Raw genomic sequence first — 70,788 nt, forward strand, 5'->3', positions numbered from 1 at the left:
CAGTGGAGTTTTGAGTGCCTTGAGTGAGGAGCTGCATTTTAGTTTGGTTTGGGTGCTCAACCTGCTTGATTCCATCCCACTGGGCTCAATGTGCATTGGACCGGAAGTGACCAAACAGGGCTTCCTAGATAGCTGCTAGCACAGCTGATGGTATGTGAAGTTCATGAGGCAGGTGGAGTTGTTTTGGCACTGGAAGAGCTGTGCTGCTGCTTCGGGCAGTTGCCATTCACCACCGCCCTGAGTTCCCTAGGTGTCATATCCACTTTCAGACATATGTGCTGCCAGAGCACTTGGTTTCCATGGCAGCGGGAAATGGCTTTTGCGTTGAACTTGTGTTTGGCAGTGGAGTTTTGAGTGCCTTGAGTGAGGAGCTCCATGTTAGTTTAGTGTGGATGCTCAACCTGCTTGATTCCATCCCACTGGGCTCAATGGGCATTGGACCGGAAGTGACCAAACAGGGTTTCTTAGAACGCTGCTACCACAGTTGATGGTATGTGAAGTTCATGAGGCAGGTGGAGTTGTTTTGGTACTGGAAGAGCTGTGCTGCTTCATCGGGCAGTTGCCATTCACCACCTCACTGAGGTCCCTAGGTGTCATATCCACTTTCAGACATATGTGGTGCCAGAGCACTTGGTTTCCATGGCAGCAGGAAATGGCTTTGGCGCTGAACTTGTGTTTGGCTGTGGAGTTTTGAGTGCCTTGAGTGAGGAGCTCCATGTTAGTTTAGTGTGTGTGCTCAACCTGCTTGAATCCATCCCACTGGACTCAATAAGCTTTTAACCGAAAGTGACCAAACAGGGTTTCCCAGATAGCTGCTAGCACAGCTGATGGTATGTGAAGTTCCTGTGGCAGGTGGAGTTGTTTTGGCACTGGAAGAGCTGTGCTGCTGCTTCGGGCAGTTGCCATTCACCATCGCCCTGAGTTCCCTAGGTGTCATATCCACTTTCAGACATATGTGGTGCCAGAGCACTTGGTTTCCATGGCAGCGGGAAATGGCTTTTGCGCTGAACTTGTGTTTGGCAGTGGAGTTTTGAGTGCCTTGAGTGAGGAGCTGCATTTTAGTTTGGTGTGGGTGCTCAACCTGCTTGATTCCATCCCACTGGGCTCAATGTGCATTGGACTGGAAGTGACCAAACAGGGCTTCCTAGATAGCTGCTAGCACAGCTGATGGTATGTGAAGTTCATGAGGCAGGTGGACTTGTTTTGGCACTGGAAGAGCTGTGCTGCTGCTTCGGGCAGTTGCCATTCACCACCGCCCTGAGTTCCCTAGGTGTCATATCCACTTTCAGACATATGTGGTGCCAGAGCACTTGGTTTCCATGGCAGCGGGAAATGGCTTTTGCGCTGAACTTGTGTTTGGCAGTGGAGTTTTGAGTGCCTTGAGTGAGGAGCTGCATTTTAGTTTGGTGTGAGTGCTCAACCTGCTTGATTCCATCCCACTGGGCTCAATGTGCATTGGACTGGAAGTGACCAAACAGGGCTTCCTAGATAGCTGCAAGCACAGCTGATGGTATGTGAAGTTCATGAGGCAGGTGGAGTTGTTTTGGCACTGGAAGAGCTGTGCTGCTGCTTCGGGCAGTTGCCATTCACCACCGCCCTGAGTTCCCTAGGTGTCATATCCACTTTCAGACATATGTGGTGCCAGAGCACGTGGTTTCCATGGCAGCGGGAAATGGCTTGGGCGCTGAACTTGTGTTTGGCTGTGGAGTTTTGAGCGCCTTGAGTGAGGAGCTCCATGTTAGTTTAGTGTGGGTGCTCAACCTGCTTAATTCCCTCCCACTGGGCTCAATGGGCATTGGACCGGAAGTGACCAAACAGGGTTTCCTAGATAGCTGCTAGCACAGCTGATGGTATGTGAAGTTCATGAGGCAGGTGGAGTTGTTTTGGCACTGGAAGAGCTGTGCTGCTGCTTCGGGCAGTTGCCATTCACCACCGCCCTGAGTTCCCTAGGTGTCATATCCACTTTCAGACATATGTGGTGCCAGAGCACTTGGTTTCCATGGCAGCGGGAAATGGCTTGGGCGCTGAACTTGTGTTTGGCTGTGGAGTTTTGAGCGCCTTGAGTGAGGAGCTTTTTGGAATTTTAGTGTGGGTGCTCAACCTGCTTGATTCCATCCCACTAGGCTCAATAGGCATTGGACCGTAAGTGACCAAACAGGGTTTCCTAGATAGCTGCTAGCACAGCTGATGGTATGTGAAGTTCATGAGGCAGGTGGAATTGTTTTGGCACTGGAAGAGCTGTGCTGCTGCTTCGGGCAGTTGCCATTCACCACCGCCCTTAGTTTCCTAGGTGTCATATCCACTTTCAAACATATGTGGTGCCAGAGCACTTGGTTTCCATGGCAGTGGGAAATGGCTTGGGCGCTGAACTTGTGTTTGGCTGTGGAGTGTTGAGCGCCTTGTGTGAGGAGCTCCATGTTACTTTAGTGTGGGTGCTCAACCTGCTTGATTCCATCCCACTAGGTTCAATGGGCATTGGACCGGAAATGACCAAACAGGGTTTCCTAGATAGCTGCTAGCACAGCTGATGGTATGTGAAGTTCATGAGGCAGGTGGAGTTGTTTTGGCACTGGAAGAGCTGTGCTGCTGCTTCGGGCAGTTGCCATTCACCATCGCCCTGAGTTCCCTAGGTGTCATATCCACTTTCAGACATATGTGGTGCCAGAGCACTTGGTTTCCATGGCAGCGGGAAATGGCTTTTGCGCTGAACTTGTGTTTGGCAGTGGAGTTTTGAGTGCCTTGACTGAGGAGCTGCATTTTAGTTTGGTGTGGGTGCTCAACCTGCTTGATTCCATCCCACTGGGCTCAATGTGCATTGGACTGGAAGTGACCAAACAGGGCTTCCTAGATAGCTGCTAGCACAGCTGATGGTATGTGAAGTTCATGAGGCAGGTGGACTTGTTTTGGCACTGGAAGAGCTGTGCTGCTGCTTCGGGCAGTTGCCATTCACCACCGCCCTGAGTTCCCTAGGTGTCATATCCACTTTCAGACATATGTGGTGCCAGAGCACTTGGTTTCCATGGCAGCGGGAAATGGCTTTTGCGCTGAACTTGTGTTTGGCAGTGGAGTTTTGAGTGCCTTGAGTGAGGAGCTGCATTTTAGTTTGGTGTGAGTGCTCAACCTGCTTGATTCCATCCCACTGGGCTCAATGTGCATTGGACTGGAAGTGACCAAACAGGGCTTCCTAGATAGCTGCTAGCACAGCTGATGGTATGTGAAGTTCATGAGGCAGGTGGAGTTGTTTTGGCACTGGAAGAGCTGTGCTGCTGCTTCGGGCAGTTGCCATTCACCACCGCCCTGAGTTCCCTAGGTGTCATATCCACTTTCAGACATATGTGGTGCCAGAGCACGTGGTTTCCATGGCAGCGGGAAATGGCTTTGGCGCTGAACTTGTGTTTGGCTGTGGAGTTTTGAGCGCCTTGAGTGAGGAGCTCCATGTTAGTTTAGTGTGGGTGCTCAACCTGCTTAATTCCCTCCCACTGGGCTCAATGGGCATTGGACCGGAAGTGACCAAACAGGGTTTCCTAGATATCTGCTAGCACAGCTGATGGTATGTGAAGTTCATGAGGCAGGTGGAGTTGTTTTGGCACTGGAAGAGCTGTGCTGCTGCTTCGGGCAGTTGCCATTCACCATGGCTCTGAGTTCCCTAGGTGTCATATCCACTTTCAGACATATGTGGTTCCAGAGCACTTGGTTTCCATGGCAGCGGGAAATGCCTTGGGCGCTGAACTTGTGTTTGGCTGTGGAGTTTTGAGTGCCTTGAGTGAGGAGCTTTTTATAAGTTTTGTGTGGATGCTCAACCTGCTTGATTCCATCCCACTGGGCTCAATGGGCATTGGACCGGAAGTGACCAAACAGGGTTTCCTAGATAGCTGCTAGCACAGCTGATGGTATGTGAAGTTCCTGTGGCAGGTGGAGTTGTTTGGCACTGTAAGAGCTGTGCTGCTGCTTCGGGCAGTTGCCATTCACCACCGCCCTGAGTTCCCTAGGTGTCATATCCACTTTCAGACATATGTGGTGCCAGAGGATTTGGTTTCCATGGCAGCGAGAAATGGCTTTTGTGCTGAACTTGTGTTTGGCTGTGGAGTTTTGTGTGCCTTGAGTGAGGAGGTGCATGTTTGTTTAGTGTGGGTGCTCAACCTGCTTGATTCCATCCTACTGGGCTCAATGGGCATTGGACCGGAAATGACCAAACAGGGTTTCCCAGATAGCTGCTAGCACAGCTGATGGTATGTGAAGTTCATGACTAGGTGGAGTTGTTTGGCACTGGAAGAGCTGTGCTGCTGCTTGGGACAGTTGCCATTCACCACCGCCGTGAGTTCCCTAGGTGTCATATCCACTTTCAGACATATGTGGTGCCAGAGCACTTGGTTTCCATGGCAGCGGGAAATGGCTTTTGCGCTGAACTTGTGTTTGGCAGTGGAGTTTTGAGTGCCTTGAGTGAGGAGCTGCATTTTAGTTTGGTTTGGGTGCTCAACCTGCTTGATTCCATCCCACTGGGCTCAATGTGCATTGGACCGGAAGTGACCAAACAGGGCTTCCTAGATAGCTGCTAGCACAGCTGATGGTATGTGAAGTTCATGAGGCAGGTGGAGTTGTTTTGGCACTGGAAGAGCTGTGCTGCTGCTTCGGGCAGTTGCCATTCACCACCGCCCTGAGTTCCCTAGGTGTCATATCCACTTTCAGACATATGTGCTGCCAGAGCACTTGGTTTCCATGGCAGCGGGAAATGGCTTTTGCGTTGAACTTGTGTTTGGCAGTGGAGTTTTGAGTGCCTTGAGTGAGGAGCTCCATGTTAGTTTAGTGTTGATGCTCAACCTGCTTGATTCCATCCCACTGGGCTCAATGGGCATTGGACCGGAAGTCACCAAACAGGGTTTCTTAGAACGCTGCTACCACAGTTGATGGTATGTGAAGTTCATGAGGCAGGTGGAGTTGTTTTGGTACTGGAAGAGCTGTGCTGCTTCATCGGGCAGTTGCCATTCACCACCTCACTGAGGTCCCTAGGTGTCATATCCACTTTCAGACATATGTGGTGCCAGAGCACTTGGTTTCCATGGCAGCAGGAAATGGCTTTGGCGCTGAACTTGTGTTTGGCTGTGGAGTTTTGAGTGCCTTGAGTGAGGAGATCCATGTTAGTTTAGTGTGTGTGCTCAACCTGCTTGAATCCATCCCACTGGACTCAATAAGCATTTAACCGAAAGTGACCAAACAGGGTTTCCCAGATAGCTGCTAGCACAGCTGATGGTATGTGAAGTTCCTGTGGCAGGTGGAGTTGTTTTGGCACTGGAAGAGCTGTGCTGCTGCTTCGGGCAGTTGCCATTCACCATCGCCCTGAGTTCCCTAGGTGTCATATCCACTTTCAGACATATGTGGTGCCAGAGCACTTGGTTTCCATGGCAGCGGGAAATGGCTTTTGCGCTGAACTTGTGTTTGGCAGTGGAGTTTTGAGTGCCTTGAGTGAGGAGCTGCATTTTAGTTTGGTGTGGGTGCTCAACCTGCTTGATTCCATCCCACTGGGCTCAATGTGCATTGGACTGGAAGTGACCAAACAGGGCTTCCTAGATAGCTGCTAGCACAGCTGATGGTATGTGAAGTTCATGAGGCAGGTGGACTTGTTTTGGCACTGGAAGAGCTGTGCTGCTGCTTCGGGCAGTTGCCATTCACCACCGCCCTGAGTTCCCTAGGTGTCATATCCACTTTCAGACATATGTGGTGCCAGAGCACTTGGTTTCCATGGCAGCGGGAAATGGCTTTTGCGCTGAACTTGTGTTTGGCAGTGGAGTTTTGAGTGCCTTGAGTGAGGAGCTGCATTTTAGTTTGGTGTGAGTGCTCAACCTGCTTGATTCCATCCCACTGGGCTCAATGTGCATTGGACTGGAAGTGACCAAACAGGGCTTCCTAGATAGCTGCAAGCACAGCTGATGGTATGTGAAGTTCATGAGGCAGGTGGAGTTGTTTTGGCACTGGAAGAGCTGTGCTGCTGCTTCGGGCAGTTGCCATTCACCACCGCCCTGAGTTCCCTAGGTGTCATATCCACTTTCAGACATATGTGGTGCCAGAGCACGTGGTTTCCATGGCAGCGGGAAATGGCTTGGGCGCTGAACTTGTGTTTGGCTGTGGAGTTTTGAGCGCCTTGAGTGAGGAGCTCCATGTTAGTTTAGTGTGGGTGCTCAACCTGCTTAATTCCCTCCCACTGGGCTCAATGGGCATTGGACCGGAAGTGACCAAACAGGGTTTCCTAGATAGCTGCTAGCACAGCTGATGGTATGTGAAGTTCATGAGGCAGGTGGAGTTGTTTTGGCACTGGAAGAGCTGTGCTGCTGCTTCGGGCAGTTGCCATTCACCACCGCCCTGAGTTCCCTAGGTGTCATATCCACTTTCAGACATATGTGGTGCCAGAGCACTTGGTTTCCATGGCAGCGGGAAATGGCTTGGGCGCTGAACTTGTGTTTGGCTGTGGAGTTTTGAGCGCCTTGAGTGAGGAGCTTTTTGGAATTTTAGTGTGGGTGCTCAACCTGCTTGATTCCATCCCACTGGGCTCAATAGGCATTGGACCGTAAGTGACCAAACAGGGTTTCCTACATAGCTGCTAGCACAGCTGATGGTATGTGAAGTTCATGAGGCAGGTGGAATTGTTTTGGCACTGGAAGAGCTGTGCTGCTGCTTCGGGCAGTTGCCATTCACCACCGCCCTGAGTTTCCTAGGTGTCATATCCACTTTCAAACATATGTGGTGCCAGAGCACTTGGTTTCCATGGCAGCGGGATATGGCTTGGGCGCTGAACTTGTGTTTGGCTGTGGAGTGTTGAGCGCCTTGTGTGAGGAGCTCCATGTTACTTTAGTGTGGGTGCTCAACCTGCTTGATTCCATCCCACTAGGTTCAATGGGCATTGGACCGGAAATGACCAAACAGGGTTTCCTAGATAGCTGCTAGCACAGCTGATGGTATGTGAAGTTCATGACTGAGGTGGAGTTGTTTTGGCACTGGAAGAGCTGTGCTGCTGCTTCGGGCAGTTGCCATTCACCACCGCCCTGAGTTCCCTAGGTGTCATATCCACATTCAGACATATGTGGTGCCAGTGCACTTGGTTTCCATGGAAGCGGGAAATGGCTTTGGCGCTGAACTTGTGTTTGGCTGTGGAGTTTTGAGCGCCTTGAGTGAGGAGGTGCATGTAAGTTTAGTGTGGGTGCTCAACCTGCTTGATTCCATCCCACTGGGCTCAAAGGGCATTGAACCGGAAGAGACCAAACAGGGTTTCCTAGATAGCTGCTAGCACAGCTGATGGTATGTGAAGTTCATGAGGCAGGTGGAGTTGTTTTGGCACTGGAAGAGCTGTGCAGCTTCTTCCGGCAGTTGCAATTCAACACCACACTAAGTTCCCTAGGTGTCATATCCACTTGCAGACATATGTGGTGCCAGAGCACTTGGTTTCCATGGCAGCGGGAAATGGCTTGGGCGCTGAACTTGTGTTTGGCTGTGGAGTTTTGAGCGCCTTGAGTGAGGAGCTTTTTGCAAGTTTTCTGTGGGTGCTCAACCTGCTTGATTCCATCCCACTGGGCTCAATGGGTATTGGACCGGAAATGACCAAACAGGGTTTCCTAAATAGCTGCTAGCACAGCTGATGGTATGTGAAGTTCATGAGGCAGGTGGAGTTGTTTTGGCACTGGAAGAGCTGTGCTGCTGCTTCGGGCAGTTGCCATTCACCACCGCCCTGAGTTCCCTAGGTGTCATATCCACTTTCAGACATATGTGGTGCCAGAGCACTTGGTTTCCATGGCAGCGGGAAATGGCTTTGGCGCTGAACTTGTGTTTGGCTGTGGAGTGTTGAGCGCCTTGAGTGAGGAGGTGCATGTTAGTTTAGTGTGGGTGCTCAACCTGCTTGATTCCATCCCACTGGGCTCAATGGGCATTGGACCGGAAGTGACCAAACAGGGTTTCCTACATAGCTGCTAGCACAGCTGATGGTATGTGAAGTTCATGAGGCAGGTGGAGTTGTTTTGGCACTGGAAGAGCTGTGCTGCTGCTTCGGGCAGTTGCCATTCACCACCGCCCTGAGTTCCCTAGGTGTCATATCCACTTTCAGACATATGTGGTGCCAGAGCACTTGGTTTCCATGGCAGCGGGAAATGGCTTGGGCGCTGAACTTGTGTTTGGCTGTGGAGTTTTGAGTGCCTTGAGTGAGGAGCTTTTTGGAAGTTTAGTGTGGGTGTTCAACCTGCTTGATTCCATCCCACTGGGCTCAATGGGCATTGGACCGGAAGTGACCAAACAGGGTTTCCTACATAGCTGCTAGCACAGCTGATGGTATGTGAAGTGAATGAGGCAGGTGGAGTTGTTTTGGCACTGGAAGAGCTGTGCTGCTGCTTCGGGCAGTTGCCATTCACCACCGCCGTGAGTTCCCTAGGTGTCATATCCACTTTCAGACATATGTGCTGCCAGAGCACTTGGTTTCCATGGCAGTGGGAAATGGTTTTTGCGCTGAACTTGTGTTTGGCTGTGGAGTTTTGAGCGCCTTGAGTGAGGAGCTCCATGTTATTTTAGTGTGGGTGCTCAACCTGCTTGATTCCATCCCACTGGGCTCAATGGGCATTGGACCGGAAGTGACCAAACAGGGTTTCCTAGAATGCTGCTAGCACAGCTGATGGTATGTGAAGTTCATGAGGCAGGTGGAGTTGTTTTGGCACTGGAAGAGCTGTGCAGCTTCTTCCGGCAGTTGCCATTCAACACCACACTGAGTTCCCTAGGTGTCATATCCACTTTCAGACATATGTGGTGCCAGAGCACTTGGTTTCCATGGCAGCGGGAAATGGCTTGGGCGCTGAACTTGTGTTTGGCTGTGGAGTTTTGAGCGCCTTGAATGAGGAGCTTTTTGCAAGTTTAGTGTGGGTGCTCAACCTGCTTGATTCCATCCCCCTGGGCTCAATGGGCATTGGACCGGAAGTGACCAAACAGGGTTTCCTAGAATGCTGCTAGCACAGCTGATGGTATGTGAAGTTCATGAGGCAGGTGGAGTTGTTTTGGCACTGGAAGAGCTGTGCTGCTGCTTCGGGCAGTTGCCATTCACCACCGCCCTGAGTTCCCTAGGTGTCATATCCACTTTCAGACATATGTGGTGCCAGAGCGCTTGGTTTCCATGGCAGCGGGAAATGGCTTTGGCGCTGCACTTGTGTTTGGCTGTGGAGTTTTGAGCGCCTTGAGTGAGGAGGTGCATGTTAGTTTAGTGTGGGTGCTCAACCTGCTTGATTCCATCCCACTGGGCTCAATGGGCATTGGACCGGAAGTGACCAAACAGGGTTTCCTAGAATGCTGCTAGCACAGCTGATGGTATGTGAAGTTCATGAGGCAGGTGGAGTTGTTTTGGCACTGGAAGAGCTGTGCTGCTGCTTCGGGCAGTTGCCATTCACCACCGTCCTGAGTTCCCTAGGTGTCATATCCACTTTCAGACATATGTGGTGCCAGAGCATTTGGTTTCCATGGCAGCGGGAAATGGCTTGGGCACTGAACTTGTGTTTGGCTGTGGAGTTTTGAGCGCCTTGAGTGAGGAGCTCCATGTTAGTTTAGTGTGGGTGCTCAACCTGCTTGATTCCATCCCACTCGGCTCAATGGGCATTGGACCGGAAATGACCAAACAGGGTTTCTTACATAGCTGCTAGCACAGCTGATGGTATGTGAAGTTCATGAGGCAGGTGGAGTTGTTTTGGCACTGGAAGAGCTGTGCTGCTGCTTCGGGCAGTTGCCATTCACCACCGCCCTGAGTTCCCTAGGTGTCATATCCACTTTCAGACATATGTGGTGCCAGAGCGCTTGGTTTCCATGGCAGCGGGAAATGGCTTGGGCGCTGAACTTGTGTTTGGCTGTGGAGTTTTGAGCGCCTTGAGTGAGGAGCTCCATGTTATTTTAGTGTGGGTGCTCAACCTGCTTGATTCCATCCCACTGGGCTCAATGGGCATTGGACCGGAAATGACCAAACAGGGTTTCTTACATAGCTGCTAGCACAGCTGATGGTATGTGAAGTTCATGAGGCAGGTGGAGTTGTTTTGGCACTGGAAGAGCTGTGCTGCTGCTTCGGGCAGTTGCCATTCACCACCGCACTGAGTTCCCTAGGTGTCATATCCACTTTCAGACATATGTGGTGCCAGAGCACTTGGTTTCCATGGCAGCGGGAAATGGCTTTGGCACTGAACTTGTGTTTGGCAGTGGAGTTTTGAGCGCCTTGAGTGAGGAGCTCCATGTTAGTTTAGTGTGGGTACTCAACCTGCTTGATTCCATCCCACTGGGCTCAAAGGGCATTGGACCGGAAGTGGCCAAACAGGGTTTCCTAGATAGCTGCTAGCACAGCTGATGGTATGTGAAGTTCATGAGGCAGGTGGAGTTGTTTTGGCACTGGAACAGCTGTGCAGCTTCTTCCGGCAGTTGCCATTCAACACCACACTGAGTTCCCTAGGTGTCATATCCACTTGCAGACATATGTGGTGCCAGAGCACTTGCTTTCCATGGCAGCGGGAAATGGCTTGGGCGCTGAACTTGTGTTTCGCTGTGGAGTTTTGAGCGGCTTGAGTGAGGAGCTTTTGCAAGTTTTGTGTGGATGCTCAACCTGCTTGATTCCATCCCACTGGGCTCAATGGGCATTGGACCGGAAACGACCAAACAGGGTTTCCTAGATAGCTGCTAGCACAGCTGATGGTATGTGAAGTTCATGAGGCAGGTGGAGTTGTTTTGGCACTGGAAGAGCTGTGCTGCTGCTTCGGGCAGTTGCCATTCACCACCGCCCTGAGTTCCCTAGGTGTCATATCCACTTTCAGACATATGTGGTGCCAGAGCACTTGGTTTCCATGGCAGCGGGAAATGGCTTTGGCGCTGAACTTGTGTTTGGCTGTGGAGTGTTGAGCGCCTTGAGTGAGGAGGTGCATGTTAGTTTAGTGTGGGTGCTCAACCTGCTTAATTCCCTCCCACTGGGCTCAATGGGCATTGGACCGGAAGTGACCAAACAGGGTTTCCTAGATAGCTGCTAGCACAGCTGATGGTATGTGAAGTTCATGAGGCAGGTGGAGTTGTTTTGGCACTGGAAGAGCTGTGCTGCTGCTTCGGGCAGTTGCCATTCACCACCGCCGTGAGTTCCCTAGGTGTCATATCCACTTTCAGACATATGTGCTGCCAGAGCACTTGGTTTCCATGGCAGCGGGAAATGGCTTTTGCACTGAACTTGTGTTTGATGGTGGAGTTTTGAGCGCCTTGAGTGAGGAGCTTTTTGCAAGTTTTGTGTGGGTGCTCAACCTGCTTGATTCCATCCCACTGGGCTCAATGGGCATTGGACCGGAAGTGACCAAACAGTGTTTTCCAGATAGCTGCTAGCACAGCTGATGGTATGTGAAGTTCATGAGGCAGGTGGAGTTGTTTTGGCACTGGAAGAGCTGTGCTGCTGCTTCGGGCAGTTGCCATTCACCACCGCCGTGAGTTCCCTAGGTGTCATATCCACTTTCAGAAATATGTGGTGCCAGAGCACTTGGTTTCCATGGCAGCGGGAAATGGCTTTGGCGCTGAACTTGTGTTTGGCTGTGGAGTTTTGAGCGCCTTGAGTGAGGAGCTCCATGTTAGTTTAGTGTGGGTGCTCAACCTGCTTGATTCCATCCCCTTGGGCTCAATGGGCATTGGACCGGAAGTGACCAAACCGGGTTTCCTAGATAGCTGCTAGCACAGCTGATGGTATGTGAAGTTCATGAGGCAGGTGGAGTTGTTTTGGCACTGGAAGAGCTGTGCTGCTGCTTCGGGCAGTTGCCATTCACCACCGCCCTGTGTTCCCTAGGTGTCATATCCACTTTCAGACATATGTGGTGCCAGAGCGCTTGGTTTCCATGGCAGCGGGAAATGGCTTTTGCGCTGAACTTGTGTTTGGCTGGAGAGTTTTGAGCGCCTTGAGTGAGGAGCTCCATGTTATTTTAGTGTTGGTGCTCAACCTGCTTGATTCCATCCCACTGGGCTCAATGGGCATTGGACCGGAAGTGACCAAACAGGGTTTCCTAGAACGCTGCTAGCACAGCTGATGGTATGTGAAGTTCATGTGGCAGGTGGAGTTGTTTTGGCACTGGAAGAGCTGTGCTGCTGCTTCGAGCAGTTGCCATTCACCACCGCCCTGAGTTCCCTAGGTGTCATATCCACTTTCAGACATATGTGGTGCCAGAGCACTTGCTTTCCATGGCAGCGGGAAATGGCTTGGGCGCTGAACTTGTATTTGGCTGTGGAGTTTTGAGCGCCTTGAGTGAGGAGGTGCATGTTAGTTTAGTGTGGGTGCTCAACCTGCTTGATTCCATCCCACTGGGCTCAATGGGCATTGGACCGGAAGTGACCAAGCAGGGTTTCCTACATAGCTGCTAGCACAGCTGATGGTATGTGAAGTTTATGAGGCAGGTGGAGTTGTTTTGGCACTGGAAGAGCTGTGCTGCTGCTTCGGGCAGTTGCCATTCACCACCGCCCTGAGTTCCCTAGGTGTCATATCCACTTTCAGACATATGTGGTGCCAGAGCACTTGGTTTCCATGGCAGCGGGAAATGGCTTGGGCGCTGAACTTGTGTTTGGCTGTGGAGTGTTGAGCGCCTTGAGTGAGGAGGTGCATGTTAGTTTAGTGTGGGTGCTCAACCTGCTTAATTCCCTCCCACTGGGCTCAATGGGCATTGGACCGGAAGTGACCAAACAGGGTTTCCTAGATAGCTGCTAGCACAGCTGATGGTATGTGAAGTTCATGAGGCAGGTGGAGTTGTTTTGGCACTGGAAGAGCTGTGCTGCTGCTTCGGGCAGTTGCCATTCACCACCGCCGTGAGTTCCCTAGGTGTCATATCCACTTTCAGACATATGTGCTGCCAGAGCACTTGGTTTCCATGGCAGCGGGAAATGGCTTGGGCACTGAACTTGTGTTTGATGGTGGAGTTTTGAGCGCCTTGAGTGAGGAGCTTTTTGCAAGTTTTGTGTGGGTGCTCAACCTGCTTGATTCCATCCCATTGGGCTCAATGGGCATTGGACCGGAAGTGACCAAACACGGTTTCCTAGAACGCTGCTAGCACAGCTGATGGTATGTGAAGTTCATGAGGCAGGTGGAGTTGTTTTGGCACTGGAAGAGCTGTGCTGCTGCTTCGGGCAGTTGCCATTCACCACCGCCGTGAGTTCCCTAGGTGTCATATCCACTTTCAGAAATATGTGGTGCCAGAGCACTTGGTTTCCATGGCAGCGGGAAATGGCTTGGGCGCTGAACTTGTATTTGGCTGTGGAGTTTTGAGCGCCTTGAGTGAGGAGGTGCATGTTAGTTTAGTGTGGGTGCTCAACCTGCTTGATTCCACCCCCTTGGGCTCAATGGGCATTGGACCGGAAGTGACCAAACCGGGTTTCCTAGATAGCTGCTAGCACAGCTGATGGTATGTGAAGTTCATGAGGCAGGTGGAGTTGTTTTGGCACTGGAAGAGCTGTGCTGCTGCTTCGGGCAGTTGCCATTCACCACCGCCCTGTGTTCCCTAGGTGTCATATCCACTTTCAGACATATGTGGTGCCAGAGCGCTTGGTTTCCATGGCAGCGGGAAATGGCTTTTGCGCTGAACTTGTGTTTGGCTGGAGAGTTTTGAGTGCCTTGAGTGAGGAGCTCCATGTTAGTTTAGTGTGGGTGCTCAACCTGCTTGATTCAATCCCACTGGGTTCAATGGGCATTGGGCCGGAAGTGACCAAACAGGGTTTCCTAGATAGCTGCTAGCACAGCTGATGGTATGTGAAGTTCATGAGGCAGGTGGAGTTGTTTTGGCACTGGAAGAGCTGCTGCTTCGGGCAGTTGCCATTCACCACCGACGTGAGTTCCCTAGGTGTCATATCCACTTTCAGACATATGTGGTGCCAGAGCACTTGGTTTCCATGGCAGCGGGAAATGGCTTGGGCGCTGTACTTGTTTTTGACTGTGGAGTTTTGAGCGGCTTGAGTGAGGAGCTCCATGTTAGTTTAGTGTTGGTGCTCAACCTGCTTGATTCCATCCCACTGGGCTCAAAGGGCATTGGACCGGAAGTGACCAAGCAGGGTTTCCTAGAACGCTGCTAGCACAGCTGATGGTATGTGAAGTTCATGAGGCAGGTGGAGTTGTTTTGGCACTGGAAGAGCTGTGCTGCTGCTTCGAGCAGTTGCCATTCACCACCGCCCTGAGTTCCCTAGGTGTCATATCCACTTTCAGACATATGTGGTGCCAGAGCACTTGCTTTCCATGGCAGCGGGAAATGGCTTTTGCGCTGAACTTGTATTTGGCTGTGGAGTTTTGAGCGCCTTGAGTGAGGAGGTGCATGTTAGTTTAGTGTGGGTGCTCAACCTGCTTGATTCCATCCCACTGGGCTCAAAGGGCATTGGACCGGAAGTGACCAAGCAGGGTTTCCTACATAGCTGCTAGCACAGCTGATGGTATGTGAAGTTCATGAGGCAGGTGGAGTTGTTTTGGCACTGGAAGAGTTGTGCTGCTGCTTCGGGCAGTTGCCATTCACCACCGCCCTGAGTTCCCTAGGTGTCATATCCACTTTCAGACATATGTGCTGCCAGAGCACTTGGTTTCCATGGCAGCGGGAAATGGCTTGGGCGCTGAACTTGTGTTTGGCTGTGGAGTTTTGAGTGCCTTGAGTGAGGAGGTGCATGTTAGTTTAGTGTGGGTGCTCAACCTGCTTGATTCTATCCCACTGGGCTCAATGGGCATTGGACCGGAAGAGACCAAACAGGGTTTCCTAGAACGCTGCTAGCACAGCTGATGGTATGTGCAGTTCATGAGGCAGGTGGAGTTGTTTTGGCACTGGAAGAGCAGTACTGTTGCCCTGGGCTGTTGCCATTCACCACCGCCGTGAGTTCCCTCGGTGTCATATTCACTTTCAGAAATATGTGCTGCCAGAGCACTTGGTTTCCATGGCAGCGGGAAATGGCTTTTGTGCTGAACTTGTGTTTGAATGTGGAGTTTTGAGCGCCTTGAGTGAGGAGCTCGATGTAAGTTTAGTGTGGGTGCTCAACCTGCTTGATTCCATCCCACTGGGCTCAATGGGCATTGGACCGGAAGTGACCAAACAGGGTTTCCTAGATAGCTGCTAGCACAGCTGATGGTATGTGAAGTTCATGAGGCAGGTGGAGTTGTTTTGGCACTGGAAGAGCTGTGCTGCTGCTTCGGGCAGTTGCCATTCACCACCGCCCTGAGTTCCCTAGGTGTCATATCCACTTTCAGACATATGTGGTGCCAGAGCACTTGGTTTCCATGGCAGCGGGAAATGGCTTGGGCGTTGAACTTGTGTTTGGCTGTGGAGTTTTGAGCGCCTTGAGTGAGATGCTTTTTGCAAGTTTTGTGTGGGTGCTCAACCTGCTTGATTCCATCCCACTGGGTTCAATGGGCATTGGACCGGAAGAGACCAAACAGGGTTTCCTAGAACGCTGCTAGCACAGCTGATGGTATGTGAAGTGAATGAGGCAGGTGGAGTTGTTTTGGCACTGGAAGAGCTGTGCTGCTGCTTCGGGCAGTTGCCATTCACCACCGCCGTGAGTTCCCTAGGTGTCATATCCACTTTCAGACATATGTGGTGCCAGAACACTTGGTTTCCATGGCAGCGGGGACTGGCTTGTGCGCTGAACTTGTGCTTCGCTGTGGAGTTTTGAGCGCCTTGAGTGAGAAGCTCCATGTTAGTTTAGTGTGGGTGCTCAACCTGCTTGATTCCATCCCATTGGGCTCAATGGGCATTGCACTGGAAGTGACCAAACATAGTTTCCTAGAACGCTGCTAGCACAGCTGATGGTATGTGAAGTTCATGAGGCAGGTTGAGTTGTTTTGGCACTGGAAGAGCTGTTTTGCTGCTGCTTCTGGCAGTTGCCATTCACCACCGCCCTGAGTTCCCTAGGTGTCATATCCACTTTCAGACATATGTGCTGCCAGAGCACTTGGTTTCCATGGCAGCGGGAAATGGCTTGGGCGCTGAACTTGTATTTGGCTGTGGAGTTTTGAGCGCCTTGAGTGAGGAGCTTTTTGCAAGTTTTGTGTGGATGCTCAACCGGCTTGATTCCATCCCACTGGGCTCAATGGGCATTGGACCGGAAGAGACCAAACAGGGTTTCCTAGATAGCTGCTAGCACAGCTGATGGTATGTGAAGTTCATGAGGCAGGTGGAGTTGTTTTGGCACTGGAAGAGCTGTGCTGCTGCTTCGAGCAGTTGCCATTCACCACCGCCCTGAGTTCCCTAGGTGTCATATCCACTTTCAGACATATGTGGTGCCAGAGCACTTGGTTTCCATGGCAGCGGGAAATGGCTTGGGCGCTGAACTTGTGTTTGGCTGTGGAGTTTTGAGCGCCTTGAGTTAGGAGCTCCATGTTATTTTAGTGTGGGTGCTCAACCTGCTTGATTCCATCCCACTGGGCTCAATGGGTATTGGAACGGAAGAGACCAAACAGGGTTTCCTAGATAGCTGCTAGCACAGCTGATGGTATGTGAAGTTCATGAGGCAGGTTGAGTTGTTTTGGCACTGGCAGAGCTGTTTTGCTGCTGCTTCGGGCAGTTGCCATTCACCACTGCCCTGAGTTCCCTAGGTGTCATATCCACTTTCAGACATATGTGGTGCCAGAGCACTTGGTTTCCATGGCAGCGGGAAATGGCTTGCTCGCTGAACTTGTGTTTGGCTGTGGAGTTTTGAGCGCCTTGAGTGAGGAGGTGCATGTTAGTTTAGTGTGGGTGCTCAACCTGCTTGATTCCATCCCATTGGGCTCAATGGGCATTGGACTGGAAGTGACCAAACATAGTTTCCTAGAACGCTGCTAGCACAGCTGATGGTATGTGAAGTTCATGAGGCAGGTGGAGTTGTTTTGGCACTGGAAGAGCTGTTTTACTGCTGCTTCTGGCAGTTGCCATTCACCACGGCCCTGAGTTCCCTAGGTGTCATATCCACTTTCAGACATATGTGGTGCCAGAGCACTTGGTTTCCATGGCAGCGGGATATGGCTTGTGCGCTGAACTTGTATTTGGCTGTGGAGTTTTGAGCGCCTTGAGTGAGGAGGTGCATGTTAGTTTAGTGTGGGTGCTCAACCTGCTTGATTCCATCCCACTGGGTTCAATGGGCATTGGACCGGAAGTGACCAAACAGGGTTTCCTACATAGCTGCTAGCACAGCTGATGGTATGTGAAGTTCATGAGGCAGGTGGAGTTGTTTTGGCACTGGAAGAGCTGTTTTGCTGCTGCTTCGGGCAGTTGCCATTCACCACCGCCCTGGGTTCCCGAGGTGTCATATCCACTTTCAGACATATGTGGTGCCAGAGCACTTGGTTTCCATGGCAGCGGGAAATGGCTTGGGCGCTGAACTTGTGTTTGGCTGTGGAGTTTTGAGCGCCTTGAGTTAGGAGCTCCATGTTAGTTTAGTGTGGGTGCTCAACCTGCTTGATTCTATCCCACTGGGCTCAATGGGCATTGGACCGGAAGTGACCAAACAGGGTTTCCTAGATAGCTGCTAGCACAGCTGATGGTATGTGAAGTTCATGAGGCAGGTGGAGTTGTTTTGGCACTGGAAGAGCTGTGCTGCTGCTTCGGGCAGTTGCCATTCACCACCGCCCTGAGTTCCCTAGGTGTCATATCCACTTTCAGACATATGTGGTGCCAGAGCACTTGGTTTCCATGGCAGCGGGAAATGGCTTGGGCGCTGAACTTGTGTTTGGCTGTGGAGTTTTGAGCGCCTTGAGTGAGGAGCTTTTTCCAAGTTTTGTGTGGATGCTCAACCTGCTTGATTCCATCCCACTGGGCTCAATGGGCATTGGACCGTAAGTGACCAAACAGGGTTTCCTAGATAGCTGCTAGCACAGCTGATGGTATGTGAAGTTCATGAGGCAGGTGGAGTTGTTTTGTCACTGGAAGAGCTGTGCTGCTGCTTCAGGCAGTTGCCATTCACCACCGCCCTGGCTTCCCTAGGTGTCATATCCACTTTCAGACATATGTGCTGCCAGAGCACTTGGTTTCCATGGCAGCGGGAAATGGCTTGTGCGCTGATCTTGTATTTGGCTGTGGAGTTTGAGCGCCTTGAGTGAGGAGGTGCATGTTAGTTTAGTGTGGGTGCTCAACCTGCTTGATTCCATCCCACTGGGCTCAATGGGCATTGGACCGGAAGTGACCAAACAGGGTTTCCTAGATAGCTGCTAGCACAGCTGAAGGTATGTGAAGTTCATGAGGCAGGTGGAGTTGTTTTGGCACTGGAAGAGCTGTGCTGCTGCTTCGGGCAGTTGCCATTCACCACCGCCCTGAGTTCCCTAGGTGTCATATCCACTTTCAGACATATGTGGTGCCAGAGCACTTGGTTTCCATGGCAGCGGGAAATGGCTTGGGTGCTGAACTTGTGTTTGGCTGTGGAGTTTTGAGCGCCTTGAGTGAGGAGCTTTTTCCAAGTTTTGTGTGGATGCTCAACCTGCTTGATTCCATCCCACTGGGCTCAATGTGCATTGGACCGGAAGTGACCAAACAGGGTTTCCTAGATAGCTGCTAGCACAGCTGATGGTATGTGAAGTTCATGAGGCAGGTGGAGTAGTTTTGGCACTGGAAGAGCTGTGCTGCTGCTTCGGGCAGTTGCCATTCACCAGGGCCATAAGTTCCCTAGGTGTCATATCCACTTTCAGACATATGTGGTGCCAGAGCACTTGCTTTCCATGGCAGCGGGAAATGGCTTGGGCGCTGAACTTGTGTTTGGCTGTTTAGTTTTGAGCGCCTTGAGTGAGGAGGTGCATGTTAGTTTAGTGTGGGTGCTCAACCTGCTTGATTCTATCCCACTGGGCTCAATGGGTATTGGAACGGAAGAGACCAAACAGGGTTTCCTAGATAGCTGCTAGCACAGCTGATGGTATGTGAAGTTCATGAGGCAGGTTGAGTTGTTTTGGCCCTGGAAGAGCTGTTTTGCTGCTGCTTCGGGCAGTTGCCATTCACCACCGCCCTGAGTTCCCTAGGTGTCATATCCACTTGCAGACATATGTGGTGCCAGAGCACTTGGTTTCCATGGCAGCGGGAAATGGCTTGGGCGCTGAACTTGTGTTTGGCTGTGGAGTGTTGAGCGCCTTGAGTGAGGAGCTTTTTGCAAGTTTAGTGTGGGTGCTCAACCTGCTTGATTCCATCCCACTGGGCTCAATGGGCATTGGACCGTAAGTGACCAAACAGGGTTTCCTAGATAGCTGCTAGCACAGCTGATGGTATGTGAAGTGAATGAGGCGGGTGGAGTTCTTTTGGCACTGGAAGAGCTGTGCTGCTGCTTCGGGCAGTTGTCATTCACCACCGCCCTGAGTTCCCTAGGTGTCATATCCACTTTCAGACATATGTGCTGCCAGAGCACTTGGTTTCCATGGCAGCGGGAAATGGCTTGGGCGCTGAACTTGTATTTGGCTGTGGAGTTTTGAGCGCCTTGAGTGAGGAGGTGCATGTTAGTTTAGTGTGGGTGCTCAACCTGCTTGATTCCATCCCACTGGGCTCAATGGGCATTGGACCGGAAGTGACCAAACAGGGTTTCTTAGAACGCTGCTACCACAGCTGATGGTATGTGAAGTTCATGAGGCAGGTGGAGTTGTTTTGGCACTGGAAGAGCTGCTGCTTCGGGCAGTTGCCATTCACCACCGCCCTGGGTTCCCTAGGTGTCATATCCACTTTCAGACATATGTGGTGCCAGAGCACTTGGTTTCCATGGCAGCGGGAAATGGCTTGGGCGCTGAACTTGTGTTTGGCTGTGGAATTTTGAGCTCCTTGAGTGAGGAGCTTTTTGCAAGTTTAGTGTGGGTGCTCAACCTGCTTGATTCCATCCCACTGGGCTCAATGGGCATTGGACCGGAAGTGACCAAACAGGATTTCCTAGATAGCTGCTAGCACAGCTGATGGTATGTGAAGTGAATGAGGCAGGTTGATTTGTTTTGGCACTGGAAGAGCTGTTTTGCTGCTGCTTCTCGCAGTTGCCATTCACCACGGCCTTGAGTTCCCTAGGTGTCATATCCACTTTCAGACATATGTGCTGCCAGAGCACTTGGTTTCCATGGCAGCGGGAAATGGCTTTGGCGCTGAACTTGTGTTTGGCTGTGGAGTTTTGAGCGCCTTGAGTGAGGAGCTTTTTGCAAGGTTTGTGTGGGTGCTCAACCTGCTTGATTCCATCCCACTGGGCTCAATGGGCATTGGACCGGAAGTGACCAAACAGGGTTTCCTAGATAGCTGCTAGCACAGCTGATGGTATGTGAAGTTCATGAGGCAGGTGGAGTTGTTTTGGCACTGGAAGAGCTGTGCTGCTGCTTCGAGCAGTTGCCATTCACCACCGCCCTGAGTTCCCTAGGTGTCATATCCACTTTCAGACATATGTGTGCCAGAGCACTTGGTTTCCATGGCAGCGGGAAATGGCTTGGGCACTGAATTTGTATTTAGCTATGGAGTTTTGAGCGTCTTGAGTGAGGAGCTCCATGTAAGTTTAGTGTGGGTGCTCAACCTGCTTGATTCCATCCCACTGGGCTCAATGGGCATTGGCCGGAAGTGACCAAACAGGGTTTCCTAGATAGCTGCTAGCACAGCTGATGGTATGTGAAGTTCATGAGGCAGGTGGAGTTGTTTTGGCACTGGAAGAGCTGTGCTGCTGCTTCGGGCAGTTGCCATCCACCACCGCCCTGAGTTCCCTAGGTGTCATATCCACTTTCAGACATATGTGGTGGGAGAACACTTGGTTTCCATGGCAGCGGGAAATGGCTTGCTCGCTGAACTTGTATTTGGCTGTGGAGTTTTGAGCGCCTTGAGTGAGGAGGTGCATGTTAGTTTAGTGTGGGTGCTCAACCTGCTTGATTCCATCCCACTGGGCTCAATGGGCATTGGACCGGAAGTGACCAAACAGGGTTTCCTAGATAGCTGCTAGCAAAGCTGATGATATGTGAAGTTCATGAGGAAGGTGGAGTTGTTTTGGCACTGGAAGAGCTGTGCTGCTGCTTCGGGCAGTTGCCATTCACCACCGCCTGAGTTCCCTAGGTTTCATATTCACTTTCAGACATATGTGGTGCCAGAGCACTTGGTTTCCATGGCAGCGGGAAATGGCTTGGGCGCAGAACTTGTGTTTGGCTGTGGAGTTTTGAGCGCCTTGAGTGAGGAGCTTTTTATAAGTTTTGTGTGGATGCTCAACCTGCTTGATTCCATCCCACTGGGCTCAATGTGCATTGGACCGGAAGTGACCAAACAGGGTTTCCTAGATAGCTGCTAGCACAGCTGATGGTATGTGAAGTTTATGAGGCAGGTGGAGTTGTTTTGGCACTGGAAGAGCTGTGCTGCTGCTTCGGGCAGTTGCCATTCACCACCGCCCTGGGTACCCTAGGGGTCATATCCACTTTCAGACATATGTGGTGCCAGAGCACTTGGTTTCCATGGCAGCGGGAAATGGCTTGGGCGCTGAACTTGTGTTTGGCTGTGGAGTTTTGAGCGCCTTGAGTGAGGAGGTGCATGTTAGTTTAGTGTGGGTGCTCAACCTGCTTGATTCCTTCCCACTGGGCTCAATGGGCATTGGACCGGAAGTGACCAAACATAGTTTCCTAGAACGCTGCTAGCACAGCTGATGGTATGTGAAGTTCATGAGGCAGGTGGAGTTGTTTTGGCACTGGAAGAGCTATTGTGCTGCTGCTTCTGGCACTTGCCATTCCCCACGGCCCTGAGTTCCCTAGGTGTCATATCCACTTTCAGACATATGTGGTGCCAGAGCACTTGGTTTCCATGGCAGCGGGAAATGGCTTCGGCGCTGAACTTGTGTTTGGCTGTGGAGTTTTGAGCGCCTTGAGTGAGGAGCTCCATGTTAGTTTAGTGTGGGTGCCCAACCTGCTTGATTCCATCCCATTGGGCTCAATGGGCATTGGACCGGAAGTGACCAAACAGGGTTTCCTAGATAGCTGCTAGCACAGCTGATGGTATGTGAAGTTCATGAGGCAGGTGGAGTTGTTTTGGCACTGGAAGAGCTGTGCTGCTGCTTCGGGCAGTTGCCATTCACCACCGCCCTGGGTTCCCTAGGTGTCATATCCACTTTCAGACATATGTGGTGCCAGAGCACTTGGTTTCCATGGCAGCGGGAAATGGCTTGGGCGCTGAACTTGTATTTGGCTGTGGAGTTTTGAGCGCCTTGAGTGAGGAGCTGCATGCAAGTTTTGTGTGGATGCTCAACCTGCTTGATTCCATCCCACTGGGCTCAATGGGCATTGGACCGGAAGTGACCAAACAGGGTTTCCTAGATAGCTGCTAGCACAGCTGATGGTATGTGAAGTTTATGAGGCAGGTGGAGTTGTTTTGGCACTGGAAGAGCTGTGCTGCTACTTCGGGTAGTTGCCATTCACCACCGCCGTGGGATCCCTAGGTGTCATATCCACTTTCAGACATATGTGGTGCCGGAGCACTTGGTTTCCATGGCAGCGGGAAATAGCTTGGGCACTGAACTTGTGTTTGGCTGTGGAGTTTTGAGCGCCTTGAGTGAAGAGGTGCATGTTAGTTTAGTGTGGGTGCTCAACCTGCTTGATTCCATCCCACTGGGCTCAATGGGCATTGGACCGTAAGTGACCAAACAGGGTTTCCTAGATAGCTGCTAGCACACAGCTGATGGTATGTGAAGTTCATGAGGCAGGTGGAGTTGTTTTGGCACTGGAAGAGCTGTTTTGCTGCTGCTTCGGGCAGTAGCCATTCACCACCGCCCTGAGTTCCCTAGGTGTCATATCCACTTTCAGACATATGTGGTGCCAGAGCACTTGGTTTCCATGGCAGCGGGAAATGGCTTGGGCGCTGAACTTGTGTTTGGCTGTGGAGTTTTGAGCGCCTTGAGTGAGGAGCTTTTTGCAAGTTTTGTGTGGGTGCTCAACCTGCTTGATTCCATCCCACTGGGCTCAATGGGCATTGGACCGGAAGAGACCAAACAGGATTTCCTAGATAGCTGCTAGCACAGCTGATGGTATGTGAAGTTCATGAGGCAGGTTGAGTTGTTTTGGCACTGGAAGAGCTGTTTTGCTGCTGATTCTGGCAGTTGCCATTCACCACGGCCCTGAGTTCCCTAGGTGTCATATCCACTTTCAGACATATGTGCTGCCAGAGCACTTGGTTTCCATGGCAGCGAGAAATGGCTTGGGCACTGAATTTGTATTTAGCTATGGAGTTTTGAGCGCCTTGAGTGAGGAGCTCCATGTAAGTTTAGTGTGGGTGCTCAACCTGCTTGATTCCATCCCACTGGGCTCAATGGGCATTGGCCGGAAGTGACCAAACAGGGTTTCCTAGATAGCTGCTAGCACAGCTGATGGTATGTGAAGTTCATGAGGCAGGTGGAGTTGTTTTGGCACTGGAAGAGCTGTGCTGTTGCTTCGGGCAGTTGCCATTCACCACCGCCCTGAGTTCCCTAGGTGTCATATCCACTTTCAGACATATGTGGTGGGAGAACACTTGGTTTCCATGGCAGCGGGAAATGGCTTGCTCGCTGAACTTGTATTTGGCTGTGGAGTTTTGAGCGCCTTGAGTGAGGAGGTGCATGTTAGTTTAGTGTGGGTGCTCAACCTGCTTGATTCCATCCCACTGGGCTCAATGGGCATTGGACCGTAAGTGACCAAACAGGGTTTCCTAGATAGCTGCTAGCAAAGCTGATGATATGTGAAGTTCATGAGGCAGGTGGAGTTGTTTTGGCACTGGAAGAGCTGTGCTGCTGCTTCGGGCAGTTGACATTCACCACCGCCTGAGTTCCCTAGGTTTCATATTCACTTTCAGACATATGTGCTGCCAGAGCACTTGGTTTCCATGGCAGAGGGAAATGGCTTGTGCGCTGATCTTGTATTTGGCTGTGGAGTTTTGAGCGCCTTGAGTGAGGAGCTTTTTGCAAGTTTTGTGTGGGTGCTCAACCTGCTTGATTCCATCCCACTGGGCTCAATGGGCATTGGACCGGAAGTGACCAAACAGGGTTTCCTAGATAGCTGCTAGCACAGCTGATGGTATGTGAAGTGAATGAGGCAGGTGGAGTTCTTTTGGCACTGGAAGAGCTGTGCTGCTGCTTCGGGCAGTTGTCATTCACCACCGCCCTGAGTTCCCTAGGTGTCATATCCACTTTCAGACATATGTGCTGCCAGAGCACTTGGTTTCCATGGCAGCGGTAAATGGCTTTGGCGCTGAACTTGTATTTGGCTGTGGAGTTTTGAGCGCCTTGAGTGAGGAGCTCCATGTAAGTTTAGTGTGGGTGCTCAACCTGCTTGATTCCATCCCACTGGGCTCAATGGGTATTGGAACGGAAGAGACCAAACAGGGTTTCCTAGATAGCTGCTAGCACAGCTGATGGTATGTGAAGTTCATGAGGCAGGTGGAGTTGTTTTGGCACTGGAAGAGCTGTGCTGCTGCTTCGGGCAGTTGCCATTCACCACCGCCCTGAGTTCCCTAGGTGTCATATCCACTTTCAGACATATGTGGTGCCAGAGCACTTGGTTTCCATGGCAGCGGGAAATGGCTTGGGCGCTGAACTTGTGTTTGGCTGTGGAGTTTTGAGCGGCTTGAGTGAGGAGGTGCATGTTAGTTTAGTGTGGGTGCTCAACCTGCTTGATTCTATCCCACTGGGCTCAATGGGTATTGGAACGGAAGAGACCAAACAGGGTTTCCTAGATAGCTGCTAACACAGCTGATGGTATGTGAAGTTCATGAGGCAGGTGGAGTTGTTTTGGCACTGGAAGAGCTGTTTTGCTGCTGCTTCGGGCAGTTGCCATTCACCACCGCCCTGAGTTCCCTAGGTGTCATATCCACTTGCAGACATATGTGGTGCCAGAGCACTTGGTTTCCATGGCAGTGGGAAATGGCTTGGGCACTGAATTTGTATTTAGCTATGGAGTTTTGAGCGGCTTGAGTGAGGAGCTCCATGTAAGTTTAGTGTGGGTGCTCAACCTGCTTGATTCCATCCCACTGGGCTCAATGGGCATTGGACCGTAAGTGACCAAACAGGGTTTCCTAGAACGCTGCTAGCACAGCTGATGGTATGTGAAGTTCATGAGGCAGGTGGAGTTGTTTTGGCACTGGAAGAGCTGTTTTGCTGCTGCTTCGGGCAGTTGCCATTCACCACCGCCCTGTGTTCCCTAGGTGTCATATCCACTTTCAGACATATGTGCTGCCAGAGCACTTGCTTTCCATGGCAGCGGGAAATGGCTTGGGCGCAGAACTTGTGTTTGGCTGTGGAGTTTTGAGCGCCTTGAGTGAGGAGCTTTTTGCAAGTTTAGTGTGGGTGCTCAACCTGCTTGATTCCATCCCACTGGGCTCAATGGGCATTGGACCGTAAGTGACCAAACAGGGTTTCCTAGAACGCTGCTAGCACAGCTGATGGTATGTGAAGTTCATGAGGCAGGTGGAGTTGTTTTGGCACTGGAAGAGCTGTGCTGCTGCTGCTTCGGGCAGTTGCCATTCACCACGGCCCTGAGTTCCCTAGGTGTCATATCCACTTTCAGACATATGTGGTGCCAGAGCACTTGGTTTCCATGGCAGCGGGAAATGGCTTTGGCGCTGAACTTGTGTTTGGCTGTGGAGTTTTGAGCGCCTTGAGTGAGGAGCTTTTTGCAAGGTTTGTGTGGGTGCTCAACCTGCTTGATTCCATCCCACTGGGCTCAATGGGCATTGGACCGTAAGTGACCAAACAGGGTTTCCTAGATAGCTGCTAGCACAGATGATGGTATGCGAAGTTCATGAGGCAGGTGGAGTTGTTTTGGCACTGGAAGAGCTGTGCTGCTTCTTCGGGCAGTTGCCATTCACCACCGCCCTGAGTTCCCTAGGTGTCATATCCACTTTCAGACATATGTGCTGCCAGAGCACTTGGTTTCCATGGCAACGGGAAATGGCTTGGGCGCTGAACTTGTATTTGGCTGTGGAGTTTTGAGCGGCTTGAGTGAGGAGGTGCATGTTAGTTTAGTGTGGGTGCTCAACCTGCTTGATTCCATCCCACTGGGCTCAATGGGCATTGGACCGGAAGTGACCAAACAGGGTTTCCTAGATAGCTGCTAGCACAGCTGATGGTATGTGAAGTTTATGAGGCAGGTGGAGTTGTTTTGGCACTGGAAGAGCTGCTGCTTCGGGCAGTTGCCATTCACCACCGCCCTGGGTTCCCTAGGTGTCATATCCACTTTCAGACATATGTGCTGCCAGAGCACTTGGTTTCCATGGCAGCGGGAAATGGCTTGGGCGCTGAACTTGTGTTTGGCTGTGGAGTTTTGAGCGCCTTGAGTGAGGAGCTTTTTGCAAGTTTAGTGTGGGTGCTCAACCTGCTTGATTCCATCCCACTGGGCTCAATGGGCATTGGACCGGAAGTGACCAAACAGGATTTCCTAGATAGCTGCTAGCACAGCTGATGGTATGTGAAGTGAATGAGGCAGGTTGAGTTGTTTTGGCACTGGAAGAGCTGTTTTGCTGCTGCTTCTCGCAGTTGCCATTCACCACGGCCTTGAGTTCCCTAGGTGTCATATCCACTTTCAGACATATGTGCTGCCAGAGCACTTGGTTTCCATGGCAGCGGGAAATGGCTTGTGCGCTGAACTTGTGTTTGGCTGTGGAGTTTTGAGCGCCTTGAGTGAGGAGCTTTTTGCAAGGTTTGTGTGGGTGCTCAACCTGCTTGATTCCATCCCACTGGGCTCAATGGGCATTGGACCGGAAGTGACCAAACAGGGTTTCCTAGATAGCTGCTAGCACAGCTGATGGTATGTGAAGTTCATGAGGCAGGTGGAGTTGTTTTGGCACTGGAAGAGCTGTGCTGCTGCTTCGAGCAGTTGCCATTCACCACCGCCCTGAGTTCCCTAGGTGTCATATCCACTTTCAGACATATGTGTGCCAGAGCACTTGGTTTCCATGGCAGCGGGAAATGGCTTGGGCACTGAATTTGTATTTAGCTATGGAGTTTTGAGCGGCTTGAGTGAGGAGGTGCATGTTAGTTTAGTGTGGGTGCTCAACCTGCTTGATTCCATCCCACTGGGCTCAATGGGCATTGGCCGGAAGTGACCAAACAGGGTTTCCTAGATAGCTGCTAGCGCAGCTGATGGTATGTGAAGTTCATGAGGCAGGTGGAGTTGTTTTGGCACTGGAAGAGCTGTGCTGCTGCTTCGGGCAGTTGCCATTCACCACCGCCCTGAGTTCCCTAGGTGTCATATCCACTTTCAGACATATGTGGTGCCAGAACACTTGGTTTCCATGGCAGCGGGAAATGGCTTGCTCGCTGAACTTGTATTTGGCTGTAGAGTTTTGAGCGCCTTGAGTGAGGAGCTCCATGTTAGTTTAGTGTGGGTGCTCAACCTGCTTGATTCCATCCCACTGGGCTCAATGGGCATTGGACCGGAAGTGACCAAACAGGGTTTCCTAGATAGCTGCTAGCACAGCTGATGGTATGTGAAGTTCATGAGGCAGGTGGAGTTGTTTTGGCACTGGAAGAGCTGTGCTGCTGCTTCGGGCAGTTGCCATTCACCACCGCCTGAGTTCCCTAGGTTTCATATTCACTTTCAGACATATGTGGTGCCAGAGCACTTGGTTTCCATGGCAACGGGAAATGGCTTGGGCGCAGAACTTGTGTTTGGCTGTGGAGTTTTGAGCGCCTTGAGTGAGGAGCTTTTTATAAGTTTTGTGTGGATGCTCAACCTGCTTGATTCCATCCCACTGGGCTCAATGGGCATTGGACCGGATGTGACCAAACAGGGTTTCCTAGATAGCTGCTAGCACAGCTGATGGTATGTGAAGTTTATGAGGCAGGTGGAGTTGTTTTGGCACTGGAAGAGCTGTGCTGCTGCTTCGGGCAGTTGCCATTCACCACCGCCCTGGGTACCCTAGGGGTCATATCCACTTTCAGACATATGTGGTGCCAGAGCACTTGGTTTCCATGGCAGCGGGAAATGGCTTGGGCGCTGAACTTGTGTTTGGCTGTGGAGTTTTGAGCGCCTTGAGTGAGGAGGTGCATGTTAGTTTAGTGTGGGTGCTCAACCTGCTTGATTCCATCCCACTGGGCTCAATGGGCATTGGACCGGAAGTGACCAAACAGGGTTTCCTAGATAGCTGCTAGCACAGCTGATGGTATGTGAAGTTCATGAGGCAGGTGGAGTTGTTTTGGCACTGGAAGAGCTGTGCTGCTGCTGCTTCGGGCAGTTGCCATTCACCACGGCCCTGAGTTCCCTAGGTGTCATATCCACTTTCAGACATATGTGGTGCCAGAGCACTTGGTTTCCATGGCAGCGGGAAATGGCTTTGGCGCTGAACTTGTGTTTGGCTGTGGAGTTTTGAGCGCCTTGAGTGAGGAGCTTTTTGCAAGGTTTGTGTGGGTGCTCAACCTGCTTGATTCCATCCCACTGGGCTCAATGGGCATTGGACCGTAAGTGACCAAACAGGGTTTCCTAGATAGCTGCTAGCACAGATGATGGTATGCGAAGTTCATGAGGCAGGTGGAGTTGTTTTGGCACTGGAAGAGCTGTGCTGCTTCTTCGGGCAGTTGCCATTCACCACCGCCCTGGGTTCCCTAGGTGTCATATCCACTTTCAGACATATGTGCTGCCAGAGCACTTGGTTTCCATGGCAACGGGAAATGGCTTGGGCGCTGAACTTGTATTTGGCTGTGGAGTTTTGAGCGGCTTGAGTGAGGAGGTGCATGTTAGTTTAGTGTGGGTGCTCAACCTGCTTGATTCCATCCCACTGGGCTCAATGGGCATTGGACCGGAAGTGACCAAACAGGGTTTCCTAGATAGCTGCTAGCACAGCTGATGGTATGTGAAGTTTATGAGGCAGGTGGAGTTGTTTTGGCACTGGAAGAGCTGCTGCTTCGGGTAGTTGCCATTCACCACCGCCCTGGGTTCCCTAGGTGTCATATCCACTTTCAGACATATGTGGTGCCAGAGCACTTGGTTTCCATGGCAGCGGGAAATGGCTTGGGCGCTGAACTTGTGTTTGGCTGTGGAGTTTTGAGCGCCTTGAGTGAGGAGCTTTTTGCAAGCTTAGTGTGGGTGCTCAACCTGCTTGATTCCATCCCACTGGGCTCAATGGGCATTGGACCGGAAGTGACCAAACAGGATTTCCTAGATAGCTGCTAGCACAGCTGATGGTATGTGAAGTGAATGAGGCAGGTTGAGTTGTTTTGGCACTGGAAGAGCTGTTTTGCTGCTGCTTCTCGCAGTTGCCATTCACCACGGCCTTGAGTTCCCTAGGTGTCATATCCACTTTCAGACATATGTGCTGCCAGAGCACTTGGTTTCCATGGCAGCGGGAAATGGCTTGTGCGCTGAACTTGTGTTTGGCTGTGGAGTTTTGAGCGCCTTGAGTGAGGAGCTTTTTGCAAGGTTTGTGTGGGTGCTCAACCTGCTTGATTCCATCCCACTGGGCTCAATGGGCATTGGACCGGAAGTGACCAAACAGGGTTTCCTAGATAGCTGCTAGCACAGCTGATGGTATGTGAAGTTCATGAGGCAGGTGGAGTTGTTTTGGCACTGGAAGAGCTGTGCTGCTGCTTCGAGCAGTTGCCATTCACCACCGCCCTGAGTTCCCTAGGTGTCATATCCACTTTCAGACATATGTGTGCCAGAGCACTTGGTTTCCATGGCAGCGGGAAATGGCTTGGGCACTGAATTTGTATTTAGCTATGGAGTTTTGAGCGGCTTGAGTGAGGAGCTCCATGTAAGTTTAGTGTGGGTGCTCAACCTGCTTGATTCCATCCCACTGGGCTCAATGGGCATTGGCCGGAAGTGACCAAACAGGGTTTCCTAGATAGCTGCTAGCGCAGCTGATGGTATGTGAAGTTCATGAGGCAGGTGGAGTTGTTTTGGCACTGGAAGAGCTGTGCTGCTGCTTCGGGCAGTTGCCATTCACCACCGCCCTGAGTTCCCTAGGTGTCATATCCACTTTCAGACATATGTGGTGCCAGAACACTTGGTTTCCATGGCAGCGGGAAATGGCTTGCTCGCTGAACTTGTATTTGGCTGTGGAGTTTTGAGCGCCTTGAGTGAGGAGGTGCATGTTAGTTTAGTGTGGGTGCTCAACCTGCTTGATTCCATCCCACTGGGCTCAATGGGCATTGGACCGGAAGTGACCAAACAGGGCTTCCTAGATAGCTGCTAGCACAGCTGATGGTATGTGAAGTTCATGAGACAGGTGGAGTTGTTTTGGCACTGGAAGAGCTGTTTTGCTGCTGCTTGGGGCAGTTGTCATTCACCACCGCCGTGGGATCCCTAGGTGTCATATCCACTTTCAGACATATGTGGTGCCAGAGCACTTGGTTTCCATGGCAGCGGGAAATAGCTTGGGCACTGAACTTGTGTTTGGCTGTGGAGTTTTGAGCGCCTTGAGTGAAGAGGTGCATGTTAGTTTAGTGTGGGTGCTCAACCTGCTTGATTCCATCCCACTGGGCTCAATGGGCATTGGACCGGAAGTGACCAAACAGGGTTTCCTAGATAGCTGCTAGCACACAGCTGATGGTATGTGAAGTTCATGAGGCAGGTGGAGTTGTTTTGGCACTGGAAGAGCTGTTTTGCTGCTGCTTCGGGCAGTTGCCATTCACCACCGCCCTGAGTTCCCTAGGTGTCATATCCACTTTCAGACATATGTGGTGCCAGAGCACTTGGTTTCCATGGCAGCGGGAAATGGCTTGGGCGCTGAACTTGTGTTTGGCTGTGGAGTTTTGAGCGCCTTGAGTGAGGAGCTTTTTGCAAGTTTAGTGTGGGTGCTCAACCTGCTTGATTCCATCCCACTGGGCTCAATGGGCATTGGACCGGAAGAGACCAAACAGGATTTCCTAGATAGCTGCTAGCACAGCTGATGGTATGTGAAGTTCATGAGGCAGGTTGAGTTGTTTTGGCACTGGAAGAGCTGTTTTCTGCTGCTTCGGGCAGTTGCCATTCACCACGGCCCTGAGTTCCCTAGGTGTCATATCCACTTTCAGACATATGTGCTGCCAGAGCACTTGCTTTCCATGGCAGCGGGAAATGGCTTGGGCACTGAATTTGTATTTAGCTATGGAGTTTTGAGCGCCTTGAGTGAGGAGCTCCATGTAAGTTTAGTGTGGGTGCTCAACCTGCTTGATTCCATCCCACTGGGCTCAATGGGCATTGGCCGGAAGTGACCAAACAGGGTTTCCTAGATAGCTGCTAGCACAGCTGATGGTTTGTGAAGTTCATGAGGCAGGTGGAGTTGTTTTGGCACTGGAAGAGCTGTGCTGCTGCTTCGGGCAGTTGCCATTCACCACCGCCCTGAGTTCCCTAGGTGTCATATCCACTTTCAGACATATGTGGTGGGAGAACACTTGGTTTCCATGGCAGCGGGAAATGGCTTGCTCGCTGAACTTGTATTTGGCTGTGGAGTTTTGAGCGGCTTGAGTGAGGAGGTGCATGTTAGTTTAGTGTGGGTGCTCAACCTGCTTGATTCCATCCCACTGGGCTCAATGGGCATTAGACCGGAAGTGACCAAACAGGGTTTCCTAGATAGCTGCTAGCAAAGCTGATGGTATGTGAAGTTCATGAGGCAGGTGGAGTTGTTTTGGCACTGGAAGAGCTGTGCTGCTGCTTCGGGCAGTTGACATTCACCACCGCCTGAGTTCCCTAGGTTTCATATTCACTTTCAGACATATGTGGTGCCAGAGCACTTGGTTTCCATGGCAGCGGGAAATGGCTTGGGCGCAGAACTTGTGTTTGGCTGTGGAGTTTTGAGCGCCTTGAGTGAGGAGCTTTTTATAAGTTTTGTGTGGATGCTCAACCTGTTTGATTCCATCCCACTGGGCTCAATGGGCATTGGACCGGAAGTGACCAAACAGGGTTTCCTAGATAGCTGCTAGCACAGCTGATGGTATGTGAAGTTTATGAGGCAGGTGGAGTTGTTTTGGCACTGGAAGAGCTGTGCTGCTGCTTCGGGCAGTTGCCATTCACCACCGCCCTGGGTACCCTAGTGGTCATATCCACTTTCAGACATATGTGGTGCCAGAGCACTTGGTTTCCATGGTAGCGGGAAATGGCTTGGGCGCTGAACTTGTGTTTGGCTGTGGAGTTTTGAGCGCCTTGAGTGAGGAGCTCCATGTTAGTTTAGTGTGGGTGCTCAACCTGCTTGATTCCATCCCACTGGGCTCAATGGGCATTGGACCGGAAGTGACCAAACATAGTTTCCTAGAACGCTGCTAGCACAGCTGATGGTATGTGAAGTTCATGAGGCAGGTGGAGTTGTTTTGGCACTGGAAGAGCTGTGCTGCTGCTTCGGGCACTTGCCATTCCCCACGGCCCTGAGTTCCCTAGGTGTCATATCCACTTTCAGACATATGTGCTGCCAGAGCACTTGGTTTCCATGGCAGCGGGAAATGGCTTTGGTGCTGAACTTGTGTTTGGCTGTGGAGTGTTGAGCGCCTTGAGTGAGGAGCTCCATGTTAGTTTAGTGTGGGTGCCCAACCTGCTTGATTCCATCCCATTGGGCTCAATGGGCATTGGACCGGAAGTGACCAAACAGGGTTTCCTAGATAGCTGCTAGCACAGCTGATGGTATGTGAAGTTCATGAGGCAGGTGGAGTTGTTTTGGCACTGGAAGAGCTGTGCTGCTGCTTCGGGCAGTTGCCATTCACCACCGCCCTGAGTTCCCTAGGTGTCATATCCACTTTCAGACATATGTGCTGCCAGAGCACTTGGTTTCCATGGCAGCGGGAAATGGCTTGGGCGCTGAACTTGTGTTTGGCTGTGGAGTTTTGAGCGCCTTGAGTGAGGAGCTGCATGCAAGTTTTGTGTGGATGCTCAACCTGCTTGATTCCATCCCACTGGGCTCAATGGGCATTGGACCGGAAGTGACCAAACAGGGTTTCCTAGATAGCTGCTAGCACACAGCTGATGGTATGTGAAGTTCATGAGGCAGGTGGAGTTGTTTTGGCACTGGAAGAGCTGTTTTGCTGCTGCTTCTCGCAGTTGCCATTCACCACCGCCCTGAGTTCCCTAGGTGTCATATCCACTTTCAGAAATATGTGCTGCCAGAGCACTTGGTTTCCATGGCAGCGGGAAATGGCTTGGGCGCTGAACTTGTGTTTGGCTGTGGAGTTTTGAGCGCCTTGAGTGAGGAGCTTTTTGCAAGTTTAGTGTGGGTGCTCAACCTGCTTGATTCCATCCCACTGGGTTCAATGGGCATTGGACCGGAAGAGACCAAACAGGATTTCCTAGATAGCTGCTAGCACAGCTGATGGTATGTGAAGTTCATGAGGCAGGTGGAGTTGTTTTGGCACTGGAAGAGCTGTGCTGCTGCTGATTCTGGCAGTTGCCATTCACCACGGCCCTGAGTTCCCTAGGTGTCATATCCACTTGCAGACATATGTGGTGCCAGAGCACTTGGTTTCCATGGCAGCGGGAAATGGCTTGTGCGCAGAACTTGTGTTTGGCTGTGGAGTTTTGAGCGCCTTGAGTGAGGAGGTGCATGTTAGTTTAGTGTGGGTGCTCAACCTGCTTGATTCCATCCCACTGGGCTCAATGGGCGTTGGACCGGAAGTGACCAAACAGGGTTTCCTAGATAGCTGCTAGCACAGCTGATGGTATGTGAAGTTCATGAGGCAGGTGGAGTTGTTTTGGCACTGGAAGAGCTGTGCTGCTGCTTCGGGCAGTTGCCATTCACCACCGCCCTGAGTTCCCTAGGTGTCATATCCACTTTCAGACATATGTGGTGCCAGAGCACTTGGTTTCCATGGCAGCGGGAAATGGCTTGGGCGCAGAACTTGTGTTTGGCTGTGGAGTTTTGAGCGCCTTGAGTGAGGAGGTGCATGTTATTTTAGTGTGGGTGCTCAACCTGCTTGATTCCATCCCACTGGGCTCAATGGGCATTGGACCGGAAGTCACCAAACAGGGTTTCCTAGATAGCTGCTAGCACAGCTGATGGTATGTGAAGTTCATGAGGCAGGTGGAGTTGTTTTGGCACTGGAAGAGCTGTTTTGCTGCTGCTTCGGGCAGTTGACATTCACCACGGCCCTGAGTTCCCTAGGTGTCATATCCACTTTCAGACATATGTGCTGCCAGAGCACTTGGTTTCCATGGCAGCGGGAAATGGCTTGGGCGCTGAACTTGTGTTTGGCTGTGGAGTTTTGAGCGCCTTGAGTGAGGAGCTTTTTGCAAGTTTAGTGTGGGTGCTCAACCTGCTTGATTCCATCCCACTGGGCTCAATGGGCATTGGACCGGAAGTGACCAAACAGGGTTTCCTAGATAGCTGCTAGCACAGCTGATGGTATGTGAAGTTCATGAGGCAGGTGGAGTTGTTTTGGCACTGGATGAGCTGCTGCTTCGGGCAGTTGCCATTCACCACGGCCCTGTGTTCCCTAGGTGTCATATCCACTTTCAGACATATGTGCTGCCAGAGCACTTGGTTTCCATGGCAGCGGGAAATGGCTTGGGCTCAGAACTTGTGTTTGGCTGTGGAGTTTTGAGCGCCTTGAGAGAGGAGCTCCATGTTAGTTTAGTGTGGGTGCTCAACCTGCTTGATTCCATCCCATTGGGCTCAATGGGCATTGGACCGGAAGTGACCAAACAGGGTTTCCTAGATAGCTGCTAGCACAGCTGATGGTATGTGAAGTGAATGAGGCAGGTGGAGTTGTTTTGGCACTGGAAGAGCTGTGCTGCTGCTTCGGGCAGTTGCCATTCACCACCGCCCTGAGTTCCCTAGGTGTCATATCCACTTTCAGAAATATGTGCTGCCAGAGCACTTGCTTTCCATGGCAGCGTTAAATGGCTTGGGCGCTGAACTTGTATTTGGCTGTGGAGTTTTGAGCGCCTTGAGTGATGAGCTCCATGTAAGTTTAGTGTGGGTGCTCAACCTGCTTGATTCCATCCCACTGGGCTCAATGGGCATTGGACCGGAAGTGACCAAACTGAGTTTCCTAGAATGCTGCTAGCACAGCTGATGGTATGTGAAGTTCATGAGGCAGGTGGAGTTGTTTTGGCACTGGAAGAGCTGTGCTGCTGCTTCGGGCACTTGCCATTCACCACCGCCCTGAGTTCCCTAGGTGTCATATCCACTTTCAGACATATGTGGTGGGAGAACACTTGGTTTCCATGGCAGCGGGAAATGGCTTGCTCGCTGAACTTGTATTTGGCTGTGGAGTTTTGAGCGCCTTGAGTGAGGAGGTGCATGTTAGTTTAGTGTGGGTGCTCAACCTGCTTGATTCCATCCCACTGGGCTCAATGGGCATTGGACCGGAAGTGACCAAACAGGGTTTCCTAGATAGCTGCTAGCAAAGCTGATGATATGTGAAGTTCATGAGGCAGGTGGAGTTGTTTTGGCACTGGAAGAGCTGTGCTGCTGCTTCGGGCAGTTGCCATTCACCACCGCCTGAGTTCCCTAGGTTTCATATTCACTTTCAGACATATGTGGTGCCAGAGCACTTGGTTTCCATGGCAGCGGGAAATGGCTTGGGCGCAGAACTTGTGTTTGGCTGTGGAGTTTTGAGCGCCTTGAGTGAGGAGCTTTTTATAAGTTTTGTGTGGATGCTCAACCTGCTTGATTCCATCCCACTGGGCTCAATGGGCATTGGACCGGAAGTGACCAAACAGGGTTTCCTAGATAGCTGCTAGCACAGCTGATGGTATGTGAAGTTTATGAGGCAGGTGGAGTTGTTTTGGCACTGGAAGAGCTGTGCTGCTGCTTCGGGCAGTTGCCATTCACCACCGCCCTGGGTACCCTAGGGGTCATATCCACTTTCAGACATATGTGGTGCCAGAGCACTTGGTTTCCATGGCAGCGGGAAATGGCTTGGGCGCTGAACTTGTGTTTGGCTGTTGAGTTTTGAGCGCCTTGAGTGAGGAGGTGCATGTTAGTTTAGTGTGGGTGCTCAACCTGCTTGATTCCATCCCACTGGGCTCAATGGGCATTGGACCGGAAGAGACCAAACAGGATTTCCTAGATAGCTGCTAGCACAGCTGATGGTATGTGAAGTTCATGAGGCAGGTTGAGTTGTTTTGGCACTGGAAGAGCTGTTTTGCTGCTGATTCTGGCAGTTGCCATTCACCACGGCCCTGAGTTCCCTAGGTGTCATATCCACTTTCAGACATATGTGCTGCCAGAGCACTTGGTTTCCATGGCAGCGGGAAATGGCTTGGGCACTGAATTTGTATTTAGCTATGGAGTTTTGAGCGGCTTGAGTGAGGAGCTCCATGTAAGTTTAGTGTGGGTGCTCAACCTGCTTGATTCCATCCCACTGGGCTCAATGGGCATTGGCCGGAAGTGACCAAACAGGGTTTCCTAGATAGCTGCTAGCACAGCTGATGGTATGTGAAGTTCATGAGGCAGGTGGAGTTGTTTTGGCACTGGAAGAGCTGTGCTGCTGCTTCGGGCAGTTGCCATTCACCACCGCCCTGAGTTCCCTAGGTGTCATATCCACTTTCAGACATATGTGGTGCCAGAGCACTTGGTTTCCATGGCAGCGGGAAATGGCTTGCTCGCTGAACTTGTGTTTCGCTGTGGAGTTTTGAGCGCCTTGAGTGAGGAGGTGCATGTTAGTTTAGTGTGGGTGCTCAACCTGCTTGATTCCATCCCACTGGGCTCAATGGGCATTGGACCGGAAGTGACCAAACAGGGTTTCCTAGATAGCTGCTAGCAAAGCTGATGATATGTGAAGTTCATGAGGCAGGTGGAGTTGTTTTGGCACTGGAAGAGCTGTGCTGCTGCTTCGGGCAGTTGACATTCACCACCGCCTGAGTTCCCTAGGTTTCATATTCACTTTCAGACATATGTGGTGCCAGAGCACTTGGTTTCCATGGCAGCGGGAAATGACTTGGGCGCAGAACTTGTGTTTGGCTGTGGAGTTTTGAGCGCCTTGAGTGAGGAGCTTTTTATAAGTTTTGTGTGGATGCTCAACCTGCTTGATTCCATCCCACTGGGCTCAATGGGCATTGGACCGGAAGTGACCAAACAGGGTTTCCTAGATAGCTGCTAGCACAGCTGATGGTATGTGAAGTTTATGAGGCAGGTGGAGTTGTTTTGGCACTGGAAGAGCTGTGCTGCTGCTTCGGGCAGTTGCCATTCACCACCGCCCTGGGTACCCTAGGGGTCATATCCACTTTCAGACATATGTGGTGGGAGAACACTTGGTTTCCATGGCAGCGGGAAATGGCTTGGGCGCTGAACTTGTGTTTGGCTGTGGAGTTTTGAGCGCCTTGAGTGAGGAGCTCCATGTTAGTTTAGTGTGGGTGCTCAACCTGCTTGATTCCATCCCACTGGGCTCAATGGGCATTGGACCGGAAGTGACCAAACAGGGTTTCCTAGAACGCTGCTAGCACAGCTGATGGTATGTGAAGTTCATGAGGCAGGTGGAGTTGTTTTGGCACTGGAAGAGCTATTGTGCTGCTGCTTCTGGCACTTGCCATTCCCCACGGCCCTGAGTTCCCTAGGTGTCATATCCACTTTCAGACATATGTGCTGCCAGAGCACTTGGTTTCCATGGCAGCGGGAAATGGCTTTGGCGCTGAACTTGTGTTTGGCTGTGGAGTTTTGAGCGCCTTGAGTGAGGAGCTCCATGTTAGTTTAGTGTGGGTGCCCAACCTGCTTGATTCCATCCCATTGGGCTCAATGGGCATTGGACCGGAAGTGACCAAACAGGGTTTCCTAGATAGCTGCTAGCACAGCTGATGGTATGTGAAGTTCATGAGGCAGGTGGAGTTGTTTTGGCACTGGAAGAGCTGTGCTGCTGCTTCGGGCAGTTGCCATTCACCACCGCCCTGGGTTCCCTAGGTGTCATATCCACTTTCAGACATATGTGGTGCCAGAGCACTTGGTTTCCATGGCAGCGGGAAATGGCTTGGGCGCTGAACTTGTGTTTGGCTGTGGAGTTTTGAGCGCCTTAAGTGAGGAGCTGCATGCAAGTTTTGTGTGGATGCTCAACCTGCTTAATTCCATCCCACTGGGCTCAATGTGCATTGGACCGGAAGTGACCAAACAGGGTTTCCTAGATAGCTGCTAGCACAGCTGATATTATGTGAAGTTTATGAGGCAGGTGGAGTTGTTTTGGCACTGGAAGAGCTGTGCTGCTACTTCGGGTAGTTGCCATTCACCACCGCCCTGAGTTCCCTAGGTGTCATATCCACTTTCAGACATATGTGGTGCCAGAACACTTGGTTTCCATGGCAGCGGGAAATAGCTTGGGCACTGAACTTGTGTTTGGCTGTGGAGTTTTGAGCGCCTTGAGTGAAGAGGTTCATGTTAGTTTAGTGTGGGTGCTCAACCTGCTTGATTCCATCCCACTGGGCTCAATGGGCATTGGACCGGAAGTGACCAAACAGGGTTTCCTAGATAGCTGCTAGCACACAGCTGATGGTATGTGAAGTTCATGAGGCAGGTGGAGTTGTTTTGGCACTGGAAGAGCTGTTTTGCTGCTGCTTCGGGCAGTTGCCATTCACCACCGCCCTGAGTTCCCTAGGTGTCATATCCACTTTCAGAAATATGTGCTGCCAGAGCACTTGGTTTCCATGGCAGCGGGAAATGGCTTGGGCGCAGAACTTGTGTTTGGCTGTTTAGTTTTGAGCGCCTTGAGTGAGGAGGTGCATGTTAGTTTAGTGTGGGTGCTCAACCTGCTTGATTCCATCCCACTGGGCTCAATGGGCGTTGGACCGGAAGTGACCAAACAGGGTTTCCTAGATAGCTGCTAGCACAGCTGATGGTATGTGAAGTTCATGAGGCAGGTGGAGTTGTTTTGGCACTGGAAGAGCTGTGCTGCTGCTTCGGGCAGTTGCCATTCACCACCGCCCTGAGTTCCCTAGGTGTCATATCCACTTTCAGACATATGTGGTGCCAGAGCACTTGGTTTCCATGGCAGCGGGAAATGGCTTGGGCACTGAACTTGTGTTTGGCTGTGGAGTTTTGAGCGCCTTGAGTGAGGAGGTGCATGTTAGTTTAGTGTGGGTGCTCAACCTGCTTGATTCCATCCCACTGGGCTCAATGGGCATTGGACCGGAAGTGACCAAAGAGGGTTTCCTAGATAGCTGCTAGCACAGCTGATGGTATGTGAAGTTCATGAGGCAGGTGGAGTTGTTTTGGCACTGGAAGAGCTGTGCTGCTGCTTGGGGCAGTTGCCATTCTCCACCGCCCTGAGTTCCCTAGGTGTCATATCCACTTTCAGACATATGTGCTGCCAGAGCACTTAGTTTCCAAGGCAGCGGGAAATGGCTTTTGCGCTGAACTTGTGTTTGGCAGTGGAGTTTTGAGTACCTTGAGTGAGGAGCTGCATTTTAGTTTAGTGTGGGTGCTCAACCTGCTTGATTCCATCCCACTGGGCTCAATGGGCATTGGACCGGAAGTGACCAAACAGGGTTTCCTAGATAGCTGCTAGCACAGCTGATGGTATGTGAAGTGAATGAGGCAGGTGGAGTTGTTTTGGCACTGGAAGAGCTGTGCTGCTGCTTCGGGCAGTTGCCATTCACCACCGCCCTGAGTTCCCTAGGTGTCATATCCACTTTCAGACATATGTGGTGCCAGAGCACTTGGTTTCCATGGCAGCGGGAAATGGCTTGGGCGCAGAACTTGTGTTTGGCTGTGGAGTTTTGAGCGCCTTGAGTGAGGAGGTGCATGTTAGTTTAGTGTGGGTGCTCAACCTGCTTGATTCCATCCCACTGGGCTCAATGGGCATTGGACCGGAAGTGACCAAACAGGGTTTCCTAGATAGCTGCTAGCACAGCTGATGGTATGTGAAGTTCATGAGGCAGGTGGAGTTGTTTTGGCACTGGAAGAGCTGCTGCATCGGGCAGTTGCCATTCACCACCGCCCTGTGTTCCCTAGGTGTCATATCCACTTTCAGACATATGTGGTGCCAGAGCACTTGGTTTCCATGGCAGCGGGAAATGGCTTTGGCGCTGAACTTGTGTTTGGCTGTGGAGTTTTGAGCGCCTTGAGTGAGGAGCTCCATGTAAGTTTAGTGTGGGTGCTCAACCTGCTTGATTCCATCCCACTGGGCTCAATGGGCATTGGACCGGAAGTGACCAAACTGAGTTTCCTAGAATGCTGCTAGCACAGCTGATGGTATGTGAAGTTCATGAGGCAGGTGGAGTTGTTTTGGCACTGGAAGAGCTGTGCTGCTGCTTCGGGCAGTTGACATTCACCACGGCCCTGAGTTCCCTAGGTGTCATATCCACTTTCAGACATATGTGCTGCCAGAGCACTTGGTTTCCATGGCAGCGGGAAATGGCTTGTACGCTGAACTTGTGTTTGGCTGTGGAGTTTTGAGCGCCTTGAGTGAGGAGCTCCATGTAAGTTTAGTGTGGGTGCTCAACCTGCTTGATTCCATCCCACTGGGCTCAATGGGCATTGGACCGGAAGTGACCAAACATAGTTTCCTAGAACGCTGCTAGCACAGCTGATGGTATGTGAAGTTCATGAGGCAGGTGGAGTTGTTTTGGCACTGGAAGAGCTGTGCTGCTGCTTTGGGCAGTTGTCATTCACCACCGCCGTGAGTTCCCTAGGTGTCATATCCACTTGCAGACATATGTGGTGCCAGAGCACTTGGTTTCCATGGCAGGGGGAAATGGCTTGGGCGCTGAACTTGTGTTTGGCTGTGGAGTTTTGAGCGCCTTGAGTGAGGAGCTTTTTGCAAGTTTAGTGTGGGTGCTCAACCTGCTTGATTCCATCCCACTGGGGTCAATGGGCATTGGACCGGAAGAGACCAAACAGGGTTTCCTAGATAGCTGCTAGCACAGCTGATGGTATGTGAAGTTCATGAGGCAGGTGGAGTTGTTTTGGCACTGGAAGAGCTGCTGCTTCGGGCAGTTGCCATTCACCACGGCCCTGAGTTCCCTAGGTGTCATATCCACTTGCAGACATATGTGGTGCCAGAGCACTTGGTTTCCATGGCAGCGGGAAATGGCTTTTGCGCTGTACTTGTTTTTGACTGTGGAGTTTTGAGCGCCTTGAGTGAGGAGCTTTTTGCAAGGTTTGTGTGGGTGCTCAACCTGCTTGATTCCATCCCACTGGGCTCAATGGGCATTGGACTGGAAGTGACCAAACAGGGTTTCCTAGAACGCTGCAGCACAGCTGATGGTATGTGAAGTTCATGAGGCAGGTGGAGTTGTTTTGCAACTGGAAGAGCTGTGCTGCTGCTTCGAGCAGTTGCCATTCACCACCGCCCTGAGTTCCCTAGGTGTCATATTCACTTTCAGACATATGTGGTGCCAGAGCACTTGGTTTCCATGGCAGCAGGATATGGCTTGTGCGCTGAACGTGTGTTTCGCTGTGGAGTTTTGAGCGCCTTGAGTGAGGAGGTGCATGTTAGTTTAGTGTGGGTGCTCAACCTGCTTGATTCCATCCCTCTGGGCTCAATGGGCATTGGACCGGAAGTGACCAAACAGGGTTTCCTAGATAGCTGCTAGCACAGCTGATGGTATGTGAAGTTCATGAGGCAGGTGGAGTTGTTTTGGCACTGGAAGAGCTGTGCTGCTGCTTCGGGCAGTTGACATTCACCACCGCCCTTAGTTCCCTAGGTGTCATATTCACTTTCAGACATATGTGCTGCCAGAGCACTTGGTTTCCATGGCAGCGGGAAATGGCTTTGGCGCTGAACTTGTGCTTGGCTGTGGAGTTCTGAGCGCCTTGAGTGAGGAGCTTTTTATAAGTTTTGTGTGGATGCTCAACCTGCTTGATTCCATCCCACTGGGCTCAATGGGCATTGGACCGGAAGTGACCAAACAGGGTTTCCTAGATAGCTGCTAGCACAGCTGATGGTATGTGAAGTTCATGAGGCAGGTGGAGTTGTTTTGGCACTGGAAGAGCTGTGCTGTTGCTCTGGGCAGTTGCCATTCACCACCGCCCTGGGTTCCCTAGGTGTCATATCCACTTTCAGACATATGTGGTGCCAGAGCACTTGGTTTCCATGGCAGCGGGAAATGGCTTGGGCGCTGAACTTGTATTTGGCTGTGGAGTTTTGAGCGCCTTGAGTGAGGAGCTTTTTGCAAGTTTTGTGTGGATGCTCAACCTGCTTGATTCCATCCCACTGGGCTCAATGGGCATTGGACCGGAAGTGACCAAACAGGGTTTCCTAGATAGCTGCTAGCACAGCTGATGGTATGTGAAGTTTATGAGGCAGGTGGAGTTGTTTTGGCACTGGAAGAGCTGTGCTGCTACTTCGGGCAGTTGCCATTCACCACCGCCGTGGGATCCCTATGTGTCATATCCACTTTCAGACATATGTGGTGCCAGAGCACTTGTTTTCCATGGCAGCGGGAAATAGCTTGGGCGCTGAACTTTTGTTTGGCTGTGGAGTTTTGAGCGCCTTGAGTGAAGAGGTGCATGTTAGTTTAGTGTGGGTGCTCAACCTGCTTGATTCCATCCCACTGGGCTCAATGGGCATTGGACCGGAAGAGACCAAACAGGATTTCCTAGATAGCTGCTAGCACAGCTGATGGTATGTGAAGTTCATGAGGCAGGTGGAGTTGTTTTGGCACTGGAAGAGCTGTTTTGCTGCTGCTTCTGGCAGTTGCCATTCACCACGGCCCTGAGTTCCCTAGGTGTCATATCCACTTTCAGACATATGTGCTGCCAGAGCACTTGGTTTCCATGGCAGCGGGAAATGGCTTGGGCTCAGAACTTGTGTTTGGCTGTGGACTTTTGAGCGCCTTGAGTGAGGAGCTTTTTGCAAGGTTTGTGTGGGTGCTCAACCTGTTTGATTCCATCCCACTGGGCTCAATGGGCGTTGGACCGGAAGTGACCAAACAGGGTTTCCTAGATAGCTGCTAGCACAGCTGATGGTATGTGAAGTTCATGAGGCAGGTGGAGTTGTTTTGGCACTGGAAGAGCTGTGCATCGGGCAGTTGCCATTCACCACCGCCCTGTGTTCCCTAGGTGTCATATCCACTTTCAGACATATGTGGTGCCAGAGCACTTGGTTTCCATGGCAGCGGGAAATGGCTTATGCTAAGAACTTGTGTTTGGCTGTGGAGTTTTGAGCGCCTTGAGAGAGGAGCTCCATGTTAGTTTAGTGTGGGTGCTCAACCTGCTTGATTCCATCCCATTGGGCTCAATGGGCATTGGACCGGAAGTGACCAAACAGGGTTTCCTAGATAGCTGCTAGCACAGCTGATGGTATGTGAAGTTCATGAGGCAGGTGGAGTTGTTTTGGCACTGGAAGAGCTGTGCTGCTGCTTCAGGCAGTTGCCATTCACCACCGCCCTGAGTTCCCTAGGTGTCATATCCACTTTCAGACATATGTGCTGCCAGAGCACTTGCTTTCCATGGCAGCGTTAAATGGCTTGGGCGCTGAACTTGTATTTGGCTGTGGAGTTTTGAGCGCCTTGAGTGAGGAGCTCCATGTAAGTTTAGTGTGGGTGCTCAACCTGCTTGATTCCATCCCACTGGGCTCAATGGGCATTGGACCGGAAGTGACCAAACTGAGTTTCCTAGAATGCTGCTAGCACAGCTGATGGTATGTGAAGTTCATGAGGCAGGTGGAGTTGTTTTGGCACTGGAAGAGCTGTGCTGCTGCTTCGGGCAGTTGCCATTCACCACCGCCCTGAGTTCCCTAGGTGTCATATCCACTTTCAGACATATGTGCTGCCAGAGCACTTGGTTTCCATGGCAGCGGGAAATGGCTTGGGCGCTGATCTTGTGTTTGGCTGTGGAGTTTTGAGCGGCTTGAGTGAGGAGCTCCATGTAAGTTTAGTGTGGGTGCTCAACCTGCTTGATTCCATCCCACTGGGCTCAATGGGCATTGGACCGGAAGTGACCAAACATAGTTTCCTAGAACGCTGCTAGCACAGCTGATGGTATGTGAAGTTCATGAGGCAGGTGGAGTTGTTTTGGCACTGGAAGAGCTGTGCTGCTGCTTTGGGCAGTTGTCATTCACCACCGCCGTGAGTTCCCTAGGTGTCATATCCACTTTCAGACATATGTGGTGCCAGAGCACTTGGTTTCCATGGCAGGGGGAAATGGCTTGGGCGCTGAACTTGTGTTTGGCTGTGGAGTTTTGAGCGCCTTGAGTGAGGAGCTTTTTGCAAGTTTAGTGTGGGTGCTCAACCTGCTTGATTCCATCCCACTGGGGTCAATGGGCATTGGACCGGAAGAGACCAAACAGGGTTTCCTAGATAGCTGCTAGCACAGCTGATGGTATGTGAAGTTCATGAGGCAGGTGGAGTTGTTTTGGCACTGGAAGAGCTGTGCTGCTGCTTCGGGCAGTTGCCATTCACCACCGCCCTGAGTTCCCTAGGTGTCATATCCACTTTCAGACATATGTGCTGCCAGAGCACTTGGTTTCCATGGCAGCAGGATATGGCTTGTGCGCTGAACGTGTGTTTCGCTGTGGAGTTTTGAGCGCCTTGAGTGAGGAGGTGCATGTTAGTTTAGTGTGGGTGCTCAACCTGCTTGATTCCATCCCACTGGGCTCAATGGGCATTGGACCGGAAGTGACCAAACAGGGTTTCCTAGATAGCTGCTAGCACAGCTGATGGTATGTGAAGTTCATGAGGCAGGTGGAGTTGTTTTGGCACTGGAAGAGCTGTGCTGTTGCTCTGGGCAGTTGCCATTCACCACCGCCCTGGGTTCCCTAGGTGTCATATCCACTTTCAGACATATGTGGTGCCAGAGCACTTGGTTTCCATGGCAGCGGGAAATGGCTTGGGCGCTGAACTTGTATTTGGCTGTGGAGTTTTGAGCGCCTTGAGTGAGGAGCTTTTTGCAAGTTTTGTGTGGATGCTCAACCTGCTTGATTCCATCCCATTGGGCTCAATGGGCATTGGACCGGAAGTGACCAAACAGGGTTTCCTAGATAGCTGCTAGCACAGCTGATGGTATGTGAAGTTCATGAGGCAGGTGGAGTTGTTTTGGCACTGGAAGAGCTGTGCTGCTACTTCGGGCAGTTGCCATTCACCACCGCCGTGGGATCCCTATGTGTCATATCCACTTTCAGACATATGTGGTGCCAGAGCACTTGTTTTCCATGGCAGCGGGAAATAGCTTGGGCGCTGAACTTGTGTTTGGCTGTGGAGTTTTGAGCGCCTTGAGTGAAGAGGTGCATGTTAGTTTAGTGTGGGTGCTCAACCTGCTTGATTCCATCCCACTGGGCTCAATGGGCATTGGACCGGAAGTGACCAAACAGGATTTCCTAGAACGCTGCTAGCACAGCTGATGGTATGTGAAGTTCATGAGGCAGGTGGAGTTGTTTTGGCACTGGAAGAGCTGTTTTGCTGCTGCTTCTGGCAGTTGCCATTCACCACGGCCCTGAGTTCCCTAGGTGTCATATCCACTTTCAGACATATGTGCTGCCAGAGCACTTGGTTTCCATGGCAGCGGGAAATGGCTTGGGCTCAGAACTTGTGTTTGGCTGTGGACTTTTGAGCGCCTTGAGTGAGGAGCTTTTTGCAAGGTTTGTGTGGCTGCTCAACCTGCTTGATTCCATCCCACTAGGCTCAATGGGCATTGGACCGGAAGTGACCAAACAGGGTTTCCTAGATAGCTGCTAGCACAGCTGATGGTATGTGAAGTTCATGAGGCAGGTGGAGTTGTTTTGGCACTGGAAGAGCTGTGCTGCTGCTTCGGGCAGTTGCCATTCACCACCACCGTGAGTTCCCTAGGTGTCATATCCACTTTCAGACATATGTGCTGCCAGAGCACTTGGTTTCCATGGCAGCGGGAAGTGGCTTGGGCGCTGAACTTGTATTTGGCTGTGGAGTTTTGAGCGCCTTGAGTGAGGAGCTCCATGTAAGTTTAGTGTGGGTGCTCAACCTGCTTGATTCCATCCCATTGGGCTCAATGGGCATTGGACCGACCGGAAGTGACCAAACATAGTTTCTTTGAATGCTGCTAGCACAGCTGATGGTATGTGAAGTTCATGAGGCAGGTGGAGTTGTTTTGGCACTGGAAGAGCTGTGCTGCTGCTTTGGGCAGTTGCCATTCACCACCGCCGTGAGTTCCCTAGGTGTCATATCCACTTGCAGACATATGTGGTGCCAGAGCACTTGCTTTCCATGGCAGCGGGAAATGGCTTTGGCGCTGAACTTGTGTTTGGCTGTGTAGTTTTGAGCGCCTTGAGTGAGGAGCTTTTTGCAAGTTTAGTGTGGGTGCTCAACCTGCTTGATTCCATCCCACTCGGCTCAATGGGCATTGGACCGGAAGAGACCAAACAGGGTTTCCTAGATAGCTGCTAGCACAGCTGATGGTATGTGAAGTTCATGAGGCAGGTGGAGTTGTTTTGGCACTGGAAGAGCTGCTGCTTCGGGCAGTTGCCATTCACCACCGCCCTGTGTTCCCTAGGTGTCATATCCACTTTCAGACATATGTGGTGCCAGAGCACTTGGTTTCCATGGCAGCGGGAAATGGCTTGGGCTCAGAACTTGTGTTTGGCTGTGGAGTTTTGAGCGCCTTGAGTGAGGAGCTCCATGTTAGTTAAGTGTGGGTGCTCAACCTGCTTGATTCCATCCCATTGGGCTCAATGGGCATTGGACCGGAAGTGACCAAACAGGGTTTCCTAGATAGCTGCTAGCACAGCTGATGGTATGTGAAGTTCATGAGGCAGGTGGAGTTGTTTTGGCACTGGAAGAGCTGTGCTGCTGCTTCGGGCAGTTGCCATTCACCACCGCCCTGGGTTCCCTAGGTGTCATATCCACTTTCAGACATTTGTGGTGCCAGAGCACTTGCTTTCCATGGCAGCGGGAAATGGCTTGGGCGCTGAACTTGTATTTGGCTGTGGAGTTTTGAGCGCCTTGAGTGAGGAGGTGCATGTTAGTTTAGTGTGGGTGCTCAACCTGCTTGATTCCATCCCACTGGGCTCAATGGGCATTGGACCGGAAGTGACCCAACTGAGTTTCCTAGAGAGCTGCTAGCACAGCTGATGGTATGTGAAGTTCCTGAGGCAGGTGGAGTTGTTTTGGCACTGGAAGAGCTGTGCTGCTGCTTCGGGCAGTTGCCATTCACCACCGCCCTGAGTTCCCTAGGTGTCATATTCACTTTCAGACATATGTGGTGGCAGAGCACTTGGTTTCCATGGCAGCGGGAAATGGCTTTAGCGCTGAACTTGTGTTTGGCTGTGGAGTTTTGAGCGCCTTGAGTGAGGAGCTCCATGTTATTTTAGTGTGGGTGCTCATCCTGCTTGATTCCATCCCATTGGGCCCAATGGGCATTGGACCGACCGGAAGTGACCAAACATAGTTTCCTTGAATGCTGCTAGCACAGCTGATGGTATGTGAAGTTCATGAGGCAGGTGGAGTTGTTTTGGCACTGGAAGAGCTGTGCTGCTGCTTTGGGCAGTCGCCATTCACCACTGCCCTGAGTTCCCTAGGTGTCATATCCACTTTCAGACATATGTGGTGCCAGAGCGCTTGGTTTCCATGACAGCGGGAAATGGCTTTTGCGCTGAACTTGTGTTTGGCTGGAGAGTTTTGAGCGCCTTGAGTGAGGAGGTGCATGTTAGTTTAGTGTGGGTGCTCAACCTGCTTGATTCAATCCCACTCGGTTCAATGGGCATTGGGCCGGAAGTGACCAAACAGGGTTTCCTAGATAGCTGCTAGCACAGCTGATGGTATGTGAAGTTCATGAGGCAGGTGGAGTTGTTTTGCAACTGGAAGAGCTGTGCTGCTGCTTCGGGCAGTTGCCATTCACCACCGCCGTGAGTTCCCTAGGTGTCATATCCACTTGCAGACATATGTGGTGCCAGAGCACTTGGTTTCCATGGCAGCGGGAAATGGCTTTAGCGCTGTACTTGTTTTTGACTGTGGAGTTTTGAGCGCCTTGAGTGAGGAGCTCCATGTTAGTTTAGTGTGGGTGCTCAACCTGCTTGATTCCATCCCACTGGGCTCAATGGGCATTGGACTGGAAGTGACCAAACAGGATTTCCTAGAACGCTGCAGCACAGCTGATGGTATGTGAAGTGAATGAGTCTTGTGGAGTTGTTTTGGCACTGGAAGAGCTGTGCTGCTGCTTCGAGCAGTTGCCATTCACCACCGCCGTGAGTTCCCTAGGTGTCATATTCACTTTCAGACATATGTGGTGCCAGAGCACTTGGTTTCAATGGCAGCGGGAAATGGCTTGGGCACTGAACTTGTGTTTGGCTGTGGAGTTTTGAGCGCCTTGAGTGAGGAGGTGCATGTTAGTTTAGTGTCGGTGCTCAACCTGCTTGATTCCATCCCACTGGGCTCAATGGGCATTGGACCGGAAGTGACCAAACAGGGTTTCCGAGATAGCTGCTAGCACAGCTTATGGTATGTGAAGTTCATGACTGAGGTGGAGTTGTTTTGGCACTGGAAGAGCTGCTGCTTCGGGCAGTTGCCATTGACCACCGACCTGGGTTCCCTAGGTGTCATATCACCTTTCAGACATATGTGCTGCCAGAGCACTTGGTTTCCATGGCAGCGGGAAATGGCTTTGGCGCTGAACTTGTGTTTGGCTGTGGAGTTTTGAGCGCCTTGAGTGAGGAGGTGCATGTTATTTTAGTGTGGGTGCTCAACCTGCTTGATTCCATCCCACTCGGTTCAATGGGCATTGGACCGGAAGTGACCAAACAGGGTTTCCTAGATAGCTGCTAGCACAGCTGATGGTATGTGAAGTTCATGAGGCAGGTGGAGTTGTTTTGGCACTGGAAGAGCTGTGCTGCTGCTTCGGGCCGTTGCCATTCACCACCGCCCTGAGTTCCCTAGGTGTCATATCCACTTTCAGACATATGTGCTGCCAGAGCACTTGGTTTCCATGGCAGCGGGAAATGGCTTGGGCGCTGAACTAGTATTTGGCTGTGGAGTTTTGAGCGCCTTGAGTGAGGAGGTGCATGTTAGTTTAGTGTGGGTGCTCATCTTGCTTGATTCCATCCCACTGGGCTCAATGGGCATTGGACCGGAAGTGACCAAACAGGGTTTCCTAGATAGCTGCTAGCACAGCTGATGGTATGTGAAGTTCATGAGGCAGGTGGAGTTGTTTTGGCACTGGAAGAGCTGTGCTGCTGCTTCGAGCAGTTGCCATTCACCACCGCCCTGAGTTCCCTAGGTGTCATATTCACTTTCAGAAATATGTGCTGCCAGAGCACTTGGTTTCCATGGCAGCGGGAAATGGCTTGGGCACTGAACTTGTGTTTGGCTGTGGAGTTTTGAGCGGCTTGAGTGAGGAGGTGCATGTTAGTTTTGTGTGGGTGCTCAACCTGCTTGATTCCATCCCACTCGGTTCAATGGGCATTGGACCGGAAGTGACCAAACAGGGTTTCCTAGATAGCTGCTAGCACAGCTGATGGTATGTGAACTTCCTGAGGCAGGTGGAGTTGTTTTGGCACTGGAAGAGCTGTGCTGCTGCTTCGGGCAGTTGCCATTCACCACCGCCCTGAGTTCCCTAGGTGTCATATCCACTTTCAGACATATGTGCTGCCAGAGCACTTGGTTTCCATGGCAGCGGGAAATGGCTTGGGCGCTGAACTTGTATTTGGCTGTGGAGTTTTGAGCGCCTTGAGTGAGGAGGTGCATGTTATTTTAGTGTGGGTGCTCAACCTGCTTGATTCCATCCCACTGGGCTCAATGGGCATTGGACCGGAAGTGACCAAACAGGGTTTCCTAGATAGCTGCTAGCACAGCTGATGGTATGTGAAGTGAATGAGGCAGGTGGAGTTGTTTTGGCACTGGAAGAGCTGTGCTGCTGCTTCGGGCAGTTGCCATTCACCACCGCCCTGAGTTCCCTAGGTGTCATATCCACTTTCAGACATATGTGGTGCCAGAGCACTTGGTTTCCATGGCAATCGGAAATGGCTTTTGCACTGAACTTGTGTTTGGCTGTGGAGTTTTGAGCGCCTTGAGTGAGGATCTTTTTGCAAGTTTTGTGTGGGTGCTCAACCTGCTTGATTCCATCCCACTCGGTTCAATGGGCATTGGACCGGAAGTGACCAAACAGGGTTTCCTAGATAGCTGCTAGCACAGCTGATGGTATGTGAAGTTCCTGAGGCAGGTGGAGTTGTTTTGGCACTGGAAGAGCTGTGCTGCTGCTTCGGGCAGTTGCCATTCACCACCGCCCTGAGTTCCCTAGGTGTCATATCCTCTTTCAGACATATGTGGTGCCAGAGCACTTGGTTTCCATGGCAGCGGGAAATGGCTTTGGCGCTGAACTTGTGTTTGGCTGTGGAGTTTTGAGCTCCTTGAGTGAGGAGGTGCATGTTATTTTAGTGTGGGTGCTCAAACTGCTTGATTCCATCCCACTGGGCTCAATGGGCATTGGACCGGAAGTGACCAAACAGGGTTTCCTAGAACGCTGCTAGCACAGCTGATGGTATGTGAAGTTCATGAGGCAGGTGGAGTTGTTTTGGCACTGGAAGAGCTGTGCTGCTGCTTCGGGCAGTTGCCATTCACCACCGCCCTGAGTTCCCTAGGTGTCATATCCACTTTCAGACATATGTGCTGCCAGAGCACTTGGTTTCCATGGCAGCGGGAAATGGCTTGGGCGCTGAACTTGTATTTGGCTGTGGAGTTTTGAGCGCCTTGAGTGAGGAGCTCCATGTTATTTTAGTGTGGGTGCTCAACCTGCTTGATTCCATCCCACTGGGCTCAATGGGCATTGGACCGGAAGTGACCAAACAGGGTTTCCTACATAGCTGCTAGCACAGCTGATGGTATGTGAAGTTCCTGAGGCATGTGGAGTTGTTTTGGCACTGGAAGAGCTGTGCTGCTGCTTCGGGCAGTCGCCATTCACCACCGCCCTGAGTTCCCTAGGTGTCAAATCCACTTTCAGACATATGTGGTGCCAGAGCACTTGGTTTCCATGGTATCGGGAAATGGCTTGTGCGCTGAACTAGTATTTGGCTGTGGAGTTTTGAGCGGCTTGAGTGAGGAGGTGCATGTTAGTTTAGTGTGGGTGCTCAACCTGCTTGATTCCATCCCACTGGGCTCAATGGGCATTGGACCGGAAGTGACCAAACAGGGTTTCCTAGATAGCTGCTAGCACAGCTGATGGTATGTGAAATTCATGAGGCAGGTGGAGTTGTTTTGGCACTGGAAGAGCTGTGCAGCTTCTTCCGACAGTTGCCATTCACCACCGCCCTGAGTTCCCTAGGTGTCATATCCACTTTCAGACATATGTGCTGCCAGAGCACTTGGTTTCCATGGCAGCGGGAAATGGCTTGGGCACTGATCTAGTATTTGGCTGTGGAGTTTTGAGCGCCTTGAGTGAGGAGCTGCATGTTAGTTTAGTGTGGGTGCTCAACCTGCTTGATTCCATCCCACTGGGCTCAATGGGCATTGGACCGGAAGTGACCAAACAGGGTTTCCTAGATAGCTGCTAGCACAGCTGATGGTATGTGAAGTTCCTGAGACAGGTGGAGTTGCTTTGGCACTGGAAGAGCTGTGCTGCTGCTTCGGGCAGTTGCTATTCACCACCGCCCTGAGATCCCTAGGTGTCATATCCACTTTCAGACATATGTGGTGCCAGAGCACTTGGTTTCCATGGCAGCGGGAAATGGCTTGGGCGCTGAACTTGTGTTTGGCTGTGGAGTGTTGAGCGCCTTGAGTGAGGAGCTCCATGTTAGTTTAGTGTGGGTGCTCAACCTGCTTGATTCCATCCCACTGGGCTCAAAGGGCATTGGACCGGAAGTGACCAAACAGGGTTTCCTAGAACACTGCTGGCACAGCTGATGGTATGTGAAGTTCATGAGGCAGGTGGAGTTGTTTTGGCACTGGAAGAGCCGTGCTGCTGCTTCGCGCAGTTGCCATTCACCACCCTGATTTCCCTAGGTGTCATATCCACTTTCAGACATATGTGCTGCCAGAACACTTGGTTTCCATGGCAGCGGGAAATGGTTTGGGCGCTGAACTTGTGTTTGGCTGTGGAGTTTTGAGCGCCTTGAGTGAGGAGCTCCATGTTAGTTTAGTGTGGGTGCTCAACCTACTTGATTCCATCACTCTAGATTCAATGGGCATTGGACCGGAAGTGACCAAACAGGGTCTCCTAGACAGCTCCTAGCACAGCTGATGGTATGTGAAGTTCATGAGCCAGGTGAAGTTGTTTTGGCACTGGAAGAGCTGTGCTGCTGCTTCGGGCAGTTGCCATTCACCACCGCCCTGAGTTCCCTAGGTGTCATATACACTTTCAGACATATGTGGTGCCAGAGCACTTGGTTTCCATGGCAGCGGGAAAGTGTTTGGGCGCTGAACTTGTGTTTGTCTGTGGAGTTTTGAGTGCCTTGAGTGAGGAGCTCCATGTTAGTTTAGTGTGGGTGCTCAACCTGCTTGATTCCATCACACTCTGCTCAATGGGCATTGGACCGGAAGTGACCAAACAGGGTCTCCAAGATAGCTGCTAGCACAGCTGATGGTATGTGAAGTTCATGAGGCAGGTGGAGTTGTTTTGGCAGTGGAAGAGCTGTGCTGCTGCTTCGAGCACTTGCCATTCACCACCGCCCTGAGTTCCCTAGGTGTCATATCCACTTTCAGACATATGTGGTGCCAGAGCACTTGGTTTCCATGGCAGCAGGAAATGGCTTGGGCACTGAACTTGTGTTTGGTTGTGGAGGTTTGAGCGCCTTAAGTGAGGAGCTCCATGTTAGTTTAGTGTGGGTGCTCAACCTGCTTGATTCAATCCCACTTGGCTCAATGGGCATTGAACCGGGAGTGACCAAACAGGGTGTCCAAGATAGCTGCTAGCACAGCTGATGGTATGTGAAGTTCATAAGGCAGGTGGAGTTGTTTTGGCATTGGAAGAGCTGTGCTGCTGCTTCGGGCAGTTGCCATTCACCACCTCACTGAGTTCCCTAGGTGTCATATCCACTTTCAGACATATGTGGTGCCAGAACACTTTGTTTCCATGGCAGCAGGAAATGGCTTGGGCGCTGAACTTGTGTTTGGCTGTGGAGTTTTGAATGCCTTGAGTGAGAAGGTGCATGCTAGTTTAGTGTGGGTGCTCAACCTGCTTGATTCCATCCCACTGGGCTCAATGGGCATTGGACCGGAAGTGACCAAACAGGGTTTCCTAGATAGCTGCTAGCACAGCTGATGGTATGTGAAGTTCATGAGGCAGGTGGAGTTGTTTTGGCATTGGAAGAGCTGTGCTGCTGCTTCGGGCAGTTGCCATTCACCACCTCACTGAGTTCCCTAGGTGTCATATCCACTTTCAGACATATGTGCTTCTAGAGTACTTGGCTTCCATGGCAGCGGGAAATGGCTTGGGCACTGAACTTGTGTTTGTCTGTGGAATTTTGAGTGCCTTGAGTGATGAGCTCCATGTTAGTTTAGTGTGGGTGCTCAACCTGCTTGATTGCATCCAACTGATCTCAATGAGCATTGGACCGAAAGTGACCAAACAGGGTTTCCTAGATAGCTGCTAGCACAGCTGATAGTATGTGAAGTTCATGAGGCAGGTGGAGTTGTTTTGGCACTGGAAGAGCTGTGCTGCTGCTTCGGGCAATTGCCATTCACCATTGCACTGAGTTCCCTAGGTGTCATATCCACTTTCAGACATATGTGGTGCCAGAGCACTTGGTTTCCATGGCAGCGGGAAAGTGTTTGGGCGCTGAACTTGTGTTTGTCTGTGGAGTTTTGAGTGCCTTGAGTGAGGAGCTCCATGTTAGTTTAGTGTGGGTGCTCAACCTGCTTGATTCCATCACACTCTGCTCAATGGGCATTGGACCGGAAGTGACCAAACAGGGTCTCCAAGATAGCTGCTAGCACAGCTGATGGTATGTGAAGTTCATGAGGCAGGTGGAGTTGTTTTGGCACTGGAAGAGCTGTGCTGCTGCTTCGAGCAGTTGCCATTCACCACCGCCCTGAGTTCCCTAGGTGTCATATCCACTTTCAGACATATGTGGTGCCAGAGCACTTGGTTTCCATGGCAGCAGGAAATGGCTTGGGCACTGAACTTGTGTTTGGCTGTGGAGGTTTGAGTGCCTTAAGTGAGGAGCTCCATGTTAGTTTAGTGTGGGTGCTCAACCTGCTTGATTCAATCCCACTTGGCTCAATGGGCATTGAACTGGGAGTGACCAAACAGGGTCTCCAAGATAGCTGCTAGCACAGCTGATGGTATGTGAAGTTCATGAGGCAGGTGGAGTTGTTTTGGCATTGGAAGAGCTGTGCTGCTGCTTCGGGCAGTTGCCATTCACCACCTCACTGAGTTCCCTAGGTGTCATATCCACTTTCAGACATATGTGGTGCCAGAACACTTTGTTTCCATGGCAGCAGGAAATGGCTTGGGCGCTGAACTTGTGTTTGGCTGTGGAGTTTTGAGCGCCTTGAGTGAGGAGCTCCATGTTAGTTTAGTGTGGGTGCTCAACCTGCTTGATTCCATCCCACCCTAGACTCAATGGGCATTGGACCGGAAGTGACCAAACAGGGTTTCCTAGAACGCTGCTAGCACAGCTGATGGTATGTGAAGTTCATGAGGCAGGTGGAGTTGTTTTGGCATTGGAAGAGCTGTGCTGCTGCTTCGGGCAGTTGCCATTCATCACCGCCCTGAGTTCCCTAGGTGTCATATCCACTTTCAGACATATGTGGTGCCAGAACACTTTGTTTCCATGGCAGCAGGAAATGGTTTGGGCACTGAACTTATGTGTGGCTGTGGAGCTTTGAGCGCCTTGAGTGAGGAGCTCCATGTACGTTTAGTGTGTGTGCTCAACCTGCTTGATTCCATCCCACTGGGCTCAATGGGCATTGGACCGGAAGTGACCAAACAGGGTTTCCTAGATAGCTGCTAGCACAGCTGATGGTATGTGAAGTTAATGACTGAGGTGGAGTTGTTTTGGCACTGGAAGAGCTGTGCTGCAGCTTCGGGCAGTTGCCATTATCACCGTCCTGACTTCCTTAGGTGTCATATCCACTTTCAGACATATGTGCTGCCAGAGCACTTGGTTTCCATGGCAGTGGGAAATGGCTTGGGCGCTGAACTTGTGTTTGGCTGTGTAGTTTTGAGCGCCTTGAGTGAGGAGCTGCATGTTAGTTTAGTGTGGGTGCTCAACCTGCTTGATTCCATCCCACTGGGCTCAATGGGCATTGGACCAGGAGTGACCAAACAGTGTCTCCAAGATAGCTGCTAGCACAGCTGATGGTATGTGAAGTTCATGAGGCAGGTGGAGTTGTTTTGGCACTGGAAGAGCTGTACTGCTGCTTCGGGCAGTTTCCATTCACCACCTCACTGAGTTCTCTAGGTGTCATATCCACTTTCAGACATATGTGGTGCCAGAGCACTTGGCTTCCATGGCAACATGAAATGGTTTGGGCGCTGAACTTGTGTTTGGCTGTGAAGTTTTGAGTGCCTTGAGTGAGGAGCTCCATGTTAGTTTAGTGTGGGTGCTCAACCTGCTTGATTCTATCACCTTGGGCTCAATGGGCATTGGACCGGTAGTGAACAAACAGGGTTTCCTAGAACTCTGCTAGCACAGCTGATGGTATGTGAAGTTCATGAGGCAGGTGGAGTTGTTTTGGCACTGAAAGACCTGTGCTGCTGCTTTGAGCAGTTGCCATTCACCATCTCACTGAGTTCCCTAGGTGTCATATCCACTTTCAGACATATGTGGTGCCAGAGCACTTGGTTATCATGGCAGCAGGAAATGGCTTGGGCGCTGAACTTGTGTTTGGCAGTGGAGTTTTGAGCGGCTTGAGTGAGGAGGTGCATGTTAGTTTAGTGTGGGTGCTCAACCTGCTTGATTGCATCCCACTGGGCTCAATTGGCATTGGACCGGAAGTGACCAAACAGGGTTTCCTAGATAGCTGCTTGCACAGCTGATGGTATGTGAAGTTGATGAGGCAGGTGGAGTTGTTTTGGCACTGGAAGAGCTGTGCTGCTGCTTGGGGCTGTTGCCATTCACCACCTCACTGAGTTCCCTAGGTGTCATATCCACTTTCAGACATATGTGGTGCCAGAGCACTTGGTTTCCATATCAGCAGGAAATGTTTTGGGCGCTGAACTTGTGTTTGGCTGTGGAGTTTTGAGTGCCTTGAGTGAGGAGCTCCATGTAAGTTTAGTGTGGGTGCTCAACCTGCTTGATTCCATCACATTCTGCTCAATGGGCATTGGACCGGAAATGACCAATCAGGGTTTGGTAGATAGCTGCTAGCACAGCTGATGGTATGTGAAGTTCATGAGGCAGGTGGAGTTGTTTTGGCACTGGAAGAGCTGTGCTGCTGCTTGGGGCAGTTGCCATTCACCACCACCCTGAGTTCCCTAGGTGTCATATCCACTTTCACATATATGTGGTGCCAGAGCACTTGGTTTCCATGGCAGCGGGAAATGGCTTTTGCGCTGAACTTGTGTTTGGCAGTGGAGTTTTGAGCGCCTTGAGTGAGGAGCTCCATGGAAGTTCAGTGTGGGTGCTCAACGTGCTTTGTTTCATCCCACTAGGCTCAATGGGCATTGGACCGGAAATGACCAATCAGGGTTTGGTAGATAGCTGCTAGCACAGCTGATGGTATGTGAAGTTCATGAGGCAGGTGGAGTTGTTTGGCACTGGAAGAGCTGTGCTGCTGCTTCGGGCAGTTGCCATTCACCACCGCCCTGAGTTCCCTAGGTGTCATATCCACTTTCAGACATATGTGGTGCCAGAGCATTTGGTTTCCATGGCAGCGGGAAATGGCTTTTGCGCTGAACTTGTGTTTGGCAGTGGAGTTTTGAGCGGCTTGAGTGAGGAGCTCCATGTTAGTTTAGTGTGTGTGCTCAACCTGCTTGATTCCATCCCACTGGGCTCAATGGGCATTGGACCGGAAGTGACCAAACAGGGTTTCCTAGATAGCTGCTAGCACAACTAATGGTATGTGAAGTTCATGAGGCAGGTGGAGTTGTTTTGGCACTGGAAGAGCTGTGCTGCTGCTTCGGGCAGTTGCCGTTCACCACCTCACTGAGTTCCCTAGGTGTCATATCCAATTTCAGACATATGTGCTGCCAGAGCACTTGGTTTCCATGGCAGCGGGAAATGGCTTGGGCACTGAACTTGTGTTTGGCTGTGGAGTTTTGAGCGCCTTGAGCAAAGAGCTCCATGTAAGTTTAGTGTGGGTGCTCAACCTGCTTGATTCCATCCCACTGGGCTCAATGGGCATTGGACCGGAAGTGACCAAACAGGGTTTCCTAGATAGCTGCTAGCACAGTTGATGGTATGTGAAGTTCATGAGGTAGGTGGAGTTGTTTTGGCACTGGAAGAGCTGTGCTGCTGCTTCGGGCAGTTGCCATTCACCACCTCACTGTGTTCCCTAGGTGTCATATCCACTTTCAGACATATGTGCTGCCAGAGCACTTGGTTTCCATGGCAGCGGGAAATCGCTTGGGCACTGAACTTGTGTTTATCAGTGGAGTTTTGAGTGCCTTGAATGAGGAGTTCAATGTTAGTTTAGTGTGGTTGCTCAACATGCTTGATTCCATCCCACTGGGCTCAATGGGCATTGGACCGGAAGTGACCAAACAGGGCTTCCTAGATAGCTGCTAGCACAGCTGATGGTATGTGAAGTTCATGAGGCAGGTGGAGTTGTTTTGGCACTGGAAGAGCTGTGCTGCTGCTTCGGGCAGTTGCCATTCACCACCGCCCTGAGTTCCCTAGGTGTCATATCCACTTTCAGACATATGTGGTGCCAGAGCACTTGGTTTCCATGGCAGCGGGAAATGGCTTTTGAGATGAACTTGTGTTTGGCTGTGGAGTTTTGAGCGCCTTGTTTGAGGAGCTCCATGTTAATTTAGTGTGGGTGCTCAACCTGCTTGATTCCATCCCACTGGGCTCAATGGGCATTGGACCGGAAGTGACCAAACAGGGTTTCCTAGATAGCTGCTAGCACAGCTAATGGTATGTGAAGTTGAGTAGGCAGGTGGAGTTGTTTTGGCACTGGAAGAGCTGTGCTGCTGCTTCGGGCAGTTGCCGTTCACCACCTCACTGAGTTCCCTAGGTGTCATATCCAATTTCAGACATATGTGCTGCCAGAGCACTTGGTTTCCATGGCAGTGGGAAATGGCTTTTGTGCTGAACTTGTGTTTGGCTGTGGAGTTTTGAGCGCCTTGAGCAAAGAGCTCCATGTAAGTTTAGTGTGGGTGCTCAACCTGCTTGATTCCATCCCACTGGGCTCAATGGGCATTGGACCGGAAGTGACCAAACAGGGTTTCCTAGATAGCTGCCAGCACAGTTGATGGTATGTGAAGTTCATGAGGTAGGTGGAGTTGTTTTGGCACTGGAAGAGCTGTGCTGCTGCTTGGGGCAGTTGCCATTCACCATCTCACTGTGTTCCCTAGGTGTCATATCCACTTTCAGACATATTTGGTGCCAGAGCACTTAGTTTCCATGGCAGCGGGAAATGGCTTGGGCACTGAACTTGTGTTTGGCTGTGGAGTTTTGAGTGCCTTGAATGAGGAGTTCAATGTTAGTTTAGTGTGGGTGCTCAACATGCTTGATTCCATCCCACTGGGCTCAATGGGCATTGGACCGGAAGTGACCAAACAGGGCTTCCTAGATAGCTGCTAGCACAGCTGATGGTATGTGAAGTTCATGAGGCAGGTGGAGTTGTTTTGGCACTGGAAGAGCTGTGCTGCTGCTTCGGGCAGTTGCCATTCACCACCGCCCTGAGTTCCCTAGGTGTCATATCCACTTTCAGACATATGTGCTGCCAGAGCAGTTGGTTTTCATGGCAGCGGGAAATGGCTTCGGCTTGAACTTGTGTTTGGCTGTGGAGTTTTGAGCGCCTTGTTTGAGGAGCTCCATGTTAGTTTAGTGTGGGTGCTCAACCTGCTTGATTCCATCCCACTGGGCTCAATGGGCATTGGACCGGAAGTGACCAAACAGGGTTTCCTAGATAGCTGCTAGCACAGCTAATGGTATGTGAAGTTCATGAGGCAGGTGGAGTTGTTTTGGCACTGGAAGAGCTGTGCTGCTGCTTCGGGCAGTTGCCGTTCACCACCTCACTGAGTTCCCTAGGTGTCATATCCAATTTCAGACATATGTGCTGCCAGAGCTCTTGGTTTCCATGGCAGCATGAAATGGCTTGGGCACTGAACTTGTGTTTGGCTGTGGAGTTTTGAGCGCCTTGAGTGAGGAGGTGCATGTTAGTTTAGTGTCGGTGCTCAACCTGCTTGATTCCATCCCACTGGGCTCAATGGGCATTGGACCGGAAGTGACCAAACAGGGTTTCCTAGATAGCTGCTAGCACAGTTGATGGTATGTGAAGTTCATGAGGTAGGTGGAGTTGTTTTGGCACTGGAAGAGCTGTGCTGCTGCTTCGGGCAGTTGCCATTCACCACCGCCCTGAGTTCCCTAGGTGTCATATCCACTTTCAGACATATGTGGTGCCAGAGCACTTGGTTTCCATGGCAGTGGGAAATGGCTTTTGTGCTGAACTTGTGTTTGGCAGTGGAGTTTTGAGCGCCTTGAGTGAGGAGCTCCATGTTAGTTTAGTGTGGGTGCTCAACCTGCTTGATTCCATCCCACCCTAGACTCAATGGGCATTGGACCGGAAGTGACCAAACAGGGTTTCCTAGAACGCTGCTAGCACAGCTGATGGTATGTGAAGTTCATGAGGCAGGTGGAGTTGTTTTGGCATTGGAAGAGCTGTGCTGCTGCTTCGGGCAGTTGCCATTCATCACCGCCCTGAGTTCCCTAGGTGTCATATCCACTTTCAGACATATGTGCTGCTAGAGCACTTGGCTTCCATGGCAACGGGAAATGGTTTGGGCACTGAACTTATGTGTGGCTGTGGAGCTTTGAGCGCCTTGAGTGAGGAGCTCCATGTACGTTTAGTGTGTGTGCTCAACCTGCTTGATTCCATCCCACTGGGCTCAATGGGCATTGGACCGGAAGTGACCAAACAGGGTTTCCTAGATAGCTGCTAGCACAGCTGATGGTATGTGAAGTTAATGACTGAGGTGGAGTTGTTTTGGCACTGGAAGAGCTGTGCTGCAGCTTCGGGCAGTTGCCATTCATCAGCGTCCTGAGTTCCTTAGGTGTCATATCCACTTTCAGACATATGTGCTGCCAGAGCACTTGGTTTCCATGGCAGCAGGAAATGGCTTGGGCGCTGAACTTGTGTTTGGCTGTGTAGTTTTGAGCGCCTTGAGTGAGGAGCTGCATGTTAGTTTAGTGTGGGTGCTCAACCTGCTTGATTCCATCCCACTGGGCTCAATGGGCATTGGACCGGAAGTGACCAAACAGGGTCTCCAAGATAGCTGCTAGCACAGCTGATGGTATGTGAAGTTCATGAGGCAGGTGGAGTTGTTTTGGCACTGAAAGACCTGTGCTGCTGCTTTGGGCAGTTGCCATTCACCACCTCACTGAGTTCCCTAGGTGTCATATCCACTTTCAGACATATGTGGTGCCAGAGCACTTGGTTATCATGGCAGCAGGAAATGGCTTGGGCGCTGAACTTGTGTTTGGCAGTGGAGTTTTGAGCGGCTTGAGTGAGGAGGTGCATGTTAGTTTAGTGTGGGTGCTCAACCTGCTTGATTGCATCCCACTGGGCTCAATTGGCATTGGACCGGAAGTGACCAAACAGGGTTTCCTAGATAGCTGCTTGCACAGCTGATGGTATGTGAAGTTGATGAGGCAGGTGGAGTTGTTTTGGCACTGGAAGAGCTGTGCTGCTGCTTGGGGCAGTTGCCATTCACCACCGCCCTGAGTTCCCTAGGTGTCATATCCACTTTCAGACATATGTGGTGCCAGAGCACTTGGTTTCCATATCAGCAGGAAATGTTTTGGGCGCTGAACTTGTGTTTGGCTGTGGAGTTTTGAGCGGCTTGAGTGAGGAGCTCCATGTAAGTTTACTGTGGGTGCTCAACCTGCTTGATTCCATCACATTCTGCTCAATGGGCATTGGACCGGAAATGACCAATCAGGGTTTGGTAGATAGCTGCTAGCACAGCTGATGGTATGTGAAGTTCATGAGGCAGGTGGAGTTGTTTTGGCACTGGAAGAGCTGTGCTGCTGCTTCGGGCAGTTGCCATTCACCACCGCCCTGAGTTCCCTAGGTGTCATATCCACTTTCAGACATATGTGGTGCCAGAGCACTTGGTTTCCATGGCAGCGGGAAATGGCTTGGGCACTGAACTTGTGTTTGGCAGTGGAGTTTTGAGTGCCTTGAGTGAGGAGCTGCATTTTAGTTTAGTGTGGGTGCTCAACCTGCTTGATTCCATCCCACTGGGCTCAATGGGCATTGGACCGGAAGTAAACAAACGGGGCTTAATACTCTGCTAGAACACTGATGGTATGTGAGGTTCATGAGGCAGGTGGAGTTGTTTTGGCACTGGAAGAGCTGTGCTGCTGCTTCGGGCAGTTGCCATTCACCACCGCCCTGAGTTCCCTAGGTGTCATATCCACTTTCAGACATATGTGCTGCCAGAGCATTTGGTTTCCATGGCAGCGGGAAATGGCTTTTGCGCTGAACTTGTGTTTGGCTGTGGAGTTTTGAGTGGCTTGAGTGAGGAGCTCCATGTAAGTTTAGTGTGGGTGCTCAACCTGCTTGATTCCATCCCACTTGGCTCAATGGGCATTGGACCGGAAATGACAAAACAGGGTTTCCTAGATAGCTGCTAGCACAGCTGATGGTATGTGAAGTTCATGAGGCAGGTGGAGTTGTTTGGCACTGGAAGAGCTGTGCTGCTGCTTCGGGCAGTTGCCATTCACCACCGCCCTGAGTTCCCTAGGTGTCATATCCACTTTCAGACATATGTGGTGCCAGAGCATTTGGTTTTTCATGGCAGCGGGAAATGGCTTGGGCGCTGAACTTGTGTTTGGCAGTGGAGTTTTGAGCGGCTTGAGTGAGGAGGTGCATGTTAATTTAGTGTGTGTGCTCAACCTGCTTGATTCCATCCCACTTGGCTCAATGGGCATTGGACCGGAAGTGACCAAACAGGGTTTCCTAGATAGCTGCTAGCACAACTAATGGTATGTGAAGTTCATGAGGCAGGTGGAGTTGTTTTGGCACTGGAAGAGCTGTGCTGCTGCTTCGGGCAGTTGCCATTCACCACCTCACTGAGTTCCCTAGGTGTCATATCCAATTTCAGACATATGTGGTGCCAGAGCACTTGGTTTCCATGGCAGCATGAAATGGCTTGGGCACTGAACTTGTGTTTGGCTGTGGAGTTTTGTGTGCCTTGAGCAAAGAGCTCCATGTAAGTTTAGTGTGGGTGCTCAACCTGCTTGATTCCATCCCACTGGGCTCAATGGGCATTGGACCGGAAGTGACCAAACAGGGTTTCCTAGATAGCTGCTAGCACAGTTGATGGTATGTGAAGTTCATGAGGTAGGTGGAGTTGTTTTGGCACTGGAAGAGCTGTGCTGCTGCTTCGGGCAGTTGCCATTCACCACCTCACTGTGTTCCCTAGGTGTCATATCCACTTTCAGACATATTTGGTGCCAGAGCACTTAGTTTCCATGGCAGCGGGAAATCGCTTGGGCACTGAACTTGTGTTCATCAGTGGAGTTTTGAGTGCCTTGAATGAGGAGTTCAATGTTAGTTTAGTGTGGGTGCTCAACATGCTTGATTCCATCCCACTGGGCTCAATGGGCATTGGACCGGAAGTGACCAAACAGGGCTTCCTAGATAGCTGCTAGCACAGCTGATGGTATGTGAAGTTCATGAGGCAGGTGGAGATGTTTTGCCACTGGAAGAGCTGTGCTGCTGCTTCGGGCAGTTGCCATTCACCACCGCCCTGAGTTCCCTAGGTGTCATATCCACTTTCAGACATATGTGGTGCCAGAGCACTTGGTTTCCATGGCAGTGGGAAATGGCTTTTGTGCTGAACTTGTGTTTGGCAGTGGAGTTCTGCGTGCCTTGAGTGAGGAGCTGCAATTTAGTTTAGTGTGGGTGCTCAACCTGCTTGATTCCATCCCACTGGGCTCAATGGGCATTGGACCGGAAGTGACCAAACAGGGTTTCCTAGATAGCTGCTAGCACAGCTAATGGTATGTGAAGTTCATGAGGCAGGTGGAGTTGTTTTGGCACTGGAAGAGCTGTGCTGCTGCTTCGGGCAGTTGCCGTTCACCACCTCACTGAGTTCCCTAGGTGTCATATCCACTTTCAGACATATGTGGTGCCAGAGCACTTGGTTTCCATGGCAGCCGAAAATGGCTTGGGCACTGAACTTGTGTTTGGCTGTGGAATTTTGAGCGCCTTGAGTGAGGAGCTCCATGTAAGTTTAGTGTGGGTGCTCAACCTGCTTGATTCCATCCCACTGGGCTCAATGGGCATTGGACCGGAAGTGACCAAACAGGGTTTCCTAGATAGCTGCTAGCACAGTTGATTTTATGTGAAGTTCATGAGCTAGGTGGAGTTGTTTTGGCACTGGAAGAGCTGTGCTGCTGCTTGGGGCAGTTGCCATTCACCACCGCCCTGAGTTCCCTAGGTGTCATATCCACTTTCAGACATATGTGGTGCCAGAGCTCTTGGTTTCCATGGCAGTGGGAAATGGCTTTTGTGCTGAACTTGTGTTTGGCTGTGGAGTTTTGAGCGCCTTGAGTGAGGAGCTCCATGTAAGTTTAGTGTGGGTGCTCAACCTGCTTGATTCCATCCCACTGGGCTCAATGGGCATTGGACCGGAAGTGACCAAACAGGGTTTCCTAGATAGCTGCTAGCACAGCTGATGGTATGTGAAGTTCATGAGGCAGGTGGAGTTGTTTTGGCACAGGAAGAGCTGTGCTGCTGCTTCGGGCAGTTGCCATTCACCACGGCCCTGAGTTCCCTAGGTGTCATATCCACTTTCAGACATATGTGGTGCCAGAGCACTTGGTTTCCATGGCAGCGGGAAATGGCTTGGGCACTGAACTTGTGTTTGACTGTGGAGTTTTGAGTGCCTTGAGTGAGGAGCTCCATGTAAGTTTAGTGTGGGTGCTCAACCTGCTTGATTCCATCCCACTGGGCTCAATGGGCATTGGACCGGAAGTGACCAAACAGGGTTTCCTAGATAGCTGCTAGCACAGCTGATGGTATGTGAAGTTCATGAGGCAGGTGGAGTTGTTTTGGCACTGGAAGAGCTGTGCTGCTGCTTGGCGCAGTTGCCATTCTCCACCGCCCTGAGTTCCCTAGGTGTCATATCCACTTTCAGACATATGTGCTGCCAGAGCACTTAGTTTCCAAGGCAGCGGGAAATGGCTTTTGCGCTGAACTTGTGTTTGGCTGTGGAGTTTTGAGTGCCTTGAGTGAGGAGCTCCATGTAAGTTTAGTGTGGGTGCTCAACCTGCTTGATTCCATCCCACTGGGCTCAATGGGCATTGGACCGGAAGTGACCAAAGAGGGCTTCCTAGATAGCTGCTAGCACAGCTGATGGTATGTGAAGTTCATGAGGCAGGTGGAGTTGTTTTGGCACTGGAAGAGCTGTGCTGCTGCTTGGGGCAGTTGCCATTCACCACCGCCCTGAGTTCCCTAGGTGTCATATCCACTTTCAGACATATGTGGTGCCAGAGCACTTGGTTTCCATGGCAGCGGGAAATGGCTTGGGCACTGAACTTGTGTTTGGCAGTGGAGTTTTGAGTGCCTTGAGTGAGGAGCTCCATGTAAGTTTAGTGTGGGTGCTCAACCTGCTTGATTCCATCCCACTGGGCTCAATGGGCATTGGACCGGAAGTGACCAAACAGGGCTTCCTAGATAGCTGCTAGCACAGCTGATGGTATGTGAAGTTCATGAGGCAGGTGGAGTTGTTTTGGCACAGGAAGAGCTGTGCTGCTGCTTCGGGCAGTTGCCATTCACCACCGCCCTGAGTTCCCTAGGTGTCATATCCACTTTCAGACATATGTGGTGCCGGAGCACTTGGTTTCCAAGGCAGCGGGAAATGGCTTTTGCGCTCAAGTTGTGTTTGGCTGTGGAGTTTTGAGTACCTTGAGTGAGGAGCTGCGTTTTAGTTTAGTGTGGGTGCTCAACCTGCTTGATTCCATCCCACTGGGCTCAATGGGCATTGGACCGGAAGTGACCAAACAGGGTTTCCTAGATAGCTGCTAGCACAGCTGATGGTATGTGAAGTTCATGAGGCAGGTGCAGTTGTTTGGCAATGGAAGAGCTGTGCTGCTGCTTCGGGCAGTTGCCATTCTCCACCTCACTGTGTTCCCTAGGTGTCATATCCACTTTCAGACATATGTGCTGCCAGAGCACTTGGTTTCCATGGCAGCGGGAAATGGCTTGGGCGCTGAACTTGTGTTTGGCTGTGGCGTTTTGAGTGCCTTGAGTGAGGAGCTCCATGTAAGTTTAGTGTGGGTGCTCAACCTGCTTGATTCCATCCCACTGGGCTCAATGGGCATTGGACCGGAAGTGACCAAACAGGGCTTCCTAGAGAGCTGCTAGCACAGCTGATGGTATGTGAAGTTCATGAGGCAGGTGGAGTTGTTTTGGCACAGGAAGAGCTGTGCTGCTGCTTCGGGCAGTTGCCATTCACCACGGCCCTGAGTTCCCTAGGTGTCATATCCACTTTCAGACATATGTGGTGCCAGAGCACTTGGTTTCCATGGCAGCGGGAAATGGCTTGGGCACTGAACTTGTGTTTGACTGTGGAGTTTTGAGTGCCTTGAGTGAGGAGCTCCATGTAAGTTTAGTGTGGGTGCTCAACCTGCTTGATTCCATCCCACTGGGCTCAATGGGCATTAGACCGGAAGGGACCAAAAAGGGTTTCCTAGATAGCTGCTAGCACAGCTGATGGTATGTGAAGTTCATGAGGCAGGTGGAGTTGTTTTGGCACTGGAAGAGCTGTGCTGCTGCTTCGGGCAGTTGCCATTTTCCACCGCCCTGAGTTCCCTAGGTGTCATATCCACTTTCAGACATATGTGCTGCCAGAGCACTTAGTTTCCAAGGCAGCGGGAAATGGCTTTTGCGCTGAACTTGTGTTTGGCTGTGGAGTTTTGAGTACCTTGAGTGAGGAGCTGCATTTTAGTTTAGTGTGGGTGCTCAACCTGCTTGATTCCATCCCACTGGGCTCAATGGGCATTGGACCGGAAGTGACCAAAGAGGGCTTCCTAGATAGCTGCTAGCACAGCTGATGGTATGTGAAGTTCATGAGGCAGGTGGAGTTGTTTTGGCACTGGAAGAGCTGTGCTGCTGCTTGGGGCAGTTGCCATTCACCACCGCCCTGAGTTCCCTAGGTGTCATATCCACTTTCAGACATATGTGGTGCCAGAGCACTTGGTTTCCATGGCAGCGGGAAATGGCTTGGGCACTGAACTTGTGTTTGGCAGTGGAGTTTTGAGTGCCTTGAGTGAGGAGCTCCATGTAAGTTTAGTGTGGGTGCTCAACCTGCTTGATTCCATCCCACTGGGCTCAATGGGCATTGGACCGGAAGTGACCAAACAGGCTTTCCTAGATAGCTGCTAGCACAGCTGATGGTATGTGAAGTTCATGAGGCAGGTGGAGTTGTTTTGGCACAGGAAGAGCTGTGCTGCTGCTTCGGGCAGTTGCCATTCACCACCGCCCTGAGTTCCCTAGGTGTCATATCCACTTTCAGACATATGTGGTGCCGGAGCACTTGGTTTCCAAGGCAGCGGGAAATGGCATTTGCGCTCAAGTTGTGTTTGGCAGTGGAGTTTTGAGTACCTTGAGTGAGGAGCTGCGTTTTAGTTTAGTGTGGGTGCTCAACCTGCTTGATTCCATCCCACTGGGCTCAATGGGCATTGGACCGGAAGTGACCAAACAGGGTTTCCTAGATAGCTGCTAGCACAGCTGATGGTATGTGAAGTTCATGAGGCAGGTGCAGTTGTTTAGCAATGGAAGAGCTGTGCTGCTGCTTCGGGCAGTTGCCATTCTCCACCTCACTGTGTTCCCTAGGTGTCATATCCACTTTCAGACATATGTGGTGCCAGAGCACTTGGTTTCCATGGCAGCGGGAAATGGCTTGGGCGCTGAACTTGTGTTTGGCTGTGGAGTTTTGAGTGCCTTGAGTGAGGAGCTCCATGTAAGTTTAGTGTGGGTGCTCAACCTGCTTGATTCCATCCCACTGGGCTCAATGGGCATAGGACCGGAAGTGACCAAACAGGGCTTCCTAGATAGCTGCTAGCACAGCTGATGGTATGTGAAGTTCATGAGGCTGGTCGAGTTTATTGCCACTGGAAGAGCTGTGCTGCTGCTTGGGGCAGTTGCCATTCACCACCGCCCTGAGTTCCCTAGGTGTCATATCCACTTTCAGACATATGTGGTGCCAGAGCACTTGGTTTCCATGGCAGCGGCAAATGGCTTTTTAGCTGAAAATGTGTTTTCCTGTGGAGTTTTGAGCGCCTTGAGTGAGAAGCTCCATTTAAGTTTAATGTGGGTGCTCAACCTGCTTGATTCCATCCCACTGGGCTCAATGGGCATTGGGCCGGGAGTGACCAAACAGGGTTTCCTAGATAGCTGCTAGCACAGCTGATGGTATGTGAAGTTCATGAGGCAGGTGGAGTTGTTTGGCACTGGAAGAGCTGAGCTGCTGCTTCGGGCATTGCCATTCACCACGGCCCTGAGTTCCCTAGGTGTCATATCCACTTTCAGACATATGTGCTGCCACAGCATTTGGTTTCCATGGCAGCGGGAAATGGCTTTTGAGATGAACTTGTGTTTGGCTGTGGAGTTCTGCGTGCCTTGAGTGAGGAGCTCCATGTAAGTTTAGTGTGGGTGCTCAACCTGCTTGATTCCATCCCACTGGGCTCAATGGGCATTGGACCGGAAGTGACCAAACAGGGTTTCCTTGATAGCTGCTAGCACAGCTAATGGTATGTGAAGTTCATGAGCCAGGTGGAGTTGTTTTGGCACTGGAAGAGCTGTGCTGCTGCTTCGGGCAGTTGCCGTTCACCACCTCACTAAGTTCCCTAGGTGTCATATCCACTTTCAGACATATGTGGTGCCAGAGCACTTGGTTTCCATGGCAGCCGGAAATGGCTTGGGCACTGAACTTGTGTTTGGCTGTGGAGTTTTGAGCGCCTTGAGCAAAGAGCTCCATGTAAGTTTAGTGTGGGTGCTCAACCTGCTTGATTCCATCCCACTGGGCTCAATGGGCATTGGACCGGAAGTGACCAAAAAGGGTTTCCTAGATAGCTGCTAGCACAGCTGATGGTATGTGACGTTCATGAGGCAGGTGGAGTTGTTTTGGCACTGGAAGAGCTGTGCTGCTGCTTCGGGCAGTTGCCATTCACCACCGCCCTGAGTTCCCTAGGTGTCATATCCACTTTCAGACATATGTGGTGCCAGAGCACTTGGTTTCCATGGCAGTGGGAAATGGCTTTTGTGCTGAACTTGTGTTTGGCAGTGGAGTTTTGAGCGCCTTGAGTGAGGAGCTCCATGTAAGTTTAGTGTGGGTGCTCAACCTGCTTGATTCCATCCCACTGGGCTCAATGGGCATTGGACCGGAAGTGACCAAACAGGGTTTCCTAGATAGCTGCTAGCACAGCTGATGGTATGTGAAGTTCATGAGGCAGGTGGAGTTGTTTTGCCACTGGAAGAGCTGTGCTGCTGCTTCGGGCAGTTGCCATTCACCACCTCACTGAGTTCCCTAGGTGTCATATCCACTTTCAGACATATGTGGTGCCAGAGCACTTGGTTTCCATGGCAGCGAGAAATGGCTTGGGCACTGAACTTGTGTTTGACTGTGGAGTTTTGAGTGCCTTGAGTGAGGAGCTCCATGTAAGTTTAGTGTGGGTGCTCAACCTGCTTGATTCCATCCCACTGGGCTCAATGGGCATTGGACCGGAAGTGACCAAACAGGGTTTCCTAGATAGCTGCTAGCACAGCTGATGGTATGTGAAGTTCATGAGGCAGGTGGAGTTGTTTTGGCACTGGAAGAGCTGTGCTGCTGCTTTGCGCAGTTGCCATTCTCCACCGCCCTGAGTTCCCTAGGTGTCATATCCACTTTCAGACATATGTGCTGCCAGAGCACTTAGTTTCCAAGGCAGCGGGAAATGGCTTTTGCGCTGAACTTGTGTTTGGCTGTGGAGTTTTGAGTACCTTGAGTGAGGAGCTGCATTTTAGTTTAGTGTGGGTGCTCAACCTGCTTGATTCCATCCCACTGGGCTCAATGGGCATTGGACCGGAAGTGACCAAAGAGGGTTTCCTAGATAGCTCCTAGCACAGCTGATGGTATGTGAAGTTGATGAGGCAGGTGGAGTTGTTTTGGCACTGGAAGAGCTGTGCTGCTGCTTGGGGCAGTTGCCATTCACCACCGCCCTGAGTTCCCTAGGTGTCATATCCACTTTCAGACATATGTGGTGCCAGAGGACTTGGTTTCCATGGCAGCGGGAAATGGCTTGGGCACTGAACTTGTGTTTGGCAGTGGAGTTTTGAGTGCCTTGAGTGAGGAGCTCCATGTAAGTTTAGTGTGGGTGCTCAACCTGCTTGATTCCATCCCACTGAGCTCAATGGGCATTGGACCGGAAGTGACCAAACAGGGCTTCCTAGATAGCTGCTAGCACAGCTGATGGTATGTGAAGTTCATGAGGCAGGTGGAGTTGTTTTGGCAGAGGAAGAGCTGTGCTGCTGCTTCGGGCAGTTGCCATTCACCACCGCCCTGAGTTCCCTAGGTGTCATATCCACTTTCAGACATATGTGGTGCCGGAGCACTTGGTTTCCAAGGCAGCGGGAAATGGCTTTTGCGCTCAAGTTGTGTTTGGCAGTGGAGTTTTGAGTACCTTGAGTGAGGAGCTGCGTTTTAGTTTAGTGTGGGTGCTCAACCTGCTTGATTCCATCCCACTGGGCTCAATGGGCATTGGACCGGAAGTGACCAAAGAGGGTTTCCTAGATAGCTGCTAGCACAGCTGATGGTATGTGAAGTTCATGAGGCAGGTGCAGTTGTTTGGCACTGGAATAGCTGTGCTGCTACTTCGGGCAGTTGCCATTCACCACCTGACTGTGTTCCCTAGGTGTCATATCCACTTTCAGACATATGTGGTGCCAGAGCACTTGGTTTCCATTCCAGCGGGAAATGGCTTGGGCGCTGAACTTGTGTTTGGCTGTGGCGTTTTGAGTGCCTTGAGTGAGGAGCTCCATGTAAGTTTAGTGTGGGTGCTCAACCTGCTTGATTCCATCCCACTGGGCTCAATGGGCATAGGACCGGAAGTGACCAAGCAGGGCTTCCTAGATAGCTGCTAGCACAGCTGATGGTATGTGAAGTTCATGAGGCTGGTCGAGTTTATTGCCACTGGAAGAGCTGTGCTGCTGCTTGGGGCAGTTGCCATTCACCACCGCCCTGAGTTCCCTAGGTGTCATATCCACTTTCAGACATATGTGGTGCCAGAGCACTTGGTTTCCATGGCAGCGGCAAATGGCTTTTTAGCTGAAAATGTGTTTTCCTGTGGAGTTTTGAGCGCCTTGAGTGAGAAGCTCCATTTAAGTTTAATGTGGGTGCTCAACCAGCTTGATTCCATCCCACTGGGCTCAATGGGCATTGGACCGGAAGTGACCAAACAGGGTTTCCTAGATAGCTGCTAGCACAGCTGATGGTATGTGAAGTTCATGAGGCAGGTGGAGTTGTTTGGCACTGGAAGAGCTGAGCTGCTGCTTCGGGCAGTTGCCATTCACCACGGCCCTGAGTTCCCTAGGTGTCATATCCACTTTCAGACATATGTGCTGCCACAGCATTTGGTTTCCATGGCAGCGGGAAATGGCTTTTGAGATGAACTTGTGTTTGGCTGTGGAGTTCTGCGTGCCTTGAGTGAGGAGCTGCAATTTAGTTTAGTGTGGGTGCTCAACCTGCTTGATTCCATCCCACTTGGCTCAATGGGCATTGGACCGGAAGTGACCAAACAGGGTTTCCTAGATAGCTGCTAGCACAGCTGATGGTATGTGAAGTTCATGAGGCAGGTGGAGTTGTTTTGGCACAGGAAGAGCTGTGCTGCTGCTTCGGGCAGTTGCCATTCACCAACTCACTGAGTTCCCTAGGTGTCATATCCACTTTCAGACATATGTGGTGCCAGAGCACTTGGTTTCCATGGCAGCGGGAAATGGCTTGGGCACTGAACTTGTGTTTGACTGTGGAGTTTTGAGTGCCTTGAGTGAGGAGCTCCATGTAAGTTTAGTGTGGGTGCTCAACC

This window comes from Ochotona princeps, chromosome 25 (assembly GCF_030435755.1).
Source record: "Ochotona princeps isolate mOchPri1 chromosome 25, mOchPri1.hap1, whole genome shotgun sequence".
NCBI classification, from domain to species: Eukaryota; Metazoa; Chordata; class Mammalia; order Lagomorpha; family Ochotonidae; genus Ochotona; species Ochotona princeps.